The 61,497-nt window shown below is 42.4% G+C and overlaps 1 protein-coding gene across 1 annotated transcript; it reads left to right on the top strand.

Moving 5' to 3' along the window:
- The first annotated feature begins 2,488 nt into the window (after positions 1-2,488).
- LOC140468101 (adhesion G protein-coupled receptor E3-like) lies at positions 2,489-30,609 on the top strand. Its single transcript, XM_072564280.1, has 14 exons — positions 2,489-2,525; positions 3,300-3,446; positions 4,483-4,629; positions 6,304-6,353; positions 8,335-8,412; positions 10,126-10,303; positions 14,600-14,719; positions 16,617-16,807; positions 19,354-19,524; positions 24,005-24,202; positions 25,229-25,461; positions 27,846-27,912; positions 29,553-29,644; positions 30,414-30,609. The coding sequence occupies exons 1-14, from the start codon at positions 2,489-2,491 to the stop codon at positions 30,607-30,609; spliced, it is 1,905 nt and encodes a 634-aa protein (XP_072420381.1).
- Positions 30,610-61,497: the final 30,888 nt, after the last annotated feature.

Raw genomic sequence — 61,497 nt, 5'->3', positions numbered from 1 at the left:
TTGATCTCGCTATCCTCTCTTGAGGTCTCCTCTTACTCTAAAGTTTCTAGAGAGAATCCCTACAGTGTGGAAAAAGGCACTTTGGCCCAACAGGTCCATACCAATCCTCCAAAGAATAACCCACTCAGCCCCCTTCACTATTATCCAATATGTGCCACTGACTAACGCCCTACCCTACACACCCCTGAACACTATGGGCAATTTAGCTTGGCCAAGTCATCTAACCTTCACATCTTTGGATTGTGGGAGGAAACCCACACAGACATACGGACAATGTACTGGATTAGTGGTGCTGGAAGAGCACAACTGCTGTGCTCTTCCAGCACCACTAATCCAGTATTTGGTTTTCAGCATCTGCAGTCATTGTTTTTACCTTACGGACAATGTGCAAACTCTACATAGAGGTTAGAATCAAGCCTGGGTCCCTGAGGCTGTGGGGCAACAATGCTAACCACTGACTCACCGTGCCTGTAGTGCTTGTAGAATCTCTTTGGATTACCCTTAACCTTACCTGACCATGCTATCTCATTGACCCCTTTGCTTTCCTCATTTCTTTCTTAAGAAAGCCCTACACTCTTTATGTTGAACACTTCAAATATCATTGCATTCAAAGCAATGAGCCAAGTGCTGGAAAGCAGGAATTGTGTCGATTTGAAGCATTCTTTGACAGTACAGACTCAATGGGCCAAAGGTCCTCTTTGAAACTGCATGCTTTTGTAATGTTGGACTGAAATAACTTGGTTTGCTACAAGACAGCAGCTTAACATTTTCTGATGAAAATGGCACCTGTCATGAAGAATTTTCTCTTTGACGGAAACCAATACCAGCCGTGACACAGGGAGACAGAGGTCAAGCAGGTGGTTAGACAGAAGCTTACAGCAGATGATCAGTACATGAAGGTGGTCAGGGAGATTCATTGTTGTTTTGTATTCCAGATATTTATGAGTGTGAGACAGACCTGTGTGGTTCAAATACAGCACGCATCCACACAAATGGTGATTTCTATTGCACCTGTAATAAAGGATTGTCTCAACCTCCAGTGTACGCACTTTTACTGATAAAACAGTCATGTCAAAAACTATTCTGCTTGTGATGCAACATCTGAAATATTCACCAGACTTTCACTCTTTAATACCGATACATATGTTCTTTACAACAACCTGACCTCACACTGTAATGCATCCCAGAATAATTGAGCTGTGTTTCTTTCTTCTTTGTTATGTATCCAAACTTCCCGACTATTTCAATTTCTAGAACATTCTCATTTTCGCGACTCCCTTTTCTGTACAGTAACATGTGGGAAACTCTCACCTTCAGAGCATTAATTGGAGACTCTGGATGATACACTTTGTAACATACCCACTGTGACATGGTATCTCCAGTGAGTGAATGGTCATGCAGGGGAGTCAAATCAAAGTAATACTGAAAAATAATTACTGAATCCAACTTTAATTTGACAGTTTGCAGGTAGCTAGCGTATTATTTTGATTCAGTGGTTCCTTGGCTTGACATTGGATGACGAGTTCATTGAGCTGCTTTAATGTTACAGAGTCACTGGTTTGGAGCATTAGTTTCTCATTCCAGCACCACACGTGTTGCGTGTGGTACAGACTGGGATTCAACTTCTGAGCTTTTCGTCTCTGAAAATTCAGTGACTGTTGTGTTATGTTTTACCCGTCAGGAAAACCTTCAGAGAAATGCCTGTGACATCGTCGCTGCATCACAGCAGGTGACCTAATGATATAAAGATCTCAAACTCCTTCTTACCTTCAGATCATTTGAAGCATGACATTGTACTGGAACCATTCTCTTCTATTGTCATGAAACAGCACAATAATTGCCCAGACACTTCGGTGTCAGTGGAATGAAATGTTTGCAAATAGTGCACGTATTGCATTTCTATTGGATTCTTCAGTACCACAACGCCCATGCCAGGTTTATTCCGGTACGAGAAATAACAAGATAGCTGTATCAGTTAAAACAATTTTTTGGACAGAAACACACACCAGCCAGGACACAGGGAGACAGAAATCAAACAAAGGTTTAGACACAGGCTTATAGCAGATGATCAGTACATGAAGGTGTCCAGGGAGATTCATGGTTATTTTGTATTCCAGATATTGACGAGTGTGAGACAGACCCGTGTGGTTCAAATGCAACATGCACCAACACATTTGGTGATTTTGAGTGTACCTGTAATGAAGGATTTGCCTCAACCACTGGAGAACATACCTTCACCGATAAAACAGTCACGCAGTGCCAAGGTAAAGACTATTCTATTTGGGAAATGCTACTTAAAACATTCACCAGACTTTCATTCTTTAATACTGATGCATTAGTTTGCCCACAAACCTGACTCTCACATTCTATTGAATCCCAGAATGATTCAGCTGTGTCTCTTTCTTCTCTGTTTTGTATCCATATTTCCTGAGTTCTTTCATCTTCTGTAAGACTCCTCTTTATGAGACTCCCTTTGCTGGATTGTAAAATGAGAGAAACTAATATCTTCACACCATTAATTCAAGGTTCTGGACGATACATTTGTTAAACTTGGTATCACAGTGACGTATCTTAAGCGATGAATATTCATGTCGAGGAATCAAACAAAGTAGTCCTGAAAAATAATTACTTCATCCAGCATTAAGCTGACATTTCACAGGTAGCTCGCATTCTATTTTGATCTGATTAATCCTTGGCTTGACATTGTAATAATATAGCAACTCAATGAATTCATCCAGAGTCACTCTTTTGGAGCATCAGATTCTCATCCCAACACATGGTGCAGTCTCATGTTCAATTTCTGAGATTTTTTGCTCGCAAAATCGATTTACTGCTGTGTTATGTTTGAAGTCAGTCAGTAAAATGTTCAGAGAAATGCTTGTGATATCATTACTGAATCACTGGATGTGACCTGATGGTATAAAGATATCACACTCCATCTTACCTCAGATCATTGGAAGCATGACCCTCTATTTTACAACCATTCTCCTCTGTTGTAATGAAACAGGAGAATATTGGCCCAGACACTTCTGCATCTGAAGAATATAATGTTTGCGCCAAATAATTAGTTGTAACAAATGTTTGTTGGATTCTTCAACACCACAACATCCATGTGAGGTTCATTCTGGTCTAGGAGATAACAGGATTGCCGTATCAGGTAAACCAATGTCTTGGGTGGAAACTCACACCAGACAGGACACAGGGAGACAGAAATCAAACAAACGTTTAGACACAGGCTTATAGCAGATGATCAGTACATGAAGGTGTCCAGGGAGATTCATGGTTATTTTGTATTCCAGATATTGACGAGTGTGAGACAGACCCGTGTGGTTCAAATGCAACATGCACCAACACATTTGGTGATTTTGAGTGTACCTGTAATGAAGGATTTGCCTCAACCACTGGAGAACGTACCTTCACCGATAAAACAGTCACGCAGTGCCAAGGTAAAGACTATTCTATTTGGGAAATGCTACTTAAAACATTCACCAGACTTTCATTCTTTAATACTGATGCATCCAGTTTGCCCACAAACCTGACTCTCACATTCTATTGAATCCCAGAATGATTCAGCTGAAGCTCTGTCTTCTCTGTTTTGTATCCATATTTCCTGAGTTGTTTCATCTTCTGTAAGACTCCTCTTTATGAGACTCCCTTTGCTGGATTGTAAAATGAGAGAAACTAATATCTTCACACCATTAATTCAAGGTTCTGGACGATAAATTTGTTAAACTTGGTATCACGGTGACATGGTATCTTAAGCGATGAATATTCATGTCGAGGAATCAAACAACGTAGTCCTGAAAAATAATTACTTCATCCAGCATTAAGCTGACATTTCACAGGTAGCTCGCATTCTATTTTGATCTGATTAATCCTTGGCTTGACATTGTAACATTATAGCAGCTCAATGAATTCATCCAGACTCACTCTTTTGGAGCATCAGATTCTCATCCCAACACATGGTGCAGTCTCATGTTCAATTTCTGAGATTTTTTGCTCGCAAAATCGATTTACTGCTGTGTTATGTTTCAAGTCAGTCAGTAAAATGTTTAGAGAAATGCTTGTGATATCATTACTGAATCACTGGATGTGACCTGATGGTATAAAGATATCACACTCCATCTTACCTCAGATCATTGGAAGCATGACCCTCTATTTTACAACCATTCTCCTCTGTTATAATGAAACAGCAGAATATTGGCCCAGACACTTCTGCATCTGAAGAATATAATGTTTGCACCAAATAATTAGTTGTAACAAATGTTTGTTGGATTCTTCAACACCACAACCATGTGAGGTTCATTCTGGTCTAGGAGATAACAGGATTGCCGTATCAGGTAAACCAATGTCTTGGGTGGAAACTCACACCAGCCAGGACACAGGAAAACAGAACTCAAACAAAGGTTTAGACACAGGCTTCTGGCAGATGATCAATACATGAAGGTGTCCAGGGAGATTCATGGTTATTTTGTATTCCAGATATTGACGAGTGTGAGACAGACCCGTGTGGTTCAAATGCAACATGCACCAACAACATTGGTGGTTTTGTGTGTATCTGTAATGAAGGATTTGTCTCAACCACTGGAGAACATACCTTCACCGATAAAACAGTCACGCAGTGCCAAGGTAAAGACTTTTCTACTTGGGGAACACCATTTAAAACATTCACCAGACTTTCATTCTTTAATACTGATGCATTGATTTTTTTTCCAAAGACCCGATTCTCACACTGTAATGGACCCCAGAATAATTCAGCTGTGGTTCTTTCTTCTCTGCTTTGTATCCATATTTCCTGAGTTGTTTCATGTTCTGTAAGACTCTCCTTTCTGAGACTCCCTTTTCCATATCGCAACAGGTAAACTAATCTCTTGGAGAGATATTCACACCAGCCAGGTCACAGGGAGACAGAGATCAAACTAAGGTTTAGTCAGAAGCTTCCAGCAGATGATCAGTACATGAAGGTGGTCAAGGAGATTCTTTTGGGCAGGAAATATCTATTGTCCCTGTAATGAAGGATTTAGCTCAACAACTGGAGAATGTTCTGTTCCTGGTAAAACTGTGCCAAGGTAATGACTATACTGAATGCAAAACAACTTCTAAAACGTTAAGCTATCCTATCTGTTATTGGCACGTCCTTGACAATCATGCTGTAATGAATCCCCAAAAAATTGTTCTGCGTCCCTTCAATCTCTGATTTGTACCTCTGCTCTCTGACTCTATTCACTTTTGTAAGATTGTCATTTACATGCCGGCCTTTTTTGTACAATGGCCCAGAAGTTCCGGTCAGGTCAAAAAGCCTATTTTCGACATTGATCAAATACCCATTTACTTTTCAATGTCTCCCATGTTGGAGAAACTTGAATAGGAGCCTCCTGTTTCAAACCTGCACTGGAATCCATGCCATCAAGAAAATTGCCATAGAAAGCACCCAATCCCTGTTTTGCAGCAATCTGGCTGCATTCAGTGAATTAATTGTGCAGCAGCAGCAGATCCAGACACTTTGACAGCTCCTCTGAAAGGCAAAGTATTTCACTTATGTAAGTGTGGGAATAGTGTGGCATTTAGTTATAAGGGGTTAGGGTGCCAGGTGGGTTAGGGAGGTAGGGGCCAAGTGGATGAGATCCATGCTATATCGGTCATGTGGTATGCTGGGTGAACAAAGTGGGCATGGTGCTGGAGGTTAGATGCATTGTGTATGAGCTGTTGATGGTACTGGGGGGGGTGGGGTGTCAGGTGGGTGAGCTGGCAGGGTAACAGGGTCTAGTAAAACAGAGAATGAGGTCAGTAACACAATATATAGTGGGGTTCCAGGCTGCCAGGAAACTGTGAATGAATGCTTCACGCAGGTCAGGCTCAGGTAAGTGCTGACTCCGATGGTGGGGAGCATTCGGAGTGGGGCCAGGGAGAGGGCAGTGTCAGGCTTGGCAGGTGGGAGGAGGCTGTTGGGTCCAGAGGAGGGGGATGTTTTGTGCTCCAGTGGGTCATGTCAGTCACAAGCAAGGTCACATTCCTGCCTTGGAGAGGGCCTTACCATTTCTTCTAAAAGATGACACTTCCAACTCTGCTGCATTACCTCAGTATTGCAGTGGGAGTATCAGTCTAGGTTTTGTGTTCGTTCCAATGCAGCCATAACCTCTGTTTCAGGTTCTGCTCTCATTGGGTGGTGCTCACACTGAGCTCTGTTGTGATGTCACACTTAGTCATTCAGGCTGAGGAAGGCTCAATGTTAAATTCTTACAGCATTCACATTCATTTCTCCTGTCAGTGAGCGACATTTTAAATCTCTTCATTATTTTACAGAACTAAACAGGATCAACACAGAACAATGCAGCCTGAACAATTTTACAAAGGTAGGAAAGGTATTTCTAATGATTGGACACTGTGGTTATAGGGAGAAGTTTAGGATACCAAGTGGATATGTGTGCAGGCAAAGAGGAGATTGTGAAGAATTTTGACATGGCTGATATGAGATACTGGTTGGCCTAATGATGGTGAAACAATCACAGTTCATCGTCTACACTGTATAAAACTGAGAGCAACTTTTGGTGCCATCATATGTGCAGTTAAAAGTGGAAATGTGGATATTGTTCTCAATGATGACCTGCACCTCCACAGTGCAGAATGAGTGACTTGACGTGCAATTCAACATTTTACATTCAATTGAAATTCACAGAAAGGAAAACGATAGAGGTTTAAAAAAATGAATTTATTTCACAAGGGACAACTGAGCATGAGATGTTTGGTGGCAGAGTATCGTGAAAGGTCAGGACTATAACCCTTCACAAGGAGATAGAGCAAGGCACAGGATTATGGAACAAAAACTGGAATTGCTGGAAAAGCTCAGGAGGTCCAGCAGCATCTATGGAGAGAAAACAGAGTTAACGTTTTGGGTCCAGGGATACTTCTTCAGAATTGTGTGGGGCTGGGAACAGGTTGTTACGCGTGTTGAAAATGCACTGTGGGGAGGGGAGGAGGAGTAAACTATGGGTGAGGATGGAACCCAGAGAGAGATAATACAGTTGGGCAGACAAGGGACTGGGTAAAGGTCAACCTGGGAGAAGAAATAGCTGCAAATAGGGACCAGTAATAGCTGGTAATGGGTTGTTTGTGGTAGTAGCCAATGTGATGACAAGGCCTGGTGAGTGTGGGGTTGGGGTAAGGACATGAGAGAAGGTGCTCAGGCTCTAAAATTGTTGAACTCATTATTGAGTCCAGAAAGGTGCAGGGTTCCCAAGCAGAAAGTGAGGTGCCATTCTTCCAGCTTGTGCTGAGCTTCACTGGAGCACTGCAGCAAGCCTGAGACAGAGATGTTGGCCGGAAACCATGGCGATGTGTTGAAGTGGCAAATAACTTGAAGCTCAGGGTCATTTTTGTGGACCGAAGGTAGGTGTCCTGCAAAGAGCTCACCCAATGTCGAGGAGACCACATTGTGAACAGCAAATATAGTGGATCATTGCTTCATCTGAAAGATGTGTCTCGGGCCTTGGATACTGAGGTAGGAGGAAGGAAGCAGGCAGGACTTATTCCTTCTGCGATTGAAAACAAAGGTGCTATGGGAATGTATGAGGTGGAGGAATGGACCAAGATGCTCTGGAGGGAACAATTCCTGTAGAATGCTGACAAGGTGAGGGAGGGAAAGATGGCACATCCTGCTGGATGTGGTGAAAATGACAGCTAATAATCTTCTCAATGTGGATGCTGGGGGAATAGCAGGTGAGAATCTGAGAGGGATCCTATTGTTGGTGAAGCAGGGAAATGAGGGGGTGAGGGCTGGTGTGAAGGAGATGGGTCAGACATGGCTGAGGGCACCGTCTGACCCACGGTATCTGTTCTGATGATGCCATCTTCAAGAAGTGGGCCTCCAAAGACTCAACCTTTTTTCTCAACCAGGAATTCCCCACCATCATGGTTGATATCATTTTGTAGGGACCATTCTCTCTGGGCCATCCACTCCTCCTCCATTCCCAACACCTTCACATACCCCTTTAAACTCCCTTTCCTTTTGATCCCCTGTCTTTATAACTGTTTAGATGGTGTAGTTTTGTATTTGCCTGAGGTATCTAAAATGTTTTGATACATTCAGAGTGCTGTATGTATGCAGCTTATATACTTGTACCTATGTATCTTTATGCAAGACATGATTGTGTATGATCTATGGAACACATGATCTCTGTAACAGTGTACATGCCTATCACCTGTGCACTTATAGGTATCATATGTTTATTAACATGATCAATGAATCAGTCTGAGAAGGGATAAATGAATTTACTGAACTGAAGTTAACTCTCTTGCTTGAAAGATTTTGATGCCTCTTTTCTCTCCTTCACACAGATATCCCTGACTACTTACCATATATTTTGTTCATGGATTAACTCCACCATTAATCAGATTACTCATCAGAATGTACAGGTCAGTCATGACATACACCCCATTGCATCATGGGTAGAATATTGGAGCTGGTGACATCATTCTCTAAGATCATGACATAAAGTTCAGTCCTTTTCTTCCCCATTTCCCTTCACTCATTGTTTTTTCTTCATCAAAGCATTTAACTCAGTAAATTGCAAAGCTCTCTGGATTGGAGTGTCTATAAACTTTATCACAATCCTACAATTCCTTTGCAATGACATAACTGAGCAGGTGATCTGAAACAGATGCCTTGTACACGTATATTGAGCTGTTGATATTTTACATTTCGTCATCCCAAACAACAAATCTAATGCTACATTAGCCTTTGTGATTATGTGGTGCACCTGCATCCCAACATTATAGGAATCATGTACAAGGATACCCAGATCCTTCAGCACATCAGTGTTCTGCCGTCCCTCTCTATTCAGATAAAATTCTGCTTTTCTCTTCTTACTGGGAGAATGGACAACCTGATATTTTCCAAAATTATGCTCCTCTACCAAATTTCTATATCCCTTCTCTCCACCCATTTCCATCCCTTTGTAAACTCTTGCATGCCTCTTCAATATTTGCTTTCCTACCTGTCTTTGATTCATCAACAAATTTGGCCACAATGCACTCAGTGTTTTAAAAGCCAAGTCATGCACATAGACTACACAAAATTAACACTAGTTCCTAAGATAATCCCTCAGGTACCTGATTGCGAATCATTTACCTTGACATTTAATTTCCCCATTAAGTGAAAAATACTGGTTTAGTTTTGTCTGTGATGGATTGGTACAATGATTATGAAGATGTGGATTCCAGACGGGATCCCTCGGCTTCGAGATTGGTCAAACGAGTCAACAGAATGCAGTCTGTATAAAGCAAGATTATCTGTTTCATAAAGTAAGGCATCCTGACGCAATTCTGTTCAGCAACACAGACGTTAAAGCTTCTGTGCTCTGTGGCGAAATTGCACAATTACAATTGAACAATAAGCATTTTTATATGTTTTTTTAAGAGACATTACAGCCTTAAATACAAGAAAAGACCCATCAACTGTAATATGGTGACATTATTGACAGCACGCTAATCCAATGTTATTTCCTGGGAAATGATTCTTGTTTTACGTAAATCATCATCTCATGCTAGCAGTTCAAGGTTAGTTCGAATGGGCAATTAATGTGTCAGTATACATTTTACGAAAGCTCCATTGTTTGCATTATCTTCTATTCTAGCTAATTCAGCAAAGAAACAGGTTCACGAAGTCAAATCATAACTTGCAGCCATTTTGTTCTTAATGCAAAGCCTACATATATTTGTTGCTTCTAACAACAGCTAGAATCCAAAATTTGAATCCTCAATTACAGCTCTGAATTCTACAGCTTTTAAAATGATTGATAGGGGATGTCAGTCAACGACAGAGAAGCAATGGCCAGGTAACAGTGAAGAAACATGTTGAGACCCCAATGAGGGATTACACAATGATGTTCCAGCACAGAAACAGACCATTTGGCCCAACAATTTGTCCTTCTGGGAGTGCGAGTCTAAATGTTGTGCAGGAGCAGGATTTGACCCCGAGACAGAAGCGTTACCTGTTGAGCCGCAACTGGTCACCATTTGGTCAATGAGCAGATCCATTAAAAGGAGCAATGACAATCTTCGAATAAATGGCACTTGAGAAATTATTTGTGTTCGCTAGGATGGAAATGAATTGTTTTTTTCCTACAGGAAATCATTTCAAACTCCAGTGATATTTTAAGGAATTATTCCTTGTGGGAAAACATGGAAAAAGAACAACGACTCTATTCCTGCTCCATATTCCTGCAAACCATGGAAAATGTTGCCATTGTTGCCGCTCTGAATTTGTCACCTCAGGGAAACAGAACAATATCAACTGAAAATATCAGTAAGCTCAGCAAAAGATATTTTGTGTAATCGACTTTGTTCAATCAGCTATGTACATCACACAAAGAATCTTCATATTACTGACCTTACACAGTGTCTAGTACTGAGATATTAAACAAGTTCATCATTATTGGGAAATCATCCGATACACTTGTCAAGTGTAGATCCTGAATTTAAAATGTTTCAAGTCCCTTTCGGTTTATGATTAGATTAGATTAGATTCCCTACAGTGTGGAAACAAGCCCTTCAGCCCAACAAGTCCACACCGACCCTCTGAAGAACAACCCACCCAGACCCATTCCACTACATTTACCCCTGACTAATGCACCTCACACTACGGGCAATTTAGCATGGCTAATTCACCCTAACCTGCACATCTTTGGACTGTGGGAGGAAACCGGAGCACCCAGAGGAAACCCACGGAGACACGGGGAGAATGTGCAAACTCCACACAGACAGTTGCCTGAGGCAGTAATTGAACCCAGGTCCCTGGTGTTGTGAGGCAGCAGTGAGAACCACTGAGCCACCATGATGCCCAATTTCATAAAATCTCATGGCTGTCTGAAGTTAACTAATGAGGACCTGAGCATCAAAGTCCAGGGATCTCCACTGGTTGTTTGATGGCTCACCAGAGACTTCAACACACAAACTTGCAAAACAAATGTATTTTCATCCATAAGATTTGTTTCCTTAACATGATTTAAAATGGTTAAATTATTTGTGAGAGAAGGAGGAAAAGAAGCCATGCCCTTTGATGTGACAGTCCAGAGCATGGAAACATGAATCTTTCTGCTGTTTGGTTGTGTAAGAACAAAGAGCAAAGAACAAAGAAAATTACAGCACAGGAACAGGCCCTTCGGCCCGCTAGGCTTGCGCAGATCTAGATGCTTCAATTAAACCTGTCGCCTGTTTTCCAAGGATCTGTATCCCTCTGTTCCCTGCCCATTAATGTATCTGTCAGGATATATCTTAAATGATGTGATCCTGCCTGCCTCTACCACCTCCACTGGCACCACCCTCCTTCCACATAAAGAACTTTCCACACATATTTCCCTGAAACCTTTCCCCTCTCACCTTGTGACCACTGGTAAGGGGCTGATAAAAATTGCAGGAATCTTGGTTGTTGCCAAACATGATCTATTCTTCAAACATGGTAAATATTAGAACATAGAACATTGCAGCTCAGTACAGGCCTTTTGGCACTCGATGTTGCACCAACCTGTGTAACCAATCTGAAGCTGATGTAACCTACCCATATCCATTATGATCCAAATGTTTATCTAATGACCATTTAAATGCCCATAAAGTTGGTGAGATCATTACTGTTGCAGGCAGAGCGTTCCACGCCGTTACTACTCTCTGAGTAAAGAAACTACTTCTGACATTTATTCTGTGTCTATCACCCCTCAATTTAAAGCTATGTCCCCTTGAGCTAGCCATCACCATCCAAGGCAAAAGGCTTTTACTGTCCACCCAATCTAACCCTCAGATCATCTTATATGTCTCTATTAAGTCACCTCTTCACCTTCTTCTCTCAAACGAAAATCGCCTCAAGTCCCTCAGCTTTTCCCCATAAGACCACATCAACCACTTTACCTTCATCCACCTGCTTGGTCACCTTCTCAAAGAGCTCAAGAAGATTTGCGAGTCACGACCTAGCCTTCACAAAACTGTATATTAAACATGTACAGCAGAAGACTCCACCTAGCCCTGTCAGATGATCTTACATTACTTCCCAATGAAGATGGAGACTACCTCATTGACATATTCACATTAACTCTTTACCCACAAATCATAACATTGAATCTGGGCATTCAGCATTCAAATTAACAAACACTCCTTCAGACAAAGTTTGATGGAATCTCCCCCCGAGAGCTGTTGAGATCAGTTCAGTTCAAAATTTCCACTCTGAGATAGATAGATTTGTGCATGTTAGGTATTAAGGGTTGCAGAACTCAGACAGATCAATGGGATTAAAATACAGTCAATTGATTCAAGGTTCAAGAGGCCAAATGGTATCCTCATGTTTCTGTGCCCCATCCTGGGATTTGGATAAATACACTATATTCTCATCTAATAAAATACCCTCCTGTTTAGGCATGGCCTGCCAACATTTCAATCATGAGTCATTCTTTATTTTTCATTTTCCTTGCTGAGATGTTGTAATTGTTGGTACATCTGGCATTTATTGACCTCCTTTACAAGGTCAGCATCTGTCATTTTGGTGTTAGATAAGAGTCCCATCAAGAACAGATAAGATACAAATATCAAGGATCTTTTGTGAATTTGCTGCATTTTTACCACATTCCAATAGTTTTATACTCATCTTTATTTTTACAACCACAGAATTGTCCCAGAACAGGAGGCCAGTCTGTCCATCAGGTTTCCCTCAGCTCCCCAAATGATCAATTCACGTGGTGCCATTCTCCCACCCTGTTTCCATCCCCCTGCATGTTCTTCCTTTTCTCTTGTGAACATTTCAGTTGATTCACATGCACCTCAGGAACTGCATTCCACACCCTAAACACTCTCGCTGAGAAAAGGATTTCTCTTTTACTGCTTTTGCCTACTACTTTCGATTTTTGCCCACTGATCCATGATCCTTTCATGAGTGGAAATGATTTAGATTCATAGACATTTACAGCACAGGAGGAGGCCATTCAGCCCACTATGTCAGCACCACTCAATGATGATCTGATGACACTTATCTCATTTTCCAGTTCTTGGCCCATAGTCCTGCAGGTTACAGCAACACAAGTGAACATCTAAAATGTGAATGTTGTGAGAATTTCTGACTCTTCAGGCAGTCAGTTGTAGACTCCCAACATCCTCTAAGTGAAAAGATTGCTCCTCAAATCTCCTCTTAGCCTTCTACCTCTTCCCTGGTTATTGACAGCTCTACCAATGGGAAAAGTGCCTTCCCATCCATTCTGTCTGAAACCCTCAACATCATATACCCCTCAATCTTTGCTTCTCCAAAGGAAACAACTTCAGCCTATCCAATCTCTCCTCATAACTCAGACGAGGTTTAAGGTAACATTCTGGTTAAATCAGCTCCCTACCTCCTCGTTGCAATCATATCATTCTGATAATGTGTTGACCAGAACTGCACACAATACTCCAGTTGCTACAAAACCAGCAAGTTTTATAGTTGCAGCATAATCACCCCATTATTGTGTTCTATCACTTTGTAAAAAAGGCCTTCTTAACCACCGATCAATCACACCTGCTACTTTCAGGGATGTACTGACATACACAAACAGGGTTCTTCTGATCTTCAGTACTTTCCAGGGTCCTATCATTCATTGTGCAATTCCTTACCTTATTAGCCGTCCCCTCCTGACCTATTTCCCCTTCTGATTTTGAACACACCAAGGATGGGGAGGCTTGAGAAGCAGGATGTAATTCCAACACTGGGGAAAATCGAAACATCCAGGACAGTGTGAAGTCAGTGTTGAGTTCAAATAGATCACATTTGTTGATAGAAAGAGGTATATTTCCCAAAGTATATGACTTACAATTTTTAAGAGTTGATTTGCATGCACATAAAAGGTGGAGATGGTCAGTGGAATGGTCAACCCATTAAGTTACTTAAATCTACTGTTCTTTAAATTTTGGGAATAAAGAACAGCCCACGATGTCTCAGGGTTAAAAATTCAGTTTTTCCCATTTCAGTACCTGTTTACTGACATAAGCTTGAGGGTTATCATTCCAGTATTATTACTGCATTGGGATCCTATATGTTCAAAATGTGATTGACCACATCAAGATATCATTAAAGGATTAGTTGTTCTGAATGAAGAGCAATGAGTACAAAGGTTGTTACGAGAGATTAAGTTTGAAGGGATTTCAGTGTATTGAATGAGATTTCATCAATGAGAATCGTTTTTGTTCATAGAGTGAAGCCTGTAGTAGATTCTTAGATTATATTTTAATTAATCTCAACATGGCTATTGTGTTTTGACCATGGGTGAAGTCCCAGTCCACTGAGGTGAGCTTTTTAACCAGCACACCACAGGATTCAGCAACCTCCATGGCTCCCTCCAAACTGTTGCTGAGGAACTGGACCTCCCAAATTAAAACTCTAGGAATCCAGGTCTGTTTCTCCCATGGTGCAAGGAGTAGGAATGTTCCAAGCTCTATTTAGCCACCTCAGGAGCGAAATCTAGTCCAAAGCAGCCCAGAGCTGTGTCCATCAATTAAACTGACGGTTGAGCCTGAACAATATAACTAGACTGTGAATATGTTACACTCCGATATGACTCACTTCAGGGTTTGATATTTTTTTCACATTTAGATATGGAAGTAAGGGCTTTTCAGGGAGGAAACAGGTCAGCCCTGGACAGAATTCGTTTACAAGTGAAGGACACTGTAATGGATATCAACCGACAGACACACAGCAGAGGAAATACAACTGGTAACTTTACTGGTTATGTCTCCTTCCATTTCAGTTCTCTGTCATAATGGCGTACGATTACATTCTCCAGAACCATCTGAGATACCTTCACTAATCGTTCTTACAGGGTTTAGATTTACTGAAACCAAAAATGAAAGGACATGCACACAAAGTATTTGGCAGAAGAGATGTTTAAACTTGCAGAACAGGAAATGTTTAAGACATGGTTCATTATATTATATCTGAGACACTTTTTTTTATCAATTCACAAGATGAGGCTATCACTAGCTTGGGCAGCATTTATTGCCCATCCCAATTGTCCACAGGGCAGTGAAGAATTAACCACAATGCTGTGGACTTGGAATCACATTATGAGACCATACCAGGTAAAGGTGGTCGTTTCCTTCCCTAAAGGACAGTAGTGAACCAGATGGGTGGCACGGTGGCTCAGTGGTTAACACTGCTGCCTCACAGCAGCAGGAACCTGGGTTTGGTTCCAGCTTCGAGCTACCGTGTGGAGTTTGCACATTCTCTCTGTATCTGCATGGATTTCCTCAAAATGTTCTGGTTTCCTCCCACGGTCCATAGTTGTACAGATCAGGTGGATTGTCCATGTTAAATTGTCCATAGTGCCCGGGGATGTGCAGACTAGGTGGTTAGCCATGGGAAATACAAGGCATGGGGTTGGGTTTGGTTGGCATACTATCCAGAGGGTCAGTCTGGACTCAATGAACTGAATGGCCTGCTTCCACACTGTAGGGATTCTATGATTCTCTGAATTGGCAATTGATTTATTGTCATCATTAGACTCTTAATTCCAGATTTTTATTCCATTCAAAATTCATTGTTTACCGTGGCAGAATTCAAACCCGTGTCCCCAGAACATTACATGAGTCTCTGGATTAACAGGCCAGTGATAATACCACGAGGCCATTGTTCCCCTGTTTGGGGTCCTGTCAGAATTTCAGCCTCAATTTCCAAGTAATGACACATTGGTATTTATCACATGATCTTAGCACCAGAGCAACTGGGACTGGAACACTAGGCTGAGACATCCTTCACATCCCCCAGGATCTGTCCTTTCCATTCTGATGAGGAAAAGTGACCTTGTGATGTCAGTTAACCCTTGCAAGCACTAACTGCATTGTACAGCATTCTCGTTTTAGTTTATTCTCTTTGAAGTGAAGTGAGACATGCTAAAGGGGATATGCTGAGGTCAGTTTGAAAGGTGTTTTGGTCAGTCAGAGCCTTCAGCACCAGAAGGTTTGAACATCATTTCAAGAGATGGCATGGAATAGATTCAGTGCAGAGAAGATCCCCAAGCCTGATTCCCAGAGGCAAAGGACTGAGTGTCAAGAATTGACTGGAGACAAAGTGATTTGACAGGAAAATCCTGGCACTGGATTTAAAGAGGGATAGAGGATGTGGATGTAGTTAATCCAAGGACAGCTTCAGCAATTATGTAGACATGAAATTAAGGAGCACAAGTGAATCAGTGAGACTGATGGAATGGACATTGATGGGGAGAACATTCCTCAGTCACAGGGACCAGAACATGGAGTTGATTTCGGGTTAGTTTGTGGAGGGAGAAACCCATCGAAGAAACGGCCTTGGAAAGGAAGATGGAAAGGAACTCTGTCTTTTGCAAGAGTAATCGGCTGAAAAAAAGGCTCCCCATTCTGGGATCTTGCTGCCCCTTCCTATATTTATTGCAAGACCAGTATTAGCTGTTCTCCAATCCTAACTGTATGTGGTATGAACATCTCGAAATCCAGCTGCACTTGGTCATGACCATTTCTAAGACGTTGGTTATTATTGTTCTGTTTCTGCAACTGATGTACATGTATTTTGTTGCAAATGTTTACCCTAAATGTCTCTCTCCAGCATTTGTAATGCTTCATGATCCCTGCATAATTAGATTTAACAGTGGTGGCTTTGATCGCCTACAAGGACATGGACTCCATTCTGAATGGAAGTGAGTTCCACAGCACCACTGGTGGGAAACAGAAGCCGTTTCAATTAATCTCAGATGTAGTCTCAGCCGTGATAACGAACAGGGACAACAATGGACTTGACCCAATTGTGAACATCACCTTCAAGCACACTCAGGTTTGTATCGAGTGTTATGACTGGGTGAAGTTCTCCAATTCATTACAGAGCCAGGCGGGGAACTGCGAAATGCCAAGTCCTTGCTGAGGACCAATGAGAAGGGCTGCCATTGTGTATTCATCCACCCTCCCTGCTGGTCACTACAAGGTTAATTTGAAAACAATCCCTTCTCTTGTTGGTGCCTTTCACCCAGACAAATGTAATTGATATTCTAAAGGGAGCCAATTTAACCAGGCTCCCTTGACTTAGTGAAAGACTGAGTTTATTAATTGCCAAATACAAGAAGAAATAATAATGTAATACACATACACATGGTTCAGATATGTCCAAAAATAAAGCTAAAAAAGATATACTCATCAGTCTGTGAGTTCCATTCAGAGTAGAAAATGGGACATTGCATCCTTTAAATTGGGTGATAACTGGGAGGAAGGATGTCAATAGACAAGCACTTGATTTTGAGCTGCATGCCATTTCAGATCAGCTGAAAGGCGTTTGACCTGCTTCCACTTGACACAGTTTCACTGCTTCCAATAGAGAGAGAGATTATCTTTCTTTTATGTGACATAATATTATTTTAGATGAGCCACCGAAAGTCAGCTCTGAGACCTGTCACAATTTAACTGGAACATGTGCACCAATAATCGAGCCCCACTGCTCTATGTGTGTTCACAAAATATATTAAACCCCACTGACACCACCAAAATGGTCAATTTGCCTGACTGACTGATATTCGGACAAAAGCATTTCACAGCTGGTGAGTTTCATAACAGAAGAATAACTACTTATTTCAACACACTTCACATTGCCAAAAACAGAGAAAAGAAAGAATTTCCAATCTACCACTATGTGCCTCAGATTATACTCCCTGAAAACCCAACACGTAAACACAGACTCAAACATCAGGAAATGAGACAGGGATAGAGAGTTTAACACGTATACGAAGGGTGGAAAAAGAATACAGATTGGGGAAACAAAATTCTGAACATCCACATTCTAGTCCACAAGGTTGGAAGGTATTTTCTCCCAGTCCTTTTGATTTTAACAAGGATAACACACTGCTGCCTGTGGAGTAATGGTCATTATTTGACTTCATTGTAGATTGGTTGGACCAAAGGCTTTTCTTGTTTCAAAATTTATTTTCAGCTTTCTTGTTTTGTTTTTGTCTTTTCCCAATTGGGGGATGAAGAGAAAGAGAGAGACAGAGAGATGAAGAGAAAGAGAAGGATAAATAGAACATTTCTACATGCAGTTTCTGGAACTGACTGACTGTCTGTCTGTCCCTCTCTCTCTCTCAGCTGCCCTGGGATTTCCTACTTATCAAACTGCAGCTCAACCAACCGGAGGGCTTTTGTCAAGCAGAACTTCCTTCACTTGAAACCCAGTCATTGCCATTCAGTGAAGAATTTCCCTTCTCGCTGCTTCTGATAGCAACCTTGTACCACACAGTTCAAAACATTTGCAGCACTTGATTTTTAAATTGCAGATAATTTTGAGTCGGCACTCCAAATTCCATTTTAGTTTATCATCCCCAAAAAGAAAATATACACACCTTCTTAGAGACATAAAAGCTTTTAATGATGCAGGAAATATAAATTAATGAGAGACTTCTTTATTCTTATCAGAGTTAGTGAACATTTGCCCACTTTTTCAGTTTCCTCCCCTCCTCGTTCAATATCCTGACTCTTGTGTGAGAACAGCCTGACATTCCTTCCCTCAATTCTTCATTCCTCCTCCATGAAGGAAGACAGTGTCAGCAGAAGATTCAACACAGAGACACACATCGACAGACCCAGGCAGGCACATGAACAGACAAACGTACACACACACACACACACACACACACACATTTATTCAGTGAACATTCAACTTATAATAGCAGAGAGTCAAACACACAAAAATATGAACTTGAAGCAAATGTAGGCCATTTGGCCCCTTCAGCCTGCTCTATCATTTAAGAAGATGATGAATTATCTGTTTGTGTTTTGATTCCACATTCCCATATCACCTCAATAACCTTTCATTCCACTCCCTAACCAAACTCCATCTACCTCTTCATTCATAATATTCAGTGACATCACCTTCAGCACATTCTGAGGCAGACAGCCTGAACTTAGCACAACCCTCTGAGGCAATAAACAATTCTCCTTATTTCTGTCCTAAAAGGGTCACCCATAATTTCAACATAGTGTCTATTTGACATGAACTCAACCACAACAGAAACATCCTTTCTCCATCCATCTTGTATAGGCCATTCAGGATTTTGTACACTTCTATCAAGTCAGCCCTCACTCTTCTAAACTCCAGTGAAAACAGACCCAGTCAGGTCAACCTCTCTTCATAAGACATTCCACTGATTTGAGATATCAATCCAGTAAACCTTCTCTGAACTATCTCCAATGTATTAACATCCTTCCTTAAAAAGGGGACCAAAACAGCACACAGGATTTGAGATGTGGTCTTACCAATACCATGTATAACTGATGCACAACAACCTTAAGTTGATATTGAATCCCTCTCATATTGAATATAAACCTTGCTCTCCACAGCAAGCGAACAGTGAGTGGACAACCCACTGTGTCCACTGGGATTACACAGTTGGGAAAAGCTACTGGTCTCCTCTTGGCTGCAGTGTGGGAGATTCCAGTGGAACACACACCCAGTGTCGATGTAACCATTTCTCCACCCTGGCATTGCTGATGTCTCCTGTTGGATGGCAGGTAAAACTGTTTCTCCATCTGTGATCTCTACAGTTAGTTCAGAATTCATGAACTGGATACAGGCCCTGAGTGTTGCAGTGATTGTGAACGAGATTATGTTACAATGCAAGCTCCTAGAGTGAAGGATTTAAATCTGGGGGGTGCACCAACACTCTTGTGCAGGACAGTCTCAAATAATGGTGACATTTCAGAGCCAATCAAGAAGTATTGTTGAAGGGACTCAATGGGTTGGAAATTTGGCTTCTTAGGACCTGGGTGTTTGGCACCTTAGGAACCAGTTAATATTTTTTGGATGCAGTCTCATCTGGGTGATGGGGCCAAGTACGTCATGTCGGGCAGTATCAACTGAAGGAGTCAATTAAGGCGTATGGAAAATAAGACAGGATTTGAAAACCCAGAGGACAGTTGGAGGTAGTGAATTGCGTAATCTGTAGTTGTTGGAAAGAAGACTTACCGTAGGCGGTTAGTGACTGAGAGAGTTGGAAAAGTCTCATTCAAACCGAGGGGACATCTGGAAGGGAAAGATCTAAACAGGTTGGACTTCATTCCAGGAAAGGGAAGCTGAGCAGGAACCTAATGGAGATGCTTAATAAACAATAAACATAACATCTCAAACTATCAAGGAGTATGTCCTTTCTGCAAGACAGCAGCAGAGTAGGACGCTTCTCAAAGAGCTCGTACATTTGAATTATTTTCCTTTCTCATTTTTTTCTCTTTTCGTCTTTTTTTAAGCCTCCTCTTCTCTCTTCTCGCCCTTGAACCTCCCATGTTCGAACCTCCTGACCTCAGAACTCCCGGCCTCAGAAATCCTGTCCTCAGAAATCCTGGGGCCTCAGAAATCCCGGCCTCAAAACTCCTGGTCTCAGAAATCCCAGCCTCAGAAACCCCAGCCTCAGAAACCCCAGCCTCAGAAATCCCAGCCTCAGAAATCCCAGCCTCAGAAATCCCAGCCTCAGACCTCCAGCCTCCTAACTCACAGCCATCGACTTGGCTGCCTCAGAATTCCCAGCCTTGGAACTCCTGACTTCAGTACAGACCCGACCAGGTTGCCTCTTAGGATGATGGTCTCTTGGCCCAGTGTGGCCACCTGGTGGCTGAGAGTAGCATCCTCTCAGCTCAGCATGGTGTCCTTTTGGCCCAGCATGGTAATCTTTCGGCATGGCATGGCGATTTCCCAGCAGTCCAGCATAGTGGTCTTCAGGCTATACGTAGTGTCCTCTTGGCCCAGCGTGGCATTCTCAAAGTGGCCCAGCACAGTCATCTTTGGGCAGTACATGGTGGCCTCTTGGCCCAGCAAAGTGGTCTTTGGTCAGTCCATGGTGTCCTCTTAACCTAGTACTGTGGTTTTTAGGTGGTACATGGTGTCCTCTTGGCCCAGCGTAGTGGTCTTTGGGTGGTACATGGTGTCCTCTTGGTCAGCGAGGTGGTCTTTGGGTGCTACATGGTGTCCCCTAGTCCCAGCATGGTGGTCTTCGGGCAGTACATGGTGTCCTCTAGGCCCAGCATGCTCGTCTTCGGGTGGTGCATGGTGTCCTCTTGGCCCAGCACGGTGGTCTTCAGGTGATACATGGTGTCCTCTTGGCACAGTGTGGTGGTCTTTGAGCAGGACATGATATCCTCTTGGCCCAGCATGGTGGTCTTTGGGTGGTACATGGTGTCCGCTTGGCTCAGTATGGTGGTCTTTGAGCGGTACGTGGTGTCCTCTCGGTCCAGAGTGCTGGTCTTACAATGGTTCATGGTATTCTCTCAGCCCAGCGTGAAGATCTTCCAGCAGCCTAACATGGGTGTTCTGGTGGTAGGTGGAGGTCTCTTGGCCAGGTGTGGTGATCTCCCAGCGCCCCAGCGTAGTGGTTTTTGGGCACTAGGTGGCAGTCTCTCAGCTTGGCATGGTCTCGGTGTGGACATGCAATCTCAGGGAGGCTAGATGTCAACATTGACTGGTTCAGAAGATGGTTTCTCTGTATTTGTATTCTCCATGTTATAATTTATTCCGAAATCTGCAATGCTGGACATTTTTTTACTTCTCTATTTTCCATGAACTGCATCTGAAAAAGCTGTACCTGAGGACGTTTGTACCTAAGATGGTGCCATAAGCGGCAATTGGCACAATTTCCCCTGTACACATTAGAGTACGTGTGACAATAAAGCTCATTCTCATTCTAATTCATACTGTCAGAAAACAGCGATGAGGTAACAGGCCAGTTGTGATCTCGTTGAGTGACAGAGCAGGATCAAATGGCCTACTCCTGCTGTTAGTTTCTAGGTTCCTGTAGTCGCTGATAAATCGAACACAGGTTTGAAAAAATAGCTCATGCAAAAAGCAGTTGGAATGTGGAACTTGTGAAGAAACTGAAGTGCACATAGGAAATGCATTTAAGAGAAATCTGGACGACAAACAACACTTGAGGGAGAAGGAAATCAAGGATTACACTGAAAAGGGCAGATGAAGATAAGTGGGTGGAGACCCATGTGGAGAATAAACATTGGCAGAAATAGGTTGGGCTGAATGGCCTGGCTCTGCATTGTATATTTAACACAATGGAACAGGAACAGCATTCAAAGTTTCAATGGGTTTGGGACTTGTCGTGAATTAAAAAGAAGCTGATTAGCTTCAGTGGCTAGAAGGTGGTGCAGAATAAAAGGTAATAATATCAGAAGGTACTGGATGCTGTTTTGGGAGCAGACTCCATACTTCACCCCATCGTGATATCGTGACAATGGTGATGCCAATGATACAGAGAGAGAGACAGACAGTGAATTAAAGGGGAAATGTTGAGCATGAAAAGTATAATTAAGATTCTTTGAAATGTTGGACATTATGTGCACCTTGCAGTTAAGGGTTAGAAACACAGGCAAATCTAGATTATCTAAAGGCAATACAGAACTAAAGGTGAAACCATCTCATGTAAAAGCATTGCATAGTGGGAAAATCTGCTTTTTTTACTATCATACAGCATTATCAATGACCACACAAACCCTAATCCGAAACCTAATACAGGGTTAGTACCTCTGGGCCTGACACTATCAAATCAAGTCAACACCCAGTCTTGTTAGCAATGGAAGGAGCAGTCCTAAGTGTTCAACAGGCTGATCAGATTGTGAATCCTTCCATCTCTCCTCCAATATTCCCCAAAGGATCAAAATGATGGATGTGAAGTTACAGAAGAAGTGACCACACTTACCACATTGACAAGGCTTCAGTCAGGAATGTGACAACTTACATGGGAAGAGGAGGAGGACATTCAGCTCCCTTCAGACCTATTGCACCACTCAATAAGACAGTGGTCTGTACCTATACTCCATTATCTGTCTCCATGCCATATCCCATAGTATCCTTCCCTGACATAAAACGATCAAACTCAATTTTGAAAATGTCATTGGACTTCCAACCTTGAGAACTTTGTGGGGACCGAGTTTCAGATTTCCAAACACCCTTTTGTGAAAAGATGCTCCATTTGATCACTCTGGTCGGCCTCACTGGAACACATCACAGGAAATCAAGCCCTGCTATTGCTGGACTCATCACAAAGTTAAAGGTTTTATAAAAATATGCACACTGTCCCAGCTGTCCCACCCTTACAATCCATGATCACACAAAGCATGCAGCAGGGGGCTTTACTGAACAAAAATTACTATTTATTACAAATGAATCAAATGAACATTCAGGTAATTCATTATGAGCCGTTGACATGTAACTACTCGTAAAAACCCGAACCTCCATTTAAACATTTGTAACATCTCTGCCTTATTGGTTGAAAGTCACAGCTCACAGGAACTGATAAGGGGATTTCTATCGGCTTTCTTAGACTTTAGATATATTTTGCTGCAGAGAGAAAGATAGAACCTTCCTTTCCTGAGGCCTGCTGGCTTCGAATCAAACAGTCATGTTCACAAACTTTTTAACGACTTGAGAGTCAATCACATAAATGATGATAGGCAGAAGGCCTTTGTTATTGTCGACTGGTCACCAATCATATCCCAATCAACTGGCCAAATCTCCTTTTGTCTACACCCCTTGGCTCCAGCACATTTGTAGTAACCACTGCTAAAAAAACAGCTGTGTCAACAGCAGATACAAAGAGTGTCAAGAGTGTGGTACTGACGAAGGGCTTATGTCTGAAATGTAGACTCTCCTGCTCCTCGGACTGTGCCTGACTTGCTGTGATTTTCGAGTACCACACTCTCGATTCTGATCTCCAGCATCTGCAGTCCTCACCATCTCCTTAGAAAAAGTTACCGGAATCTGACTTTTTAAAGGGGCAGCAAACCCTTCCACAATGTTTGGTTTTTATAACAGTCCATGTCCCATTTCAATCCACAGTCAAAATCACAGAATAATCAAACAATACAGTCTTGTTAATCTCGGTCTCACTTTAAGGGTATAGCACCCTCCCCCTGCTTTCACCCTATCAGATTACCAGAGGGGATTTTACCATGTTCAGAAAGACAAAAACTTAATGCAAGTACATTTCTTTCCAAGGACTATCCCTTTGCTTTGACGACAATTACATTGATTGGGATCCCAATTTCTCTGGTGTGTCTGGGAATCACCATTGTGACCTTTGCTTTCTGCATCAATGTAAGAAATGCTCTCCACATCACCCACATGCAGCTGTGTGTGAGTCTCTTCCTGGCGGAGCTGCTTTTCCTTCTCGGCATCAACAGAACCACAAACCGGGTAAGAGAATCCACCACAGCCAGCAATGCAACAGGTTGTGTGGGAGAGAGAGTGAGAGTGTCTGAGTGTGTGTGTGTGTGTGAGTGTCTGTGTCACAGAGAGAGAGTGTGTGCATGTGTGAGTGTCTGTGTCACAGAGAGAGAGTGTGTGCGTGTGTGAGTGTCTGTGTCACAGAGAGAGAGTGTGTGTGTGTGTGTGTGTGTGTCAGATTGTCTGTGTCACAGAGAGAGAGAGTGTGTGTGCGTGTCAGAGATTGTGTCACAGAGAGAGAGAGTGTGTGTGCGTGTGTGAGTGAGTGTCTGTGTCATAGAGAGTGTGTGTGCGTGTGTCAGAGAGTGTCTGTGTCACAGAGAGAGAGAGAGTGTGTGCGTGTGTGAGACAGTGTCTGTGTCATAGAGAGAGTGTGTGTGTTTGTGTGTGAGAGGGAGAGATTTATGTTTATGAGTGTGTATGAAAATGTATATGTTTGAGAGAGAAGGGTCTGTGTGACAGAGTAAATGTGTGTGTATAACAGAAAGAGAATGTGAGCATGTGTGGGTTTGAGTGCGAGTGTGAGAGTATGTCGGTACAGATGGGTACTTGTGTAAATATCTGTCCAGTGCAACTGAATGGATTTGATTGTACACTCGTGTACAAATATGTTTGATGTTCATTTGATTGTATATTTGATCCTTGTGCATCAAGTTCTATCCCTTATGAAATCCTCACTTCCTTCTCCCACAATTAGTGATTGTACCTTCAGCTACCTTTAGACCCGATGGTTCCAGAAATCTGGAATTCCTCCTCTGAACCAGGCTTCTTCTGTACCATCCTTCTTTAATACATTCTGTAGAGATAGAAGATCAGGATACTTCTGTAATGGTACTGATGCCCACTGGCTCACTCAAACTGGGGCACCCTTCTGCTGATGAGCACAAACCATCAGCTGGGACATGGTTTTGGGGTTAGCTCCAAGAGTGTGTCAGGTGGAATTGTGAGGAATCACTGCTTCAAAAAAAGCTCTCATGCTGTTTCTCATTATTACAGGTGATGTGTGGGATTATAGCAGGATTTCTACACTACCTGTTCCTGGCTGCGTTTGTTTGGATGTTCCTGGAGGGAGTCCAGCTTTTTCTCATGGTCAGAAACATCAGGAATTTGAGGGTTCCTCATTCGGAAAAAGTTGAGAAATTCAAGTACCTTCTTGGCTATGGGGTTCCTGCGGCAATTGTGGTCATTTCCGCTGCAGTGTATCATGATGGCTATGGATCACCCAGGCAGTAAGTAATGGCTCCTCTTCTTCAAATCTTATAGCTAGAATTATCACCTTCCGGTTCAAGCCATCTTCAGAATTTAAACTTCTTTCTCTTTCTTGCACACGTGTTATCAATGAAATTAGCTTTAACTTCAAGCATTCAAGCCCCACTCCAGGCTTTGAGCACAAAAGTCCAACATTTCAACACAGCACTGAGGGATCGCTGCTCTGCAAAGATGCCATTCTTCAGATGAGACATTAAACCAAAGACCCATTTACCTGCTCAGGTCGATATACAAGCTCCCATAGGAAAGAATGGCAGTGTATTTGTATTTACATCTCAATAAACATCTCAAAAAAGAATTATCCCAAACATTACTACATTGTTGTTAGTGGCAGTTTGCAAATTGTCTGACACATTTCCTACTTTACAACAGTGACTACACATCAAAAGTATTTCAATAACTGTTACATGCTTTGAGACATAAAATATGCCATACATGTTGTTTAATCCTCATATTATTCCTGAAGAGCTTGGGACTGATTTGTGACTGAATAATATGTGAATATGTATCACTGATGCACTGTGGTCATGTGCTGAGTAACCAAGGATCAATCTGTCAGTCCACCAGCCAAAGGGAAATCTGTGAGAAATACACTCAATGAAACTCCAGCATTTTGATTTGAAAGTGTGACTATTTCTGCGATATAGGAACCAGAAGATACTCTCATTATGTTTTTCCTCTCATTTTCAGCTTTCTTCCCTTGACTTATCCCCTGGCTCTCCCTTCCTCTCATTTTTACTCATGTTTTCTCTCTCTCTCCTCTCATCCATTTTGTTCTTTACCCATTCCCTCCCTTCCCTCTCCCTCTCTCTCTCTCTCTCTGTTTCCTTGTCAGCAATATCAGGAATAGGCTCTTGACTCATGTATCCCAACCCCACTCCAGGAATTACACTTCCTCCCTCTGACAATAACACTTGCCAGCAGTGGATTCTGTAACTGTGGTCCACAGCAGAGATCCTAATTTCCAATGTCACCTTTCACCTTTGTGCACAGGAAGGAAAGGATGCATTTCACTGGATTGTAGAGTAATGAAGGGGATCATTCACCCCATCTTTCAGAGGGCTGCTCAATTAGTCCCCCCTCTTGGAGCCAAGAACCATAAAATCTCAATCATTGTTTTCCTTTTGAAACTTTCCATTCATTATATTACTGCAATCCTTTCAGAAAGTACACTTCAAATCATCAACACTTGCAGTTGTAGAATTCATTTTTGTCAAAAAGATTGATGATCCTTGTTAACCACAGTAACAGTTGAGGGATGGATAGGTCTTGGGTCTACAAAAAGGGAATGGAAATCAAGAGCGATGGAGGCAGATGTGGGGCAAGTGAAAAAGGGATGAAGTGCATGTCCCTGTGACAGGGCAAAGGCCAAACAGGCAGATGTACAATGCTGTGAAGAGAAGTACCCAGTTTTATACAGAATGTGACTCTCCCCAAAGGGTGGCTGGCCAGTCGGCATTAAGCCATCTCAAGAGCATTATACACCAGAACCATACACCAGGTCCAAGCGATGGAAACCCATGTAAAAGCAGACAGCACTCTGAAAAAAAACCTGAGAAGGGAACAGCAGCCAACATGCATCACAACCATTAGTGGCCCATGGTCTGTTTGTGGACAGTTTTGGTTCAGTCACATCAAGGCATGGAAACCTCAATTGGGTGATAATCTCATAATCAACAGTTCTAAAGGCTGAGACTGTACCCTTTGGGGTTTAAAAGGACGAGAGGTGATCTAAATGTGCCATATTAGATCCTGAGGAGACTTGACAGAATGGATCCATTCCGACAAGATGTTTTCCCTTGTGGGAGACCAAAACTAGAGGGTGGGGGGGGGAGCAGTTTGAAAATAAAGGGGTCACCACTTGAATACAGCAATGCGGAGAAACATTTTCTCTCAGAGAATTGTGAGTCTTTGGATCTCTCTTCTCCAGACAGTGGTGGAGGCAGGGTCATTGAATATTTATAACACAAAGGGAGACAGATTCTTGACTCACAAGGGAGTCAAAGATTACTGCTGGGGGGAGGGAGGGGGGAGTGGGTCAGGTGTGAATGTGGAATTGAGGCCACAATCAGATCAACCATGATCTTGTTGAATGGTGGAGCAGCTTCAATGTGATAAATAGTCGACTTGTGCTCTTATTTCATTCATAATTCATTTTACAAAGGTATTTCACTGAGTATCTTCTGAACTAGTTTTACCTACAACCACCAGGAATATCATCATCCAATCAGTGCGCGGGTTGTGAAACTATTTTTGCATCATGAATAGCTCCCACTTCCTGGGTCTTATTCTCTTGTTGATACTCATTGTTCTGAATGATTTACTTTCTTCTCTCAACTTCCAGCTGCTGGGTCTCCACAAACATAGGATTCATCTGGAGTTTCCTGGGACCAGTGTGTCTGATCATTGGGGTAATTTTCTAACTACTCATATCAAGTCTATTGTGTTTTATTTCTATCTGATTGCATGAAATGTTTGTGTTTAAAATGTACAGTAAACCCCTTTTTTATTTACCTAACCTTAGTAACAGATTCAAGAACAGCTTCATCCCTGCTGTGATCAGACTGATGAACTGACCTCTCATATATTACAGTGGCTCAGTGGTTAGCACTGCAGCCTCACAGCGCCAGGGACCTGGGTTCAATTCCAGCCTTGAGTGACTGTCTGTGTGGAGTCTGCACATTCCCCCCATGTCTGTGTGGGTTTTCCTCAGCTGCTCTGCTTTCCTCCCACAATCCAATGATGTACAGGTTAGGGTGATTTGGGCATGCTAAATTGCCCATAGGATGCGTAGATTAGATGCATTAGTCAGGGGTAAATGGAGACTAATATGCTACCCTTCGCAGGGTTGGTGTGGACTTGTTGAGCCAAATGGCCAGTTTCCACACTGAAGCAATTCTATGAAATTGTATATTACACTTAATCTTTCTCTGCACCTTCTCTGTAGCTGTAATAGTCCATTCTGCATTCTGTAATATTACCCTGACGTACTTATGTAGGGTGTGATTTTTCTGGACAGCATGCAAATCAATAATTTACCCTGTATCTTGGTATGTGACAATAACCAATCAAATCAAATCAAACTGTCACAAGTAGGTATTATCAATTTGCGGCTCATTTATATCCCATTGCTTTCCATAATATACTCTTTTTGCACATTATCTCTCTCTAATACTCTCTCTATCCCTGAGATAACTCCATGAAGGTTGGCATCCCATCACCAAATCACCCTTTATTTACACGTATATAGCACATTACACTGACCCAGCTAGCACAGAACATTCTCCTGGACTGAGCAGAAACCTCGACTCTCCTGTTTATATCTGTCAGCCAGGACTCCCTGATTGGCTCAGGTTAACAGCCCCAATCAGGTAACTCATATTCTCTGAGATCCACCTGACTGACATCCTTCCATTCACTACACTCCCCCCTCCCCCATAATGTTTCTGGGACATAACAGTTCCACATCCAGCAAAAGACATTTGGGTTAAAGATGGATCCTGTCCTACCTCTTCCTCAGAGAATTATTTTGCTGCTACAAGGTAGTCTCAGGTGGCCAAATGCACAATGACATTTTCAGTATACAGCACCTTCTACCAGTCTCGTTTGCACAGCATCTCTTCCATGTCCTCGATTCTCCATATCCTCTCTTCTCCATACACGGACTGCCAAAACCTCTTCACCCCATTACCATGCCATCCATAGCCGTCTCTCCCAAAACCTTTCCTTCTTCTCTCTGTCTTCAGCTGCTCTGCTTTCCTCCCACAATCCAATGATGTGCAGGTTAGGGTGATTTGGGCATGCTAAATTGCCCATAGGATGATCTGTCTTCCCCAAAATCAGGAGAAAATGAGGATCTTCAGAGCAAGCAGAGAAAATATGACAAACATTATGGTGACAGGGAGGACAGGCTGAAATTTCACCATTTCTGGCTGCAAACATCACTTGGCAAATTGCAAAATAAATTAAGAATTAAATCGAGCTACTTTCACATATGCTCCAACAACAATCTCTTGACAGTCATTTAACATATTTTGAAATCTTCCAACAGATCAACATGGCTCTGTACTTCACAATACTCTTGATATTGAAAAGAGAAGTTTCTAAACGGGACACTAAAGTGTCAAAACTTCAGAATACAAGGTAAGATACTTTTGTCTTGAACTTGAAGGAAATATTGTTGAAGTTGGCAGGAACATGTAAAGAAGGGTAAATTGCAGAGAAAATTCAAACCAGGAACAAAAGAGGACAATTCAGTCCTTCAAACCTCCTCAAGTCCACTTTCCTGCACCCTCCCAATACCCCTTTAATATGTTCGTTATGAAAATGCTGTCGATTTCCTTCTTGAATGGATTCAGTTTCCCAGCATTCCACCACACTCTGATGTAGTGCAGCGTTACAGGAAAAGATTCGAGATATGCGACTCAGTGGGTTAGCATTTCAAAGAAACAACATGGGCTTAAACACTTCAATGGCCTCCTTCTGGGTGATATGATTCTGTAAAGGTTTATATGGGTACAACCATAAATGTCAGCGTTATTTCAAGGATTTATTTGCTGATACAATGCACCACATACAATATGAAAACAATTACTCAACATTAAAAGACACTTTTTACTTTGTTTCACATTTTTTCATGTGACTTGACAGTAAAATCACATTATCACAACATACAATATCTCATTAACTAATTTCTGTCACTAAAACACTGCCGATTATTGCCGAACCAACATGCAATGGAGAAGGGATGCTCATGGAGCTTCCTTCTCCCATTATTTGCTTCCACATCCACATCCACAAGCATTCAGAACAGCATGTTACAGAGCTGCAGAGCTTTGATCTGATCTATTGGTGCCTTCCTTGTTTCCGGGCTCCTTGTATTCTCACTGATCTCCTTCTGTCTCTGTTGCAGAATGTTGACATTCAAAGCCATTGCTCAGGTGTTTATCCTGGGCTGCACTTGGATTTTTGGTTTGTTTCAGTTTCAGGAGCAGCCCGGTGTAATGACCTATTTATTCACCATCATCAACAGTTTCCAAGGCACTTTCATCTTCATTCTCCTCTGCATGTTAAACCCCAAGGTAAGCAGTGGTGTGGTTACAGAGTGATGATGGGGGAGCTACTAAATGAGTATTTTGCATCAATGTTTACTGTGGAGAAGCACACAGAAAATTTTTAAAAAGGCGAAATAAATAGCGACATCTTGAAAAATGTCCATATTACCGAGGAGGTGGTGCTGGCTGGCTTAAGGAAGAGCTAGCTATTTGGATAAGAAACTGGCTTGAAGGTAGAAGACAGAGGGTGGTGGTGGAGGGTTGCATTTTACACTGGAGGCCTGTGAGCAGTGGAGTGCCACAAGGATTAGTGCTGGGTCCACTGTTTTCTGTCATTCATATAAATGGTTTGGATGTGAACATAGTATGGTATATTTAGTAAGTTTGCAGATGGCACTAAAATTGGAGGTATAGTGGACAGCAAAGAAGGTTACATCAGCGGGACAATCAGATGGGCCAATGTGTTGAGGAGTGTCAAATCGAGTTTAGTTTAGATAAATGTGTGGTGCTGCATTTTGGAAAGGCTCATTAGGGCAGGACTTATACAGTCAATGGTAAGGTCCTAGGGAGTGTTGCTGAACAAAGAATGCAGGTTCATAGTTCCTTGAAAGAGAAGTCGTACGTAGATATATTTGTGAAGAAAGCTTTTATTATGCTTGCTATTATTGATCACTGCATTGGCTATAGGAGTTGGAGGTCATGTTGTGGCCGCACAGGACATGGGTTCGGCCACTTGTGGAAGACTGCATTGAATTCTGGTCTCCTTGCTATCCGAAGGATGTTGTGAAACTTGAAAGGGTTCAGAAAATATTTCCAAGGATATTTCCAGGATGAAGGGTTTGAGCCATAGGGAGAGGCTGAATAGGCTGGAACAAATTTCCCTGAAGCATCGGAGCCTGAGGGATGACATCATTTTATAAATCATGAGGGGCATGGATAGGGTAAATAGACAATGTCTTTTCACTGGGGTGGGGTGTCTGAAACTAGAGGGCAAAGGTTTAAGGTGAGAGAGGAATGATTTAATAGGGAACTAAGGGGCAACGTTTTCACGCAGAGGGTGGTGCCTGTATGGAAAGAGCTGCCAATGGAAGTGGTGGACGCTGGTGCAATTACAACATTTAAAAGGCATCAGGATAGGGTTGGGGAGATTGGGGCCATGTGCTGGCAAATGAGACAAGATTTCTTTCTGATATCCTGATGACATGGATGAGTTGGAGTGAAGGGTCTGTTTCCGTGCTGTATATCTCTCTGACTCAGTGACTTGAATGCATGCCCTGTCAGAAGTAGACACCTAACACAACTTTTGTCAGATTAGCTGATTAATTACCCCCAAAGGTTCGCTCATTTTCCAATTTGTTGGATCTACCATCCAAGCAGTTTGATTAGCGATGTTAAATTTAAAAGTTTGGGGTTACAGCAATTACGTGGGTGGGGGTGTGAGATGGGATTCAGTCTGGGTGTGATACTCTTTGGAGGGTTGCTGCAGGCTTCATTGGCTGAATAGCCTCCTTCTCCATTGTAGGGGGTCGATGATACTATGCCGTTTCAATTGAGGACAGTCAGCCATTTCCTAATGCTGCAAGGCCAATGGAAAGCATTCCAACACTGAGAGAGCTGCAGTCTGCCAATACAGGAAAGAGACAGACAGGGAGGGGACCTCAAGATGCTTAGGGCTTCTTGATACTTTTAAGGCAGTCGAAATTCTGATGTGTATTATTAGTATGTCAAGGTCAGAGATTCAGTGAAATTCAAATTGATTCCATTTAGTTCGATACCATCGGATCACTGACTGCCTGCTACATTCTGTTTTCAGGTGAGGGCAGCATATTCTAACTACTTCACCAGCAAGTGTAAGGCAATGGACACAAAGCCCTCAGAGGAGGACAAAGCCAACACAATGACAGTCTTGTCGGTAAGTAGGCCTTGACTGGCATCAATCAGCATGTGAAATGTCACCATTGACCTTTGAATCTGATTGGCTCGCAGCTCGGTTGCCCCAGCAATGTAGTAGAGCAGTGGATAGGATTGGAACGACAAGAAGCCCCTGGATTCTAAGTCCCAGAGTCAAGGGCCAGGTAAATATAGGTGGTGTCATGCAAATGAAGAAAAGTGAGGCTGGGGAGGGGGAGGGGGTTTGGAGGTGGTGGTGGGGACAGGGGAGCTCAAAGAAGAAATGGGGAAGGAGGGAGCAGGCCTGTCCACGGGAGGCAAACCCTATAGTGGGGGGGATGATTACCAAGCTCAAGAGGAAGGTCCTGATCTCCTCCAACCAGCCTGAACATTGAGACAAGGGGGATAACAGCCTGTAGGAAGTAATTAATTGCCCACTTTCGGATCTCAACTGGCCAAAGGGCAGTCTGGCCTCGTTCTCGCCCAGCCCACTGTAAAACTGCAGACAGGTCAGGGTGGAAGAGAGAGTGGGGCATGGCCAGCCATGGTATTTTCACAGCCTGTGTATAAACATGCCGGTGGGAGAGTGTAAACTTCAGTCCATTGACACAACAGTCAAAGCTCAACTGAGGCAGTCAAATAACGTCAAGATATTGCAGATGCAGGAGAAGTGAAATGATAACAAAGTGCTGGAGAAGCTCAACAGGTCTGGTCACATCACTGGAGACAGAAATGAAGTTAACACTTTGAATCCCATGTCTCTTTTAGATACCTACTCAAATTAAGCATCATTGCCTTTCCCAGGTTTGAAAATTACAATATACCCATTAACAAGACACCCATCGTTCACAAATATGTTGCACAAAATTGTACATACAGTCACCAAGTAAACTTTCAATCTGCTGCTGATAGTCCTTCATTAGTTTCCCAAGTTACCTGACTTAAACATCAAACTATTTTCAGCAACAACTTGTATCGTTTTCTTTATAAATTGGCCAGATGTTTCATTAACAAGATGAAAATTCACCTTAAGTTACAATTGTTCAAAGAGATATATAATTCTTCATTTAAATTACGATCTCATAGCCTCCCCTGACAATGCCTATCTGTTGAAATTTCCTGTATTCCCCGTGAATGTGACAGGTGCCATCGAGGATCTTTATTATGAAAGATAATAACAGCTTTCCTTCCGGGTTGCACAAACATTTCATAATCAGCAGAAAGGTAAACAATCCAAGAATACTAAGACACTGACATTTTTCAAATTGTTTTTGGAGAGTTAACAAGCCTTTGTCTTTATGTTAACAGAGAAGATGGATGAGTATATTTTTTATATATAAATCTTTGGCATCAGCACAAAACAAAGCTTTGAAATAGTTGTTCATTAGTTTCCAACCAAATTCATGAGTTTTGCCTTGCTTGTTCCACATATTCTACACTAGTAAGGCAATTTCTTAATAAAGTTAGTTCTGTATTTTTGGATATAATAATTAGATATTCATCCGAATATATACTTATAATAGTAGAATCAGATTTGAACAATTAGTTTTCTGGTTAATAACCTAACAATCTTATTTTGCAGGTCTCAAAGGACTGAGGAAACTTCTTTTCCCTCACTGGCTGTGTGACAGATGAAGACATGAAAACCATCATTGTCTCTGCCACCGTGATCATGGAACCATCAAACACTGAAATACTTAGCAGCTACTGAGGAAACAGGACATTCAGTCAAACAAGTCTGTGTTGATGTTTACCATCTGTGAGCCCAAATTGTTCTAATCACCTTTATCCATTTTTTACTGATGTCTTTTCAACCCCATTCCCTTCAGCCACTTATCAAACTGAATCTTGAATACTGTTGCAGAGTCCACCTCAAGTACACATCTTGTTAGTGAATCCCAGTCACACAAACTGAAGGGGGTTTTCCTGCACGTTGACTTAAATATGAAAGGACAGTGATGCTGTACTCACCAAATAATCCACAGGCCCAGGCTGATGTTCTGGGGACACAGGTTCAAATACCATGAAACCTGGTGGAATTTAAATTCAACTCATAAATCTGGAGTTAAAAGCTCAAATATAATTGTGAATATCCATCTGATTTATGACTGTCCTTACCCAACGTGGCCTCCATGTGAGTCCAGACACATAGCAATGTGGTCAATGTTTAACAGGCTGAGAGAGCCATTCAGTTCAAGGGTAATTAGGGACAGGTGACAATGTAGGAGCTGACATCCCATGAGATAATAAAGGAAAGAAAAGCCGCTGCTAAAAAACCGTACCATGATGTCTGATCTGTAGTCACACTTTCATAATTTTAAACATTTCGATCACATGAATGCAGGAACAGGAGGAGGCCATTTAGCCAATTGTGCCCATTCTAACATTCAAAGGCAGGATAGTTTCACATCATAAAACTAAAATATTTTAGTGACATTCATAACATGAAATCGCTGTTTTGTGACAGGGAAAAAAGACCAAAGAAAAGAAACAGGAGGCTGAGGGGTTCAAAGCACGTAGACCTGTTGGAGATGACAGGACAATGATCCCGTATTTCATTATTATTCATTCATATGATGTGGGCATCACCGGTTAGACTAGTATTTGGTGTCCATTTCTAACTGCCCTGGAGAAGGTTGGGCTGAAGTACCTTTGTGAATTGCTGCAGTCTGTGAATTGGGTAAATTTTGGAATTCTTACCTAGCAACAGTGAATGAATGACAATATTGTCCCAAGTCAGAATGGTGAGCAACACAGTAAATTATTTTTACGCAGGCAATGAAAGTAACACAAACTATAAACATAAGCATATGATTCATGATATAACTGGAGTCTATGAAGTAATCTTACAAGCAATGTCACAAGAAATTGTAAAAATATAGTCAAGATCCTTTGATTGGTTCGATACTTCTTCTCAGAGTGATATGAGAGTTTCTCCCTCAATGACATACCTGCATTGATGGGAATACATATTTTTATTGTGGACTATGTGGAAAACACCAGGAGATGGAGCACTATTGAGAGGAGACTCTGGCAGTTGGTGATTACCCAGCAAACCTTGCTGCATTGGGTTTCTGTGTTGAACACCAGGGGAGGGCAGAGAGAGACTAACAACACAGCGGGCACTTGGAAAAGGAACAGCAGCCGCATGCAAATCAAAAAGCTCCCTCACTCACGTGTCTGCGTGGGTTTCCTCCGGGTGCTCCGGTTTCCTCCCACACTCCAAAAAAATGTGCCGGTCAGGTGAATTGGCTAAGCTAAATTGCCCGTAATGTTAGGTAGGGGTAGATGTAGATGTAGGGGTATGGGTGGGTTACGCTTCGGCGGGGCGGTGTGGACTCGTTGGGCCGAAGGGCCTGTTTCCACACAGTAAGTAATCTAATGGAGGAGTACTCCTTCTGTCCTGCACAAATTTAGGAATAATTTGTATACAGTTTCATAATTCAATATTTGGGCTACTTTTGCCAATCGTAATAAAAGTATTAAAATGGAACCTTTATTCAGAGCCCTATTTCTAAGTGATTTCCATCCAAATCAAAGCCTGGTACCAAGAATTTGCCATCGATTTGCTGCGATCACAGATTTTGTTCCATTCAAAAGAATCATCGTTTCATCAAACGTTATCCTTTGTATCAGTGACCATGAATCAGCAAGACTGCTCTTACCCTTTTTGTTTCTTTGTCAATACTATTACTGCAGAGATTCTAGTCATTTTGAATCATGTGAATTTGTTTGTCGGAGATTAGTCAGATATAGTTTTAATTACACTTTATAATGTTGTGTTTAACTAGTTTTACAATGCTTTAGTATTAAATTTTGTTTGTAAGACATGGATTATTTTTAGGTTCATTCAGGAAGGGACGTGAAGGTGCCTTCTACTCGAACTAGTTGACTCCAAGGGAATCAATTGGCCAAATAGGTGATTGCAGCAACACATTTATACAAATGATATGACTGATGGAATAGTGGGTCTTGATTATCAGGACATTCATCACTTCACGGTTGTAAAGTTTCACCTGACTCACTTCACGGCTGACTGACATGGGATGTTTTAGATATTCCACAACAGGCTCAGGTTCTTGTGGTGTAGTGGTAGTGTCTCCCAGGTCTGAGCCAGAAGATCTGGGTTCAAATTGAACCTACTCCAGAGATGGGTCATTACCCGTTAGTGTGAAAATGTCCAATCCCGTTGGTCTCGAAAGCTAAGCAGACTCAAGCCTGGCCAGTACTTGGATGGGAAAGTGCCTAGAAATACCAGATGCAGGACAGTGATGTTCTTGTGACACAGTGGTAATGTCCCTACCTCTAAGCCAGCAGGCCTGTGTTCAAGTCCCTTCAACTCCAAAGCTATGTAGGAATCTCTCTGAATAGAGGGATTCGAAAATATCTATTCTAGAACAAAGGGAACGTTATTGATGAAGCAGCAGAAAATGTGCATCGCTGCTATCCTGAGCACCTCCTGGGACTCGGATGATTGGCTGTGGGATTACTGATCCAATAACTGATCTCCCAAGCCAAAAAACTTGAATGCACCAAACTAGAGCTCAGCCAACATTCAGTCTTCCATTGAGTAGCGATCACAGTGACTACAAGGCTAATTATCAGCATCACATAACTGATTAAGGCTTGTATACCGAGGATGTGGAGATATGTTCAAGTTTGAAGATTCCATTTATGGTGTTGCCCAATCCCACAACTACAAGGGATATGTCATCAGTTCATCACGAGTTGGATAAGGTTCAGAATCCCTCAGCCTGTGGATATGGATTTCACCACTGATGCTGGTTACACTGGACCATATGCTAGTACCTGTCCACATTAAGACATACAAAGAGTACTGAGGCTCCAGTTGGGGTTGATCTGGCAAATCTAAAAGTAACCATGTCTCAGCTGATATTAGGGAATATTCTAACAACTTCTTGTGTGGATGCACTGTGAATTAGCTGGATTGAGCGAAGAATAAGTTGCTTTGGGACAGTCAACATAGTTTGGTCAACGGTAGGTCGTGCCTCACAAACCTCATTGCGAAGGTGACCAAACAGATGGATGAGGGGAAAGTGGTCGATGTAGTGTATATGGATTTCAGTAAGGCATTTGAAAGGCTTCCCTGCGGTAGGTTATTTATTGCACACAATATGAAAGCAATGGATTGAGGGTGATTTCGCTGTTTGGACCAGAAATTGGCTAGCTGAAAGAAGACAGAGGGTGGTGGTTGATTGGAAATGTCCATCCTGGAGTTCAGTTACCAGTGGTGTACCACAAGGCTCTGTTTTGGGGCCACTGCTGTTTGTCATTTTTATAAATGACCTGGATGAGGGCCTAGAAGGATGGGTTAATATATTTGCGGATGACACTAAGGTTGGTGAAGTTGTGGATAATGCTGAAGGATGTTGCAGGTTACAGAGGGACATAGATAAGCTGCAGAGCTGGGCTAAGAGATGCCAAATGAAGTTTAATGTGGAAAAGTGTGAGGTGATTCACTTTGGAAGGAGCAACAGGAACAAAGAGTATTGAACTATAATGGCAAGATTCTTGGGAGAGCAGATGAGCAGAGAGATCTCCGTGAACATGTACATAGATCCCTGAAAGTTGCATCCAGGTTGATAGTGTTGTTAAGAAGGCATACGGTGTGTTACTTTTTATTGGTAGAGGGATTGAGTTTCGCAGCCACGAGGTCATGATGCAACTGTACAAAACTCTGGTGGGGTTGCACATGGAGTATTGTGTGAAGTTCTGGTCACCACATTATAGGAAGGATGTGGAAGTTTTGGAAAGGATTCAGAGGAGATTTACTAGGATGTTGCCTGGTATGGACGGAAGGTCTGACAAGGAAACGCTGAAGGATTTGAGGCTGTTTTCATTAGAGAGAAGAAGATAGAAAGACGACTTAATTGAGACATATAAGATAATCAGAGGGTTAGATAGGGTGGAAATGAGAGCCTTTTTCCTCAAATAGTGGAGACATTGTTTGCACTGCCTGCAACAATAGTCGACTCACCAGCTTTAAGGGCACTTAAATGGTCATTGAAAAGACATATGGACGAAAATGGAATAATGCAGGATAGATGGAGTTCAGATTGGTTCCACAGGTCGGCACAACATCGAGGGCCTGTACTGTGATATCGTGATCTATGTTTTATATTTATCCTAATTCTAAAAGGGCATTTAATTCTAAATAATTGACAAAAAAGACTGAGCCTGAAGGCTGTATGTCTCCTTGTGAGGAGTATTTGTCATGAGGTGGATCAATTAACTGCGCAAATGGTTGTTAATGGGTATGTTGTAATTGGGGATCACAGAAACCTGGCTCCATGGTGACCAAGAGGATGGGAACTCAATATCCAGGCCATTCAATGTTCAGGATAGATAGATGGAAAGGAAAGGGAGATTAACACAATGGTCAGAAAGGAGGTTAGCCTGGACAATGTGCAATCTGTATCAGTGGAACTACGGAACACCAAAGGGGAATCAATGTTAACGGGAGCTGTGTACAGATTACCAAACTGTAGTTGTAAGGTTGGGGATTGTCTCAAACAGGAAGTTGGAGATGCAGTAGGGGTGCAGCAGTTATTATGGGTGACTTCAATGCATGTGCTGATTGGGTGAACCAAACTGATAGCAATAAAATGGAGGAGGATTTCCTGGACTGTATGAGGGATGGTTTCTTCCACCAATTTATAGCAGAGAAAGTGAGGACTGCAGATGCTGGAGATCAGAGTCGAGAATGTGATGCTGGAAAAGCCCAGCAGGTCAGGTAGCATCTGAGGAGCAGGAGAATTGATGTTCCGGGTCTTCCTGATGAAGGGCTTATGCCCAAAACATTGATTCTCCTGCATTCCTGATGACGGGCTTATGTCTGATTCTCCTGCTCCTCGATGCTGCCTGACCTGCTGTGCTTTTCCAGCACCACACTCTCAATACGACCAATTTATGTCAAGGAATCAAGTAGACAACAGGCTGTCCTAGTCTGGGAATTGTGTAATGAGAGAGGATTAATTAGCTACATTGGGGTGCAAGCTCCTTTGGGGAAGAGTGAGCATAATATGGTCGAATTCTTCATTAAGGCAGAAAGTGACACAGTTAAATCTGAGACTAGGGTCCTGAGAATACAGAAAGCTAACTTTGATGGTATGAGGCATGCATTGGCTCGGATAAGCTGACCAAGGATACTTAAGGGGTTGATGGTGGATTGGCAAATTAAAATTCAGCAGAGGAGACCAAAGGATTTAATTAGGAAAGGGAAAATAGATTACTTGTGGGAAACATAAAAACTGACTGCAAAAGCTTCTATAGCTATGTGAAGTGAAAACGACTGGTGAAGACAGGTTCCTGGTAATCAGAGTCAAGTGAATTCATGAAGGACAATAAAGCGATGGCCGGCCAGTTGACCAAATACTTTGGGTCTGTCTTCACTCAGGAGAGCACAAATAACTTTCAGGAAATGCTCAAGGACACAGAGCCAAGCATGAAGGAGGAACTGAAGGCAATCCTTATTAGTCAGGAAATGGTATTGGGGAAATTGATGGGAGTAAACCCCAATGGTCCCCAGGACCCAATGATCTACATCCCAGAGTTCTTAAGGAAGTGGCCTAGAAATAATGGATGCATTGGTGGTCATTTTCCAGCATTCTATAGACTCTGGAAGAGTTCTAATGGACTGGAGATATGGAGTAGGTGGGACTTGAACCCGGGCTGGCTGATCTAGGAGTAGGGAAGTCACCATCATTCCCTTCTTTAAAATTCAAGACCATTGCTGGCAGAGTATCAGGTCTGTTGACAACCTGTTTTGCCGGTCGGCAAGTTGTAGGGGATCAAGACAGGCTGGGAGGCTAGAGTCACTGTGGTCCATGACTAACTTCTCTTCATGATGACGGAGGTCAGAGCCACTGGGCAGTGGTTGTTGAGCCACGTTGCATGTGTTCCTTTTGGTACTGGGATAATGGAGAATGTGACAGTCCAGAAGACACCTACAATGCCTCTGCTTCCTCAGGAGGCTTAGGAAATTTGACATGTCCATAAGGACCCTCACCAACTTTCACAGATGCACCGTAGAAAGCATCTGTCCAGATCCATCATGGCTTGGTGCAGCAACTGCTCTGATCTGGACCATAAGAAACCACAGAGAGTTATGTACACAGCCCAGACCATCACGAGGGCCAACCTCCCATCCATGGACTCCATCTAGACTTCTCATTGCCACAAAAAGGCTGCCAACATTATCAAAGACCCCTCCCATCCTAGAAAAACACTTCCAACCTCCTCTGTCAGGGAGAAGATACAGAAGCTTAAACTCATGCAGCAACAGGTTCAAGAACAGCTTATTCCCTGCTGAATGGACCTAATTTCAAATCGAACATTGATCTTGCTTTTGCACACCTGTACAGCTGTAACCTTGTGTGTCTCGTCCTGTCTAAGCACCCTGTGATCTGTGTGTCCTTGTACGGTATGATCTGCCTAAATTGCTCGCAAGTCAGTGTACTAAGGGACATGTGGCAACAATAAATAAAACCAAATCAAACTACTTCTGCATTGAGAGTGGTAAGTTCAGCACAACATTGAGGGCTGAAGAGCCTGTACTATGTTGTACAGTTCTATGTTCTATGTTAAAAAAACCTCACTGGTTTCCTGCAAAACTAGATTCATACATTGTGGAATGCCAGCTTCTCTATTGTGATAAGAAAGTCATTTTATAAAAGAAAACCTTGTTTTGTTATTGAGAACGATAGTTCAGTTTCTAACTTCAACCCATGATTTTGTCCAAATATTCACTGTGTAAAATTTTGACCAAAAGTGAAATTTTAAAAACATCCAACTTTTTACCAACTGGTTTGCTGTCTATGAGAATTCTTCAATGTGGCTGGGTGTCTAACCTGACACCACTTTCAAATGAACACAACGAAAAGGATGAATTCATATCAAAGAGATGTTTTTGGCACATTTTGTTGAGACTACAGCTGTTTTGACAGTGAAATGTGGGCCACAACTGACTCTTGCTTGCAAATTAATAGTTTAATTGGTGATACAATCCGCTGAGTCCTAAGAATCGAAGCACCTCTTTCTTCGAGCTTGGTCTTAGAAATTCCTCAATGGCCTTCATCATTGCATTCCGTGAGGTCAAGCTTCCATGACCGATGTTCTGTCCCAAGAACATCACCTCTGCTTTGGTGAATTCCGTTTTATTTAAATTTATCACCAGTTTTGCTTCTTGTAGTCATTCAAACAGCTCTGGCAACTTTATCATGTGATCTTTCCAGGACGTACTAAAGATCACTACATCGTCCGAATAGACTACACGATTTGTTAACCCAGCCACAACTCTTCTTCCTGAGTCTTTGGAATGTGGCGGGTACGTTCTTCATTCCAAAGGGCATCACTTTAAACTGATATGGCACATTTGGGGTTACAAACACAGAAATTTCTTTCACTGTCTCTGATAAAGGTACCTGCCAGTAACCACGCATTGCGTCCAACTTTGTGATGTAACTGGCTTGTCTGGCTTTCTCGATACAATGTAGGAATTGGATATGAGTCGAATATTGTAACAGCACTGACCTTCCGATAATCCACACGGAATCATTGAGTCCTGTCCAGTTTGGGAACTAGGACGATCAGCGAACTCCACTCACTCTGGCTTGGCTCGATGATGTCCTCATCGAGCATGGCCTCCACCTCCTTCTAGACCTGTCTGGCTTTGAAATGATTAAGCTGATAGGGTGTTGGATTATCAGAACAGTATTCCTCATGTCTTCTTCATGTACAATTGCATTGGTTCTCCCCACCTGATTCTTACATGTGTGTTTATACAAAAGTAACAAATCTCTCAACTGCATTCTGTGCTCCTGAGACAGATAGCTTACTAATCTATCCCACTCCTCAAGGACTTCTTCATTTTTAAATCTATTTTGAGGCACATCAAAATCCACATCATCTGGATTTGATTCCTCACTTTGCGGGTCAGTATTTAATACCTGTTTCTCCAGTTCTTTCTGTCTCATATAACACAGTTTCAGCATGTTCACATGACATACCCAATACCTTTTCTTCCTATCTGGCATTTTTACTAAATAGATCACCTGACTCAAGTTTTTCTCAATTTGATAGGAACCACTAAACCTGGCTTTGAAGGAATCTCCTATCACTGCAAACAGTACTAATATATCATCCCCTTGGGAAAATGTCTGAGTCTCAGAGTTTTTACTGAATCTCTCTGGGTTGCCCATACTGTGTGAAGAAAGCTACTAACTCCTCTACTATCGTTTTTGCCTTGATACTCCAGAATGGAATTGCCTCTGGAAATCTGATTGACATCCATTATGGTTAACAAGTACTGGTTCCCACTTTTAGTTTTCGGGAAGGGACCGACACAATCAATTATAACCCGGATGAAATGATCTTCAAATTTGGGAATTGGCAACAAAGGGGCTGGTTTTATTATCACCTGTGGCTTACCTACCATTTGGCTTGTATGACATGTACGACAAAAGTTAACCACATCCTTGTGCATTCCAGGCCAATAAAACTGTTTTTGTACCTTAGCCTGAGCGTTTTGTACCCCCAGGTGACCTCCTACAGTAGTTCATGTGCTACCGTAACACCTCCTGTCTGTATGCTACCGGCAACACAATCTGGTGCACTTTGGTCTATTTCTCCTCTGCACTAACTTGCCATGGTCTCCATTTCCATCTTAGGATTCTATCTTTCAGATAATAACCCTCTGGAATATTCTCTGCCTCCTCCATCGTCTTGTCTTGCTGTTGCAAGTCTCTTAGCCTTTCAGGTCTGAGCGCTTCTATCTGACCCTCTGCCGATTCTATTCAGGTTTTTCCTACACCATTCCATCAAACAGGGTATCTGCTAACTGAACCTCAACTCCTTCATCTTTCTCTTTACTTTTCACTTTGTGCTGTGCCTTATGACAGTGGGGGCTGGTTACCACACAGTCTGGGAAAATACCAGGATATTTCTGTTTTAACCCCTCACTTTCTTGGTCTTCCTTGGGCTTCTCCATAACAAACGGTGTCACTCCCACCTTGGATCCTGCCAAATCATTCCCAAAAACAAACTGAATTCCTGGAACTCGCACTCTGTTGATCATTCCTGCTGTAACTTCCCCAGTCTTGAGTTGGCACTCCAAACTGATCTTGCATAGAGGAATGCTAAATTTCTGCCCATCTATCCCACAAATTATCCCACACCTAAGAAAGAGTGCATACTCGCTCATCCCTTACTATCAGCGACTGGTTAGATCCTGTATCTCTCAAAATTATAATTTCTTGTCCTTACCCTGTTCTTTCTGAGTAAATTTTACCCACAGAGGTGAATTCTTTGTAGAGATCAGGCAATAAAGGATGAAAGGATTGGACACTCTGGCAGGAGGAAACATATTTCCGCTGATGGGGGAGTGCCGAACCAGAGGACACAACTTAAAAATACGGGGTAGACCATTTAGGACAGAGATGAGGAGAAACTACTTCACCCAGAGAGTGGTGGCTGTGTGGAATGCTCTGCCCCAGAGGGCAGTGGAGGCCCAGTCTCTGGATTCATTTAAGAAAGAATTGGATAGAGCTCTTAAAGATAGTGGAGTCAAGGGTTATGGAGATAAGGCTGGAACAGGATACTGATTGAGAATGATCAGCCATGATCATATTGAATGGCAGTGCAGGCTCGAAGGGCTGAATGGCCTACTCCTGCATCTATTGTCTATTGTCTAATAACTCCATACCCAGCCCCTGCCTAGGCTGTGCACTCTCGTGCAGTTCCTTGGTTCTTCTTGGGGTCTCCTTCACTACCTTGACTAATACCACTGGCTCAGCTTCTTTTCCCACAGCACCTTTCTTTAACATCCAGCACTATGACTGTAGGTGTCCCACTTTACCTCAGTGGAAAGTCCTGAGGCTTTTCACCTCCTTTCCACCCTCTTGGGCTTCTTTTTTATCTTATCATAAGTTCTTATCAGTGTGCTATATTCTTGGTTTCATAGTGTAGGATCTCGCCTTCTCCCAACTTCTGTCCCTCACAGGACGAAATTCTGGCTGGAAGCTTGTCTTACGCACCAACATGTCCTCATCTGCCAATTCTGCTGCCCTTCTCACTTCCTGAACTTTCTTTCACTAAGGAGTGGAAGTAAGGCCATTCAGCCCATCGAGTCCACTCCGCCATTCAATCGTGGCTTATGGGCATTTCAACTCCACTTACCCGCATTCTCCCCGTAGCCCTTAATTCTTCGAGACAACAAGGATCTATCAACCTCTGCCTTGAAGACATTTAGCATCCCGGCCTCCACTGCACTCTGTGGCAATGAATTCCACAGGCCCACCACTCTCTGGCTGAAGAAATGTCTCCGCATTTCTGTTCTGAATTTACCCCCTCTAATTCTAAGGCTGTGTCCACAGGTCCTAGTCTCCTCACCTAACGGAAACAATTTCCTAGCGTTTATCCTTTCCAAGCCATGTATTATATTGTAGGTCTCTATTAAGTCTCCCCTTAATCTTCTAAACTCCAATGAATACAATCCCAGGATCCTCAGCCGTTCCTCATATGTTAGACCAACCATTCCAGGGATCATCCGTGTGAATCTCCGCTGGACACGTTCCAGTGCCAGTATGTCCTTCCTGAGGTGTGGGGACCAAAACTGGACACAGTACTCCAAATGGGGCCTAACCAGAGCTTTATAAAGTCTCAGTAGCACAACGGTGCTTTTATATTCCAACCCTCTTGAGATAAGTGACAACACTGCATTTGCTTTCTTAATCACGGATTCAACCTGCATGTTGACCTTTAGAGAATCCTCGACTAGCACTCCCAGATCCCTTTGTACTTTGGCTTTATGAATTTTCTCACCGTTTAGAAAGTAGTGCTTTTATTCTTTTTACCAAAGTGCAAGACCTCGCATTTGTTCATGTTGAATTCCATAAGCCATTTCCTGGACCACTCTTCCAAACTGTCTAGATCCATCTGTAGCCTCCCTCTGTTTAGGATATGTCCTGAGGCCATGCAATTGTCTTCACTCAAGTGATGTTCCCCAAACGTAGTCAGACTGGCGAGCATGTCTACTTCCATCGGAGTACCTTGTAACTCATGTGCTCCACTTGGCACAGTTTCCAATGATAAAGCCAGTTGTGGTGCCTGTTTGAAGTCCAACTGGGTTTCAGCTAGTAGGTGCTTTTGTATGATCACATCATCAATCCCACGTACCAAATGATCTCTCAGCATCTCATTAAGGTTAAAACCAAAGTCACATGTGTCCACCAGATGTTTTTAACCTTGTGAAAAATCCTGGAATGGATTTACCTGGTTCTTGACTTGCTGAGTAAAAATGATAGCATCTCAGAATTATAGGAGGCTTGGTGTCATAATATTCCTTAACTAAATCCAACAGCTTTTGAAATATTTTTGTATCTGGTGCCTCAGTGGAAGTCAGGCTCCTAATAACTGAAAAAGCTATGGGTCCACAACTGTCAGGAGAATGACTCATTGCTTTCCATCTGCCCCAATGTCATTTGTCCGGAAAGAAGTGATGCATTCTTTCAACATACTGCGCCCAGTCGTCGATGGCAGGGTCGAATGAGTCAAGCTTCCCAAATAATGGCATCTTGCCAGAAATGCTTCCCCCAGCTGTCAGTGAGGTCCTTCAGAAATATCCTTCATTCTCATTGTCACTGAGATATCTCCACAGAGGCCAGATTCCCATTACTGGAAATTCCTTGACATTGGTTCAAATCCCTCTGAGCCAGCTCTCAGAGTGTCAGAAAGTGTTGCCGAGTATCTTATTAACTGTCAGCCTGGGCTCCCTGAATGGACCTGATTGATAGCCCCAATCAGGGAACTTGTATGTCTGTGTCACACAGCAAGGCAAGAGAGCAGTACTGTTAGACTTTGGGATCTGGTTCAAGTGTCAAAACACCAAAAGGCAAAAAGCAAGGTAAGTGATACTGTCTGCATCCAAGTGGGCACAATGTGAGTGAACACTAACAGCAAGTGAGCAGCCCTGAGATGCAGCCTGCTCCAGTCCATCAGCTGGGTATAATGCAGTGTCCTTGCAGTAGCAGGTGTTTGGGGGTGGTAGCTGCCGGAGATCTTGTTGCCGAGTGTCCAAGATGGAGCGCCGAAGGAATAAGCTGGAATGGCCAGGGAACTGTGCCAGGGACCTTTCACTTTGAGAATTCACAGCATCTGCTTCTATCTGGCAGATGGTAGAAAAGGAAGCTGTCAATTAATGAGACAAGATTAAATAATGATGAGGGTGAGAATGAGCAATGTTCCCAGTTAAAGCCTTCTTGCTGATCATTAATGAAAATCTGGTCTCAAAGTTCAGAACTATGTTGGAAAATACAACTTTTTGCTCGTCACATCAAGAAACATCTCCCTTGACTTCCCACTCAAATCCTCCAGATTTCTCACCATCGCCCATGTCATTCAGGGCTTGGGAAGATTATGTTCTCTCTATTGAAATATGACAAGTACAGTTCCTGTCCATCATAAACATGTGCAAGTTATTGTTCAGATATAAATTGGAGCTGCTCATATATAGAGTGCTGCAAACTGCACTGATGTTGTCTGATAAACTGTTACTGTCCATCTGAAAGATAATGTCTAATTTTACAATAAAGCTCCTGTTACAGTGCATAAAGCAACTTCCTCCACTGCAGTGGCTGCACGTGTGGATGATGTAAAATGTGTAAAAATATTGAGGTTGTGCTCAGACTCATTCAGTGTATGAGAGAGCTCTGCTGAAACATTTCCTCTGGTGACACTGTGGGTGGAAAGTCATGAGATTAGGAACAGCTTACTTACTCCTGGGTGAGTACAAGGGATCAGATGGGGTTAGCTGTCTCAGTATTTTTATATTATACTAGAACAGAAACTGTACTGAATGGGAAATTTCAATGGTTGGAAAGAATGGATGTCCAGCAGGAATGCTGATGTGTTCTCAGCTCAGTTCTGTTCATTCACAGGATAGAGTGTATTTAGTGTTCAAAGTAAAATGGTGTAAGAATTTTGGGGTGATCAGTTTCCAAAGAACAAAGAGAACAAAGAACAGTACAATACAGGAGCAGGACCTTTGGCCCACCAAGGTGCATTTTACATGATGCCTTTTTAAAGTAAAAAGCTTTTGCCTTAGACGGTCCATATCCCACTATCCCCTGCCTATTCATATATCTGCCAAGATGCCTCTTAAACATTGCTATTATATTCACCTCCACCACTTCCTGTGGCAGCTCATTCCAGACACTTTGCACTCTCTATGTAAAAAACTTGTTTCTCACATCTCCATTAAACTTTCCCCCTTTTACCTTAAACCTCTGTCCCCTAGTAATTGACAGATCCATCCTTGCGGGAGAATAAACTTTAATTCATGAATCTACCCATGCCTCGAAAAATAATTTAATAAGCTTTTATCAGGTCACCTCTCATCCTTCAAAGGTCTAGTGAAAACAAAACAAGTTTGTCCAATCTCTCCTCGTAGTTAATAACCTCCAGATCAGGCAACATCCTGTACATCTGCCAAAGACTCTACATCCAATCAGATCAGATTCCGCACAGTATGGAAACAGGCCCTTTGGCCAAACAAGTCCACACCGATCCTCCGCAGAGCAACCCACCCAGACCCATTCCCCTACTCCATTTACCCCTACACTATGGGCAATTTAGCATGGCCAATTCACTTGACCTGTGCACCGTTGGATTGTGGGAGGAAACCAGAGCACCCAGAGAAAACCCACACAGACACAGGAAGAATGTGCAAACTCCACACTTTCAGTTGCCCGAGGCAAGAATTGAACCTGGGTCTCTGGTGCTGTGAGGCAGCAGTGCTAACCACTGAGCCTTCTTGTGTGGCAACTAGAACAAGTACACCATATTCCAATATGGAGTAGAATTCCTAGCCTTGACTAGTTGGGCTGAATGGCCTGTTTCTGTGCTGTAGATTCTAATTTAATTCAGTGAAACTTGTGCAAAACCTCCTCAGTGTAACACTGACAGGACAGCAATGATTCCAAGCAGCAGCAGTCAGCACTGGAGGGGTTGAGTTATAAGGATGAGCTAAATAGGCTGGGACATTTTTCCTGAGGCATAGAAAGTTGAGGGGTGACCTTGTAGATATTTATAAAATCATGAGGGGCATTGATACAAAAGGTTGACCAGCAAAGGTCAGTTCAAAACCCGGGTGCATAATTTTAAGATGAGAGGAGAAACATTGAAAAAGGACCTGAAAGGCAACTTTCTCACACAAAGGGTGGTTCATATGTGGCATGCAGTCTATTCCTCTGTAACTCCATTTTCCTCCCACTCCCATAACCCTCCAACGTGTTACTAACTGAAAATCTATTGTCGCCTTGAATTGATTCAGTGTCCTGCCATGCACCACACTCTGGGGTAATACATCCCACAGATTCACAATCACTGAGAGAAGGAATTCCTCCTCAATGCCATTTTAAATCTGCTACCCGTTCATCTAATATTACAACCTCTCGGACTAGATTGGCCCACAAGGAGGAATATCGATTCCATGTCTAATTTGTCAATCTCCTTCAACATCTTACGTACCTCAATTAGATCACCTCTCATTATTCTAAAGCCTAACATGTCAAGGCCTGAACTCCTCAATATCTCCAAATGAGACAAGCCTTTCATCGCTCAGATTAATCTAGTGATCGTTCTGTGAACTGTCTCCAATGCAAATACATCTGTATCTGGGAAGGCTCATCAAATCTGAGTCAGCATTCACCTGGCTGAAGCAATGATAATATCCAGGAATTCTGTCAGAATTGATCAAGCTTCTCATTCTGCTTCACTTCAGTTAAGTCAACAGTTTGGTCTTTCTCAGCAATTCTTTCAGTTTTCCTGGAAAGTTTGCAGAGAAGGTTCATTAGGAGAAGTCCCAAGTTGTTCAGCCACTTTGAGAAATGGACTGGAACACCAACGTGTTGGAGTGTGTCTTCTGCAACTGGGTTTGTGGCACATTGTGAGTGCCAGTGGTCAGCAACTCCACACAACTGGTGATAAGACACTTAGTTTGGGTGATGGTTAAGGTATGGAATGCACTGCCAGGAAGTGTAGTGGAGGCAAGTTCAATTGAGGGCATTAGATGAATAGTTGAGTAGAAATAATGTGCGAGAGTATGGGGAATAAAACATGATAGATTGACATGAAGCAATGATGATAGTTTGAAAAGGTGGTGCAAACATGGTAATCGTATGGTCTCCTTCTGGGCCATAAAACCTCTCTGATTCTGTGATGAGGATGTCTGTTGGAAAGAAGCCTGACATTTCAGCGTTGATGTTTTTATTATTGTCTGTGTCTAAATGAAAGGAGCTGATCAATGACAAGTGTGAAACAGTGCACAACACCAGCTTGTATGGATATTGCACCCTTTACATAATGAGATGGCCCAAGTGACTTGTCTTGCCATGAGGATTGTGGCTCTGGTTTCTATTCTGCACATTGATCCAATGCCTATCCTGAATTCTCTGGTACTTTGTTCACTATAATCGCTTCCCCTAATCTCAGAGTGGCTGCTGCCTGATCTAGTAAGTTGTGTAAACTCTCTTATTCACTCTGTTGTGCCTAATAATATTCTCTGTAAGTACATCCCTCACAGGTACAGACTCCTCCATCCTTTCTCCACAGCCACTCGATTGTGATTGGAGATCTTTCTGTTGTGTTATGATATACATCTCAATATTATATCCATTCTCATTATGCTACAACAGGAGAGCAATCAAAGTAAAACTCACTCTGAGGCCCAAAAGGAAATGTTACAGTGAGTGGTGAAATTTTTGACCAAAGTGATAGATTTTGAGAATTTGTTAAAACAGGAGGCATAGGTTTAGGGAGGGAATTGCAGAGCTAAGGGTGTAACCTCCCCTCAGTACAGTCACTGAGGGTGGTGTGTAAGAATGTGGAGATGCTCAATTATTACATGTTGGAAGATTACAGATCTCAAGGGTTTATCAGGTTGGAGAAGGTTAAGAGAGCAAACAATCGAGCCATAAACAAGGAATGGAGTGGTGGGTGAACTGGACTTCATGTGAACTGTTATCAAATACATGAAGTTTTCTTTTCCTCCCAGTGATCTCCTTCACCAATGGATGGAATTCGTGGAGAACCAAAGCCACAAACTGTGAGAAAGGATTCTATCTTGGAGCAAATGGGACATGTGTTGGTGAGTCATGGCTTGGAGACTAAATTTCTGTTCCTTTTTTCCTCTGATATTAATTCCAATAAGAGCCACTAGGCAGCAGGAGGACTCAATTTGAGAAATACCTGTACTAATTACAACATAATTATAACTTCAAAATTTATACCTCATATCAAATTGGAGGTATATACTAAACAATGTGGGCCACTAATTAAAAAGTTTATTTCTATAAACAAACTTTCGGAGTGACATTTGGTGAAGTGGAAGATGGGTCATTTTGCTGAGTGGAATAAAGAGGTTCCTGATCCCTTGTCAGGGAGGTCCCTGTGGTGCAGTGGGTAGTGCCCCCACCACTGAGCAAATAGCTCTGGGTTTGAATCCTCCAAGCAGAGGAACCAATGAAAACGGCAGCACCAATGATGGGTTTTGTGTCACTGAATCTAAATGGAATTCCCTCTTTCATGTTTTGAACATAAGTCTCTCTCGCCATAGGAAAAATTGGAACTGGGATAAGGTGGGGGGAGGGTAAATGAGGAGACTGGTGAAATCCACACTAATGACATAGGATTGGAAGGTCCCGCGGCTGAAGATGAGTCGTTCTTCCTCCAGGCGTCGGATGGTAAGGGAGTGGTGATGGAGCAGGCCCAGGACCTTCATGTTCTCGGCAGACTAGGAGGGGGAGTTGAAGTGTTTGGCCACAGGGCGGTGGGGTTGGTTGGTGCGGGTGTCCCGGAGATGTTCTCTGAAGCGCTCTGCCAGTAGATGTCCTGTCTCCCCAACATAGAGGAGAATTCTTCTGAGGATGTCATATAGCAGGGGTCCTTTGCAGTTCTGAGAGAGTGTGGCCCTCAGTTGAAGCATGGCTGACTGTAGAGACATAAGGTGGCAGCGCATGTCAGCGAGTGTGGAGCCGAGGATCCAGTAGGAGAACCGTTTCTGGAGATTTTAAATTTGTCGTCTGTACTGGTCCTGTTCAAATCCAAGCTGTGTTGGTCTGAATGTAGTCTGGAGTCCATGTGGGATTAGTTGGTTTATTCCTCTGAGGATGTACATTGGGGATGTACACCCTCATTCCTGATGAAGGGCTTTTACCTCAAACACCGATTTTCCTGCTCCTCGGATGCTGTGCTTTTCTAGCGCCACACTCTCGACTCATATTCAGCCCATCAAGCCCATTCCCTCAGAGAATGCAATTTGAGACATGGATGCAGTGTTGTGGCAGTGTCAGGAAACATTTTCTTTTATATGTTCATTCACAGGATTGAGGGCATCACTGGTAAGGCCAGCATTTATTGCCCATCTCTAACTGCCCTGGAGAAGGTGGGAGTGAGATTAATTACAGTCCATTTGATACAAGGTCAGTCACAATGTAGTTCAGGGGACTGTTCCAGGATTTTGATCGAACGACACTGAGGGAACGGAGATATATTTCCAAGTCAGGATGCTGGTTTTACATGAAGATGTTGGTAATCCCATTTACTTGCTGCCCATGTCCTTCTAGGTGGTCGGGTTGTGGCTTTTGAAGGTGATGTCTCAGGAGGCTGACTCATTTGCTGCAGTGCATTTTCTAGCACTGTACAACTACAGTGAAGAGAGTGAAGGTTGAAGGTGCTGGAGCAGTTATCAATCAAGTGGTCTGCTTTGTTCAAGATGGGATCTTACTCCTTCAGTGGGTGTTGGAGCTGCACTGATCCAGGGAAGTGGAAAGTGTTCCACTAAACCCTTTACTTGTGGCTTAGAGACAGTAGACAGGATCTGGGGAGTCAGGAGGTGAGTTACTTACCAGAGAATTCCCAGCCTCTGACCTTCTCTTGTACCCAGTGTATTTAAAAACCAAAAAGGTTAGATTCTCTTGTCAGAGGTGGGCATTATCTGGCATTTGTGTGATGTGAATGTTCATGGCCACTGAGTGACCCAATCTTCATGAGAAGCTTCAGTATCTGAGGAGTTGAGAATGATGGTGAATGTTGTGCCATCATCAGCAAACCTCAGCATGAGCTTATGATGGAGGGAAGGTCGTTGATGAAGCAGCTGAGGGTGGGCCTAGGACACTACCCTGAGGACACTAACCTGCAGAAATGTCCTGGACCTGAGATGACCAATGTCCAACAGCCACAACCATCTTCCGATGTGCCAGTTACAAGTCCAACCAGCAGAGAGTTGACTAGGTAAAAACAAGGACTGCAGATGCTGGAAACCAGAGTCTAGATTAGAGTGGTGCTGGAAAAGTACAGGTCAGGCAGCACCTGAGGAGCAGGAAAATCGACGTCAATTTTCCTGCTCCTCTGATGCTGCCTGAACTGCTGTGCTTTTCCAACACCACTCTAATCTAGAAGCAGAGAGTTCACCCCAATTGATAGGACAGTAGTGCGCTGGATTTGATATTTCCTGCTTTTTTTACACAGGACATACCTGGGCAACTTTCCACAATGTCAGGTTGATGCCAGTGTTATACAGAGACTGAAACAGCTTGCCTAGGGGCATATTATGATTTGGAACACATGTCTTTCGTACAATTAGCAGAATATTGTCAGGCCCCATAGTCCTTGAACTGTCCAGTGCCTTCAACGTTTTGACATCACATGGGATGAATCCAATTGGCTGAAGACTGGCATCTGTGATGTTCGGGACCTTTGGAGGAGGGTGATTTGAATCTTCTGGCTGAAAATTGTTACAAATGCTACACCGTTACCTTTTGCAGTGATTTCTGGGTTCCTTGATAATCACAGATGAGAATGTTTGTGGTGCTCCTTTCTCCAGTGTGTTTTGTAATTGCCCACCACCATTAATGACTGGATGTGGCAGCACTACAGAACTTAGACTTGATCCATCATTTGTAGAATCACAGTCGATCACCTGCTGCTTATGTTGCTGGGTACACAAGTCATTGGTGTTGTAGCTTCACCAGGTTGGTACCTCATGTTTAGGTTTACCTGGTGCTGTTCCTGGCATGCCTTCTTGCACTCTCCAGTGAACACTGATCCTCTGGTTTGACGGTAATGATTGAGTGGGGGAGATGCTGGGCCATGAGGTTGCAGATTGTGTTCTAGTATAATTCAGCTGCTGCTGATAATCCACTGCACCTCATAGATGCTCAGTCTTCAATTGTTAAATCTCTTCGAAGTCTGTCCCTTTAGCACACTGCCTTACAACACAATGGACAGTATCCTTAATGTGCAAAGAGGTCTTTATATCCAAAAGAACTGAGTGATCATCACTCTGACCAATACTGTCATGGATAGATGCATCTGTGGCAAGCAGATTGGTGATGAGGTTCAGTAGACATTGGTGAGGATGAGGTTAAGTAGATATTGATGAGGATGAGGTTAAGTAGATATTGGTGAGGATAAGGTAAAGTAGGTATTGGTGAGGATGAGGTTAAGTGGATATTGGTGAGAATGAGGTTAAGTAGATATTGGTGAGGATGAGGTTAAGTAGGTATTTCCTTTGTATTGTCTCCCTCACCATCTGCTGCAGACCCAGTCTAACAGCATTGCCTTTTAGAATTCAGCCTTCTCTGTAAGTATTGGGGCTATCCAACCAACCTTGGTGATGGATATGAGGTACCCCACCCAAAGAACATTCTGTGCCTTTGTCACCTTCAGTGCATCCTCCAAGTGGTGTTTAAGATGGAGGTTTACTGATTCAATAGACAGAGGTGGGGGGAGGAGAGGTGGTACTAAGCAGGAGGCTTCATCTCAAAGCATTACCTGTGAGAATAGTTAAGGCTGGAAACCTCACAAACTTTAAAAATGTACCTGGAAGAGCACTTGAAATGTTAAATCATTCAAGGTTATGGGTCAAATGCTGGAAACTGGGAATAATATAGACTTGGCATAGTTTTCAATTCTTCAGACTCAATGGGCCAAAGGGTGTCTTCTGGGCTGGATAATTCTGTGACACTCAACTGAAATAATTTGCTCTGCTGCGAGACTGCAGCTGAACATTTCCTGAGGAAAACTGAACTGCTAATGTAGGATTTTCTCTTCAATGGAAACTCATACCACCTATGGCACAGCGAGATCGAGGCCAAACAAAGGTTTAGACAGAAGCTTACAGCAGACGGTCAGTACACAAATGTGGTAAGGGAGATTCTATTCCTCAGGCAATTTCTATTGCACCAGTAAAAAAAGATTTGTCTCAGCTATTGGAGAACACACTTTTCCTGATGTAACAGTCATGCAGTGCCAACGTAAAGACTATTCTGCTAATGAAGCCATGTTTAAAACATTCACCAGATTTTCACTGTTTAATACTGATACCTCTGTTCTTTACAACAACCTGATCTCGCACTGTAATGAACCCCAGAATAACTGAGCCATGGCTTTTTCTTCCTTGTATCCATACTTTCTGGCTTTTGACACCTTCCAGAAGATTCTCATCTATCATAACATGTGGAAAACTCATACCTTCAGAAAATTAATTCAACACTCTGAATTATAAACTTGCGAACATAACATACTACCTTCAATGAGTGGTCTTGAAGGGGAATCAAATGAATGTCATTTGAAAACTAATTACTTAATTAAACATTTATTTTACAATTTACAGGTAGTTAGCATATTACTTTGACCAGATTCATCTTTGTGTTGACATTGGATGAGTTCATTAAGATGCTGTAATGTTACATAGTCACTGGTTTGGACCATTAGTTTCTCATCCCAACACAACCCATTGTCACACTTGGTGCAGACTGGTATTCAATTTCTGAGTTTTTGTTCTTTGAAAATTGAGCGACTGTCATATTATATTTTACCAGTCAGTACATCTTCCAGAGAAATGCTTGTGATATCATTCCTCTACCATAAGATTGCTTCAACAGGTAGAATAATCACTTTGAGGGAAACACATACTAGCCATGACACAGGGAGACAGTAATCAAACAAAGGGTTTAGACAGAGGCTTCCAGTACATGGTCAGTACATGAAGACTGTCAGGGAGTTTCATTGTTACTTTGTATTCCAGATATTGACGAGTGTGTGGTAGACCCGTGTGGTTCAAATGCAACATGTACCAAAATGTTTGGATATTTCAAATCCATGTGTAATGAAGGATTTATCTCAACCACTGGAGAACATACCTTCACTGATAAAAGAGTCACACAGTGCCCAAGTAAAGACTATTCAGCTTGGGAAGTAACATCTAATACATTAACTAGGCTTTCACTTTTTAATACATCCCACCTGCTTTTTTTAACAACTTGCCTATCACATTGTAATGAATCACAGAAGAATTCATAGAATCCCTTCAGTATGGAACAGGCCCTTCAACCCAACAAGTCCACACTGACCCTCTGAAGGTGAATCCACTCAAAGCCATTCCCCTACCCTATTATCTATATTTACCCCTAACTAATGTAACTAACATACACATCCCTGAACATTATGGGCAATTCACCTCATCTGCACCTCTTTGGATTGTGGGAGAAAACCAGAGCACCCGGACGAAACCCACGCGGACACAGGGGAGAATGTACAAACTTCACAGACAGTTGCCCAAGGCTGGAATCAAACCCAGGTCCCTGACGCTGTGAGGCAGCAGTGCTAATCACTGAGCCACCGTGCAGTTCAGTTATGGCAGATTTTTCTTTGTTTTGTATCTATACTTCCTGACTTTCTTCAACTTAAATGAGATTTCATTTATGAGACTCCCTTTTCCTTGCAACATGTCGGAAACTCATACCTTCAGAGCATTAATTCAAGACTCTGGATTATACACCTTGGTACATAACCACTGTGACAGGGGATCTCCAGTCATTAATGAGCATGGAAGGGAGTCAAAAGAAAGTAATACTGAAAACTAATTACATAATCCAGCATTACTATGATGTTTCATGGGTAGTTAGTATGCTATTTTGATCTGATTAATCCTTGTCTTGATATTGGATGATTTCATTGAGCTGCTTTAATGTTACAGAGTCATTGGTTTGGACTATTAGTTTCTCATCTCAGCACAACACTTGTTGCATGTGGTGAGGACTGGCATTCAACTTCTGACTTTTTCTTCTCTGAAAATTGAGCGACTGGAATATTATATTTTACCAGTCAGTAAAACTTTCAAAGAAATGCTTGTAATTTCATCACTTCATCATAACATATGACGTGACAGTATAAAGATCTCATACTCCATTTTATGTCAGATCACTTGAAGCATGACCATCTCCTATAACATTCTCCCCTGTTGTAATGACCAGCATACTATTGGCCCAGACACTTCTGTGTCTGGGAAATCTAATGATTAGTTTCCAATGGTATGGAAGCAAGCGCTTCAGACCAGTAAGTCCACACTGATCCTCCAAAGAGTAACCCACCCAGACCCATTCCCCTATCCTATATTTACCCCTGACTAATGCATTTAAGACAATGGGTTATTTAGCATGGCCAGTTCACCTGACCTGCACATCTTTGCATTGTTGGAGGAAACCCGCACAGACACGGGGAGAATGTGCAAACTCCACACAGACAGTTGCCCAAGATGGGAACTGAACCCAGGTCCCTGGTGCTTTGAGGCAGCAGGGCTAACCACTGAGTCACCGTGCTGGCCTTTCAACATGAAATCATAACCTTTTGGAGCACAGCTGCTTCATCAAGTAAAATGAAAACAGGGAAATGGAACATGCCATGGTCTCCTCCTTACATGAAGTAGAGGGAATCCCACCATCTCCCTGACCCAAAACTACCTCTTTTGTTTTCAGAGAGATGCCATGAAGCCATGATGACTAACGTTTACACATAATAATTAATTGTAATAAATGTCTGTTGGATACTTCAACACCATAATATCCATGCCAAGTTTTTTTCTGCTAACGAAAATAATAAGATTGCCGTATCAGGTAAAACGATCTCTTCAATGGATCCTCACACCATGACTCAGGTAGACAGAGGTTAAACAAAGGTTTAGGCAGAAGCATACAGCAAATGATCAGTACATGAAGGTGGTCAGGGAGATAATATTGGTCAGGCAATTTCTGTTGTCCCTGTATTGAAGGATTTAGCTCAACAATTGAAGAAAAGAAAAGCCTTGAAGGGGAAAGAGAAGTTAAAAAGCTCAGATTTTCACTGCAATGAAGTAGGCCGCATGAAATCACAGTGTTGGTGGGTTAGGAAAAGCACTGGGAAGCCAGATGGAGAGAAACAGGATAAGCCAGTTAATTTTGCTGTCGTGATAACGGAAAGCACAATAAGGCTGGGAAGCTGCACCAGAATGTACATCCTGGTCTGAGGTTGGTTAAGGAGGAAGTGCCAGATCTTCTTAAACCATATACTTGTGAATGCAATGTTTACTTACATACACATGGAGAAGCAGGTAAAGTGGTTACAATATTAACAGATATAGAATCCTCGCAATCTGTGATGTTGAAAGATGAGGAGATATGCAATTCTGAAGGACTATTGCCAGAAAAGGTACGAGCACCTGAAATTCACAGTGAGACAAGAAGCGCTCAATTATATAGATTGAGGTTCAAGGGTTCAGTGAAGAGTGAAGAGTGGAGAAGTGTGATAGGAGTACTGGGAAAACTCTCAGCTCCAGGAATACAATTTGTCCTTACTAACGATATAACTGGTTCACAGGTAAGAGTGCTGCCTACTGTGGTTGAAAAGCCAATGAAAACTCAGGAAACTACTGCAGATCATGTATTCTGGGATTTTTCTGAATGTGTGGTAATGAGGTCACAAAGTCACTAGTTGAAACAGGAGAGATCAAATAGCACAGATAAGAAAGCTGAAATGGAATTAACAGAGACCCTGTTTAATCAGATGGTGGAGACAAACCTGGAGCAGATAGATAACAAAGCAGACATCATTAGCTGACATAAATTAACTGAGTTATAGCAGAAAGATAAAAATTTAAAGCAGCTGTATCAAAGGGCATACACAGAAAAAGAATCCAAATCTATCCCTGGATATTATCTTAAAAACTATGTCTTAATGAGGAAATGGAGACCATCACACATTCAGGCAGATGAGAAATGGGCAGAAGCTCATCAAGTCGTATTGCCAGTGGGTAGCGCAAGAGCTACCATTCGGGGCTCATTTAAGATTGAGAAAAACTCAAGCTAAAATACAAAAGCATTTTAACTAGCCTGGACTGGACACAGATGTAACTTAATTTTGCCAGACATGTTATACATGTCAGGTAAATGGAAAAGCACAGGCAGTAATAAAACCTGCACCTTTAATACTTATTCTTGCATTTAAAGAACCTTCTACAAGAGCCTTAATTAATTGCATAGGACCCTTACCTCAAACAAAAAGTGGAAATCAGTATCTGTTAACAATAATGGATGGTCCACCAGATTTTCTGAGGCCATTCCACTATGCAATATCACCAATGAAAGGATTGTAGAGGAATTTCTCAAATTTTTCACTAGGTACGGAATACCCAGAGATACAATCTGATCAAGGATCAAATTTCACGTCAAAATTATTCAAGCAAATTATTCAAGCAATCTACTAAGTATCATCCAGAGTCGCAGGGAGCAAGTGAAAGGTGGCATCAGACTTTAAAGACCATGTTGAGGGCTTATCGTCAAGACTATCCAGATGACTGTGATAAGGGAATTCTGTTTGTGCTTTTTGCAATCAGAGATGCACCAAATGAATCAACCAAATTCAGTTCATTTGAATGAATTTTTGGGTATGAAGTGAGAACACCCCTAAAGTTGATTACAGAGAAATCGGTAAGTCAGAATTCAAAGGTGACATATTTGGACTATGCGTGAAATTTTCGGGAATGATTAAGTAGAGTCGGAGAGTTGGCTAGATGTCATTTAAAAATATCACAGCATACAATAAAACATGAAGCTCAAAAGGTATTTTGACAGGGAAGGAAAGCCAAAGGAGAATGTGTTATTGGTTACAGGACAAAGAGAAGAACCAAGTTCAGAGTCATAGAGATGTACAGCATAGAAACAAACTGAGATCTAACCTTGCTAATCAGTCTCCCATGGGGAACCTTGTCGAACCCCTCACTGAGGTCCATATAGATCACATCTACTGCTCTGCCCTCATCAATCTTCTTTGTTACTTCATCAAAAAACTTAATCATGTTTGTGGGATGTGATTTCCCATGCACAAAGCCATGTTGACTATCCCTAATCAGTCCTGCCTTTCCAAATACATGTACATCCTATCCCTCAGGATTCCTTCCAATAACTTGTCCACCACTGAGGTCAGGCTCACCGGTCTACAGTTCCCTGGCTTGTCCTTACCGCCCTTCTTAAACAGTGGCACCACGTTTGCCAACCTCCAGTCTTCTGGCACCTCACCTGTGACTATCGATGATACAAGCATCTCAACAAGAGGCCCAGCAATCACTTCTCTGGCTTCCCACAGAGTTCTCGGGTACACCTGATCAGGTCCTGGGGATTTATCCACGTTTAACCGTTTCAAGACATCAGCACTTTCTCCTCTGTAATCTGGACATTTTGCAAGATGTCACTATCTATTTCCCTACAGTCTATATCTTCCATATCCTTTTCCACAGTAAATACTGATGCAAAATATTCATTTTGTATCTCCCCCATTTTCTGTGGTTCCACACAAAGTCCACCTTGCTAATCCTTGAGGGGCCCTATTCTCTCCCTAGTTACCCTTTTGTCCTTAATATATTTGTAAAAAACCTTTGGATTCTCCTTAATTCTATTTGCCAAAGCTATCTCATGTTCCCTTTTTGCCCTCCTAATTTCCCTCAAGTATATTCCTACTTCCTTTATACTCTTCTAAGGATTCACTCCATCTATCCTGTCTTTACTTGACATATGCTTCTTTCTTTTTCTTTAACCAAACCCTTAATTTCTTTAGTCATCCAGCATTCCCTATACCTACCAATCTTTCCTTTCACCCTAACAGGAATATACTTTATCTGGATTCTTGTGATCTTATTTCTGAAGGCTTCCCATTTTCCAGCCATCCCTTTACCTGCGAACATCTGCCCCCAATCAGCTTTCGGAAGTTCTTACCTAATACCATCAAAATTGGCCTTTCTCCAATTTAGAACTTCAACTTTTAGATCTGGTCTATTCTTTTCCATCAGATTTTAAAACAAATAGAATTATGGTCGCTGGCCCCAAAGTGCTCCCCCATTGACATCTCAGTCACCTGCCCTGCCTTATTTCCCAAGAGTAGGTCAAGTTTTGCACCTTCTCTCGTAGGTACATCCACATACTGAATCAGAAAATTGTCTTGTACGCATTTAAGAAATTCCTCTCCATCTAAACCTTTAACAGTATAGCAGTCCCAGTATATGTTTGGAAATTTAAAATCCCCTACCGTAACTACCCAATTATTCTTACAGATAGCTGAGATCTCCTTACAAGTTTGTTTCCCTCTGACTATTAGAGGGTCTATAATACAATCCCAATAAGGTGATCATCCCTTTCTTTTGCTCAGTTCCACCCAAATAACTTCCCCGGATGTACTTCTGGGAATATCCTCCCTCAGCACAGCTGTAATGCTATCCCTTATCAAAAATGACACTCCCCCTCCTCTCTTGCCTCCCTTTCTATCCTTCCTGTAGCATTTGTATCCTGGAACATTAAGCTGCCAGTCCTGCCTATCCCTGAGCCACATCTCTGTAATTGCTATGATATCCCAGTCCCATGTTCCTAACCATGCCCTGAGTTCATATGCCTTCCCTGTTAGGCCGTTGTATTGAAATAAATGCAGTTTAATTTATTAGTCCTACCTTGTCCCTGCCTGCCCTGACTGTTTGACTCATTTCTGTCCTCAAGTGTATCAGTCTCAGATTGATCTCTTTCCTCACTATCGCCCTGGTCCCACCCCCTCCCCAGGTCCCACCCCCTCCCCCTCCTTCACACCCCCCCCCCCCCACCTAACTAGTTTAAACCCTCCCGACCAGTTCTAGCAAATTTCCCTGCCAGTATATTAGTCCCCTTCCAATTTAGGTGCAAT

Source organism: Chiloscyllium punctatum, chromosome 46, assembly GCF_047496795.1.
Source record: "Chiloscyllium punctatum isolate Juve2018m chromosome 46, sChiPun1.3, whole genome shotgun sequence".
Taxonomy (NCBI): domain Eukaryota; kingdom Metazoa; phylum Chordata; class Chondrichthyes; order Orectolobiformes; family Hemiscylliidae; genus Chiloscyllium; species Chiloscyllium punctatum.
Note: the sequence above shows the minus strand (reverse complement) of the source record. Positions and strands in the feature narration are given on the sequence as shown.

What these genes read in the sequence shown, in the direction of transcription:
- LOC140468101 (XM_072564280.1), top strand. Translation starts at nt 2,489, where the DNA reads ATGAGAGAAACTAATATCTTCACACCATTAATTCAAG. An exon ending in AACAGTCACGCAGTGCCAAG is followed by an intron (nt 3,447 to 4,482) that starts GTAAAGACTATT and finishes TTTGTATTCCAG; the next exon opens with ATATTGACGAGTGTGAGACA. An exon ending in TCACCTTCAAGCACACTCAG is followed by an intron (nt 16,808 to 19,353) that starts GTTTGTATCGAG and finishes TGCTCTCCACAG; the next exon opens with CAAGCGAACAGTGAGTGGAC.